We start from the raw sequence: 69208 nt of genomic DNA on the forward strand, positions 1-69208 counted from the left end.
CTCTGTGTGTTTCTGTGTTTGACCCTCTAGACTATTTTCCCCTTCTCTGCTCCTCCCACTTGCACTGTCCTCCTTTCCCCTCTCCACCTGCCATCCAGTCTTGTAGCAGTGAGTTCCAGCAGTGAGGAAGGGTGCTGCAGAGTGAGCTCTGGCCACAAGGGGGCACTCAGGTAGCAGGCACCCTGTTACAGAGACCCTAGGGTAAATGCCACTCATTTTCAGTGGCAGGGGGTCCCATGGGTTAACCCTGATCGTGTCCAGTGGTGGGAGGTACCTTGAGTTAATGGCACCCGTATCTAGTGGCAGGGGGTCCCCTGGCTTAGCCATCTTGAGGAATAGATCTTGTGATTGCTCTTCTGCTTCAGTGAGGGAAAACATCTATTTGCCCTGGGACTTTCCCTTTCCTGAGTTGCACACTGGCAAAATGATTGTGTTTGCCACACCTTGGGCATCCGTGCCCACACGCAGGACGGTTCCATATGGCTACGACTGCATTTCTAACAACTCTTCCTTGCTTCTGGCTTCTCTTGTTTTCACGGCTCTTGATGGTAGGCTTTTATGAGCAGCAGGATGCCCTCCAGCCCGTGACCGCAGGTCTGGGCGCTTACGAAAGGCGGATTTACACTGTAACGTACGCACGTGGTTTTCTGGCTCACCTGGCCTTCTCGATCGTCTTGCCGTGGTTTCAGCTGCCTGCTGTACGGCCTCCAGCTCATTCGAGGGGTTCAATTCGTCTCTGTCACTGTCCTAGCTCACACTGAGTTTCACACCATGCCACACACAGTCCTAATGCGGGAGTCCCCCATGTCTCCACATTCACAAGATCACGCTGCTAGTTGTAGACCAATGTCGGACTGATTTATACTTTTCCCCGTCTGGCTGACTTCCAGTGCAAAATTCCTGCCTCTCGGCCATGAACACTTCTCCGCCCTGCACAGCCCCACCCCTTCTTCCTTAAGGCTTGTATATTTTTCTCTGCCACATTATCAAATTGAAAAGGAGGACTTGTGGCATCTTAGAGACCAATCAATTTATTTGAGCATAAGCTTTTGTGAGCTCCAGCTCACTTCATCGGATGCTGTAGCTCATGAAAGCTTCTGCTCAAATAAATGGGTTAGTCTCTAAGGTGCCACGAGTCCTCCTGTTCTTTTTGCCCATACAGACTAACACGGCTGCTCCTCTGAAAATTATCAAATTGAAACCTGTTCAGTTTCCTCTCCCACCTGCCGCCTGGGGAAACCGAGCTGTTTGCAGCTGTTTGTCTCTTTGTCTGCACGCTGCCCCGCTCAAATCATGGCTTCCACTTTCTCCGGTTCTCTGGTGAGGTTCAACAAGGATAAGTGCAGAGTCCTGCACTGAGGACAGAAGAATCCCAGGCACCGCTACAGGCCGGGGACCGACTAACTAAGCAGCAGTTCTGCAGAAAAGAACCTGGGGATTACAGTGGACGAGAAGCTGGATATGAGTCCCCAGCTCTGGGAAGCCCCAATTCCTGGACCCCCTCTGCAGCCCTGGGACTGGAGGATTCTTGCTCCCTGCCGAGGCCTCAGGGTTAGTGGTTAGAGCAGGGGAGGGAGACTCAGGACAGCTGGGTTCTATCCCTGGCTCTGGCAGGGGAGTGGGGGCTAGTTTTAAAGTAATGCCTGTTTCTTAGGTGGTCTCTCTGCTAAGACAGTGTCCAGATTTATTCATTCATTTCCATTTATGGTTTGCAGCTTCTCCATCTCAGCGAGCAGGTGGAGGTGGACCGTGTAGAAGACACAGAGTTAAGGGGAGAGACCTCAACACCCAGGGCAGCACAGACTCACGGACGCTTTGCTGGGCAAATACACACCATCTGAGTCTCTCTCTGCACTGGGTCCTGCGCTGCCCAGGTGAGTCGAGACGATGGGCAGCTCCCCTCATTGGGTCTGAAGGGGAATTTCTTTGTTAATCCTACCTAGATGCCACAGACATTTGCTGTTACCAAGGCAAACCAGTGGGACTACCTGCTACTGGGTATTAATGGGGTTAACATGAGGACTCAATAGGCAGAGGTAGTAGGTGGGGTCTGTGACATGGGTGATTTTTCTCTCTTGTTTCAGGTTAATCAGATGAGGTGTTCCCCATTTACGAAGCTCTAAGCCACGGGACCCCCTCCCCTCCCCGCGTCCCTCCCACAGCCCAGGAGTCCTGCCTCCCAGTCTGCGGCTCTAACGCACTAGACCTGACTCATCTGCCAGAGCCAGGAATAGAACCCAGGAGTCCTGGCTCCCAGTCTCCCCAGCTGTAACCATTAGGCCAGTCTGCAGAGCACAGAGGACACTGTGCTAATGAGGCCTGGGGAGGGGGGCTGCAGTCCCTGACAGAGACAATAGCCCAGAGGTCCCTGGTGCAGAGCTGCAGCACGGCTGAGGGGCAGAGAAGCAGGCTGGTGCATTGAGGCTTCCTGTGTTGCAATGAGGGTGAGAAGGACCCTGCATGCTCTCGAGTCAGGGAGTAGCAGCAGTTCCTGTGACAGGCAGAAGAGTACAAGAGGCGGGGAAGGATGTTTTTTTTTCCCACCTTGTAGCGGTGAGTTCCACTGGCCCCAGCTCTTGCATGCTAGGAGTCAACACCCCCTATCCCTACCTCCCTGACCATGCTAGTCCCAGGCCCTGAAGCCAGATCAGAGCCAGTGCCTGCTAGTGGGAACAGGTCTCATGTGCTGGGCAGGAGTCTGCTTGGGAAATGGGTGACAAATTGGTTGGGGAGTTCACGAGATGCAGCCCTCTGAATGTGAGCTGCTGCTAAGATCCAAATCGCACTGACACCCCCGGGTGTAGAGCAGCTGCCCTGAAAACCAGCACTCTGCAGTGGGGTTTGTGTGGCAAATGTGGGAGCGTTGGGTCAAGGAGCTCCCAGGATTCAGCCCCTCTCCCCAAAATATGAGCGGATTTCTCGTTTTCAAGATTGTCAGGACGTTCTTGGTGCAGAGCCAGGGAAAAACCGAAGATTCAGGTCTTCCTGAAAGGCAGAGCACGTACAGCCCCTGAACTCGGCTGTTGAACGAATGGGGGCTGGGACTGGTACCGAAATATTTCAGACGTTGTTCCGCTACTAAAGTGTTTGTACTTTGGCTCACGGGCAGTTCACACCTCTGCAGGCTGAAGCCAGAACAGGAACTCTCCAGTGAGTAACACACGCCCTGAGCTGTGTGCTGACGGGGGGCGGACCACAGGCACCGTTCTTAGTCTTTGCACCTAGAGACGAGGCGTGTGACGTTGTCCTCCCCCATCTTAGCACATCCAACCTGCCGTTTGTGAGCTGTCCCAGCTGGCTGGGCATTACTGGGGCTTTTTAGCTAGAACAGGAGGATGCAGCCTTTCACGGGAATCAGTTCACAATTCGATGCAGGGGTAAAACGTAGAGAATGCAGGAATCCTTGCTTTTATTCTTCACCTACCCTAACCACTGGACCCCACTTCCCTGCCAGGGATAGACCCCAGGAGTCCTGATTCCCAGCATCCCCTGCTCTAACCACTAGATGCCACTCCCTACCCAAAGCTGCAGATAGAACCCAGGAGTCAAAGCTTCCAACACCCCTACCCACTCTAACCACTAGATCCCACTCCCCTCCTAGAGCCAGGGATAGACCCCAGGAATCCTGGCTCCCAGCCCCCGCTGCTCTAACCCACCAGACCTTACCCCCCAACCAGAGGCAGTAGAAGTACTCAGTAGTTCTGAAGTGAAGTCAACAGATATACACTGCTTTACACAAGCTGAGACTCTCGCCTGTTTACTCCATTGCCTTATTGACTTTCAGCTTAGTCTCCCGAATTTTTTTGCAATTTTTTGTGCTTCTAGTTTTTGGGATGTTTCCCAGCTGAGCACCCTTAAAGAGACCTGATTTTCCACAGGGAAGGTGCTTGACACTTTCTGAACATCAGACCACTCAAGTCGGAAACACCCAAAACCTTGAAGCTCCAAGAATGACCAGCCACTTTGGCAAACTTAGATCCCCAGCCCTTTGCCCTTTGCACAAGAGTCTTGTGCCATAAAACTCTAACTAACACTCCTTCCAGAGCTGGGACCTTCCCTAGATGCCCAGTGTGACAGGTTGCCCCATTAGGATATCACCAGATGTGCTGAGATACCACTGAGCCTGCCTGTTATGCCAACCTAGGCACCCTTTTTACCGGTCTTGCTGAGCCAAGCGATTAAGCTTCCTCCAGCACACACACAGGCAGGGCCACACCAAACTGCAGAACAAAACAGACACTGAGATCAGCTCTGGGAAGTCTCAGCTTAAGGGACTTGCCCCAGCACTCAGGTATCCACCTCCCTTGGAGTGCAGACCCAAAGGTATATTATGAAATCCACCTCCTCCCTCAATGTGGAGGAGGGTATGCACAGCCTCTTCCCCCCCCCCCCCGCCCCGCCCAGTCAGTTATGAAATGTACAAATTGAGTTATATTATGAACAAGAAATAAGTTTATTAACTACAAAAGGTGAATTTTAAGTGAATATAAAAGACCAAACAAAGCAGATTCCTGAGCAAATAAAACAAAGTAAGCTCAATATACTTAAGAAACAGGTTACAAATTTCAGAGTAACAGCTGTGTTAGTCTGTATTCGCAAAAAGAAAAGGAGGACTTGTGGCACCTTAGAGACTAACCAATTTATTTGAGCATAAGCTTTCGTGAGCTACAGCTAAATAAATTGGTTAGTCTCTAAGGTGCCACAAGTACTCCTTTTCTTTTTGAGCTTACAAATTGTAACCTGTAATTTCTTATCCTAAATGTTCTTTTCGGCTGGTTTCAAAGTTTCTGTGGTTCAGAGTTTCAGTTACATTTCTTTTCAGATTGGACCCCTCTCTGTCTGGACTCTCCCTGCCCCGCCTTCCCTTCAGGTGGCTTTACCGGTCTTTCTTCTTGGGCAGAAAGGCCGTGGAGAGGAGGAATTACGTTTGCCTTCCTTTCGACCCTTAAATAGGATTTACATGATGCGGGAATCCTTTGTTTCCCAAACTTGACCCCCTCTTGCCTTCTGGTGGAAAGTTACAAAAAGTCCCAGGTAATGTTTAGCATCAGGTGTCAAGACCACCTGACGTAGTAGTGTCACAGTTAGGTCTCTGGAAGCCTCCCAGGAGGGAGAGAGATTAGCATCTTCATAGCTTAGTTGTTCCTTCCTGATGGCTTATCACATTTGATGGCCTGTCGTCTGGCAGGTGTCTTCCGAATACACACCCAGATCCAAAGAATCTGGAACCTGTTCAATTCTATATGGTTTGAAAACACTCCGGAATCCAACGGGATCCTAGCTCCAGTCAGGAATCTGGAACTCATGGACCCTATTGAGTGTAAACACATTGAGAGATTTAAAACAAAGATTCCAGAGCCAGCCAATGATGCAGATCCCATGAGAATCAGTTAGGTTCGAACACATTGAGAGACCTAAAAAAAATGAGATTCTGGAACCAGCTAGTGATCTGGAATACCCTTGAACACACACTGAGTTTCATAACATTGAAAGACCAAGAACAAATGAGGTTCTAGAGGTGGATAATAATCTAGATTCTTTAAAGACCTATTGATGTTGAAAAGATTGAGAGACCTAGAACACATGGGATTCTGCAGGTGACAAGGAACCTGGAATCCTAAGGACACTGCTCGGTTTATAAATATTGAAATACCGGGAACCCATCACGTTTTAGTTCAATCAGGGATGTAGGAACAGGTGGGATGACAAGTTTCCAGTGTTCTCTTACTCCAGGCACTTTCAGTCCATCTCCAGTTCTGGTCCCTCAACTTCTGTCCCTTGTTTCCCACTGGGCTCAGGTGCTTCGCTGCTGAGATCATCAATGAAAGCTGCCTTGACCAGAGTCATGAGGGACATCCTGAGCACCTGCCAGAACATCTCCCCCACAAAGATGTAGAGGACGGGGATACAGCAAGTGTTGAAACACGTCAGGAGGGTGTAAATAAGCAGGAAGGTGCTCGTGAATGACACCAGCAACGCATTCTCGTAGAGCAGCAGGCCGTGGCAGAGGTGGTAGGGCAGCCAGCAGACGAAGAATGACACCACGGCAGTTACCATGACTTTGAAAGGCTTCCTGTTCCGTGCCAGCCCCCTCTTCTTCATCTACAGCCCCGTCCAGCCATGGTATCCCACGTTTGTGCAGAGGGGCAGCAGGAAGCCTATCAGGAACTGCACCCTGAACAGAACAAGATGGAGACGTGTCCTCCAGGCCTGTGTCTCGGCTCTGTCCCCCTCTCCAGAGAAGGTGTAACTATTCATGCAGACAACCCTGATCCCTCCATCTCCAGGAGCTCCCAGAAACCCAGTTAGGGAGCACTGAGGGTGAAGGTGACCAGCTACATACCCGCGAACAGCTTCCTGACCTGGGCTACGGTGGGGTGATGCTGGGACCCAACAGGGCGGCAGGGGAGAGTACAGTGGTCCAGGCTGGTGAGGGTGAGGAGGAAGATGCAGAGAACATGCGCAGGGAGAGGCAGCCGTTGAGTTCATACATGGCCATGCCGAAGACCCAGTGGAAACCCAGGCAGAGGTAGACGCGAACAGAGTTATAAAGCAGGACATGAGCAGGTAGGGGAGCACCAGATGGAAGGAGAAGAGGGAGGTCACCATCATCCTCAACCTGGGCCCCAGAACCCACAGGCACAGCCCACAGCCAGCAATCCCAACAGGGGATGCCACAAGCAGCTGCCACTTGACTTCCCTTCCCGACAAGCTGGGGGTTGCTCCCATTGGCTGCTGGGCTGGCTGGGAAGGTGGAGGAGCCATGAATTGTGGGATGGCCAGGAAGGGGGAGTTGCCGTGAGGGGCTGGGCTGCCTGGGAAGGCAGAGGGGCCATGAGGGGCTGGGCCAGCTGGGAAGGTGTAGGAGCTGTGAGGGGTCGGGCTGTCTGGGAAGGCGGAAGGGCGGTGAAGGGCCTGGCAGTGGAGGGGCTGGGCCAGTCGGGAACTGGAGGGGCCGGGTTGGGTGGGAAGTGGAGTGACCATGATGGGTCAGGCCAGTCAGGAAGGTGGAGGGGCCGTGAGGAATCAGGCTGGTTGGGAAGGCGGAGGGGCTGTGAGGGTTCGGGCTGCCCAGGAAGGCGGAGGTGCCATGAGAGACCTGGCTGGTTGGGAAGGCAGAGGGGCTGTGAGACCCTAAGGAGGTGTGGGAAGAACACAAAGGGAATTGGAGAAGAGGGAGAGAGCGACAGAAGTGTGGAGCCCTAACGCTGACAATCCCTGCATTTCATTCTCTTCCCTGCACAAACCGGCAAGTCCCCCAGCCTGATACAGGGAGAACCAGGAGTCCTGGCTCACAAAACCCATGCCCCCTGATCTATCTCACTGGACCCCATCCCTTCCCAGAGCCATGGATAGAACCCCGAAGTCCTGGCTCCCACCCCACTCTAACTCACTAGATCCCATTCTCCACACACAACTGGGGATAGAACCCAGGAGTCCTGGCTCCCAGTTAGCCACTCTAACCACTAGATCCCACTCCCCTCAGAATTCAACCTTGGTCCTGTGTACCATGCCATTGGGGGCTGTTTTCCCACTAGCGCTGGGTTCCTGTCGGGGATCTCAGGGTCCCAGCTCCGAGGATGGGGGCCTGTGTAACAAACACTCTGGGGAGGGCTGGGTGTGACTGAGATTTTATCTAGAACAGGAAGGGGCCGCATTTCACATGAGTTGTCTCACCCAGGGACGTACCCACAACATGTAGATAACATAGGTCCCATCACAGCTATTGACCTGCTCTAACCACTAGACCCCACCCCCCATCCCAGAGCTGAGGACAAATCCAGGAGTCCTGGCTCCCAGTCCCCCCGTCCCCACTCCAAACCACTAGACCCCCCACTCCTCGGCTGGGAGTTGCATCATTTGTGACTCAGCGTTTGTTTTGAGCTAACAGCGCTGGGTTATCTCTGGATCGTGGTGCAGCCCGTATCAGGAAAGGACTTGTGCAAAATACAGGCCCTTCCCCTTCACAGGGGCACGCCTCAATAGATGAGCTTCTGGCCAAGCATCTAGTTCATTACAGCAGGGGGGCTGGGAGCCAGGACTCCTGCGTTCTAGGCCAGGCTCTGGGAGGAAGTGGGGGCCAGTTTTAAAGCAATGGTTGTTGCTTAGGTGATTTCACTGCTAAGACAGCGACGGATGATCATTTCCATTCATGGTTTGCAGCTTGTGGATCTCAGGGAGTAGGTGGGGGTGGAGCATGTAGAAGACACAGAGTTAAGGGGAGTGGACTCAACACACAGGGGAGGGCTCCGGCGTGCTGGGGACAGACTCACGGACGCTTTGCTGGGCAAACACACGCCATCCAAGTTTCTCTCTGCGCTGGGTCCTGCGTTCCCCAGGTGAGTCGAGACGATAGGCAGAGGCCCCTGGTTGGGTCTGAAGGGAAATTTCCTTTCTAAAACCACCTAGAAGCCACAGAAATTTGCCACGGTCAAGGAAAACCAGGAGGACTCCCTGCCACTGGCTATGAGCAGGGTTAGGCTGTGAAACTCCCTGCCACTGGGTGTCAGTGGGGATAGCCCAATAAACTCCCTGCCACTGGGTAGCACTGGGGTTAACCTGGAGCATTCAACGGACAGAAGTAGGAGGTGAGATCTCTGACATGGGTGAATTTTTCTCTCCTTTTCACATTTAATCTTATGAGGTGTTTCCCACTTATGAAGCTCTAAGACAACGGACCCCACATCCCTCCCACAGCTCAGGAGTTCTGACCCCCATCCCCGCACCCCATTCTAAGAACCGAGGAGAGAAACCAGGAGTCCCAGCTCCCACCCCCCTTCTTTAACCATTAGGCCATTTTGCAGAGGAGAAAGAACTCCAATCTAACAAGGCCATGGCGGGCACTGTCCCAGGTAGAGGTAAGAACCCCGAGGTTCTAGACCCAGTTGGGAATCTAGAACCAATAGACTTTGAGTTTGAACACATTGAGAGGCTTACAAGAAATGAGATTCCAGAGCCAGCTAGTGATGCAGAATCCAAGAGAGTCATTTAGGATAGAATACATTGTGCAGGGCTGGCAGCAAGGCGGGGGGCAGAGAAGTAGGTCAGTGGATTGAGGCTTCCTGTGTTATAATGAGAATGAGAAGGACCCTGCCCACTCTCACAAGTCAGGGTGTAGCATGAATTCCTGTGACAGGCAGATGAGCACAGAAGTTTGGGAGTGGGGTGGCTTTTTCCAGCTTGTAGCAGTGACTTCCACCATCACCAGGTCCTGCATGCTAGGAGTCAACAGCACCGATCCCTGCCTCCCTGATCCAGCTAGTCCCTGCCCTGGAGACAGGTTGGAGCTGGTGATTGCTAGGGAGGAAAGGCCCTGTGTCCCATTCCCCACTCCTCTGTGCCAGTCCGTCATCAAGATCACAGCAATGTGGTATTTTCAGCTTCGCTGTGTATTTGACCTACCAGATTGTCCCCTTTCCCCACTCCTCCCCAGTCTGCTATTCTTCTTTTCCTCCTCGGCGGCCCATAGCTCTGCCTTGTAGCAGGGAGTTCCACCGGCTATAGCCCAGTTGCTGAGAATACCCAGCCTGGATATTCTGGAGGACTAGAGTGTACCGAACTATGTCCTGTCCAATAGTGTGTTCCTAACCCCCTCTGTTATTTCTTCACTCCTCCTCTTCCACTGTCCCATTTCCTGTCTTTTGTCATCCCTTCCAACCCCTCTTCTGTCTCTCCCCAGGGTACCATGGACACGACTCTCCCACCAACCACTGGGGAAAATTCCAGCCAGACCCCAGCAGCTGCGAGCTCCGCTCACCTGGCCTCTGCATTGTTGCTCTTCGCCACCTTCCTGGTGGGTGTGGTGGGGAACGGGCTGTACCTGTGGGTGCTAGGACTGAAGATGAGGAGGACAGTGAACACGCTCTGGTTCCTCTCCCTGGTCTCCTCTCACCTCCTTCTCACCCTGCTGATCCCCTTCTTCATCGTCTCCCTCCTCATGGGTTTACACTGGGTCTTCGGCACAGCCATGTGCAAGATCCTCAATACCTGCATCTCTCTGGGCATGTTCTCCTCTGTCTTCATTCTCACCCTCATCAGCCTGGACCGCTACACCCTCACTCACCATCCCATCTGGTGCCGGAATTACCGCACCGTGCCCCGGGCTGGGAAGCTGGTTGTGGGCGTGTGGCTGGCCTCCTTCTGTATCAGTACTCCCTACCTGGCTTTCCGGGAGACCCGGATGTTGGACAGGGGCAGAATCATCTGCATTAACAATTACGCCCTCTCCAGAGCCGAGCCACAGGGGCTGGGGAGACGGGTCCACGTGGCTGTCTTCACAGTCCGGTTCCTGCTGGGCTTCCTGCTGCCATTCTGTATCATCACGGGATGCTATGTCCATGTTGGGCTGAAGATGAAGGAGAAGAAGCTGACGTGGGCTGGGAAGCCCTTCAAAGTCATGGTGGCCGCGATGGTTTCCTTCTTTCTTGGCTGGCTGCCCTACCACCTCTACCACGGCTTGAAGCTCTCCAAGAAGGAGGTGCCAGAGTCAGTGATGGGCACCCTCTTGGTCATTTACACCTTCACGTCCTGCTTCAATGCCTGCTTCACCCCCATCCTCTATCTCTTTGTGGGAGAGAAGTTCTGGCAGGTCTTCAGGACGTCTTTTCTCACTCTGGTCAAAGCAGCTTTTGTCGACGATCTCAGCAGCAGTGCCTCCGAGTCTAGTGGAAGATATGAGAACGCAAAACAGGTGTCAAGGTTCCTTCCCCCTCTGAACTCTAGGGTACAGATATGGAGACCTGCATGAAAACCTCCTAAGCTTACTTTTACCAGCTGAGGTTAAAACTTCCCCAAGGTACAAACTATTTTACCTTTTGCCCTTGGACTTTCGCTGCCACCACCAAACGTTTAACCGGTATTATTATTATTAGGAAAGAGTCTGTTTGGAAACGTCTTCCCCCCAAAAAAGTCCTCCCAAACATTACCCCCCGCCCCTTTCTGGGGAAGGTTTGATAAAAATCCTCACCAATTTGCATAGGTGAACACAGACCCAAACCCTTGAATCTTAAGAACAATGAAAAAAACATTCAGTTTCTTAAAAGAAGAATTTTAATAGAAGAAAAAGTAAAAAAAGAATAACTGGTAAAAAAGAATCACCTCTGTAAAATCAGGATGGTAAATACCTTAAAGGGTTATTAGATTCAAAACAGAGAGTATCCCTCTGGGCAAAAACTTAAGTTACAAAAAGACACAAAAGCAGGAATATCCATTCCATTCAGCACAGCTTATTTTCTCAACCATTTAAAGAAAACAGAATCTAACACATATCTAGCTAGATTACTTACTAAGTTCTAAGACTCCATTCTTGTTCTGTCCCCGGCAAAAGCATCACACAGACAGAGAGAGGCTTTGTTTCTCCCTCCCCCCAGCTTTTGAAAGTATCTTGTCTCCTCATTGGTCATTGTGGTCAGATGCCAGCAAGGTTATCCTAGCTTCTTAACCCTTTACAGGTGAGAGGATTTTTCCTCTGGCCAGGAGGGATTTTAAAGATGTTTACCCTTCCCTTTATATTTATGACAACAGGTTATGGCCTGAAGATGCCCAGCCTTAGGGAGAGTTGAAAACTTGGCATCCCATTTTTTCTAGATCCCTGATCGTTCTAAATCCTAATGGGTTCCAGGTATCTCACTGTTCAAACACCCTGCAGTGTCCCTGGATTCTAGATTCCCTGATCTCTCCAGCACTCCATACATTCTAGGTCCCTCAATTTTTTCAAACTCAGTGGGTCATCAGTGGCACTTTTGTAGTGGTAATCAGGGTGGCTCATTTCAAACAGATAACAAGAAGGTGTGAGGAACAGTAGGGGCAAATTAGCATGGGGAAATTAGTTTTTTTGGGTTTTTTTAGTTCTTGAGTGACTCATCCATTCCCAGTCCTTATTCAGGCCTAGTGTGATGGTGTCCAGTTTGCAAATTAATTCCAGTTCTGCAGTTTCTCATTGAAAGTCTTTTTTTGAAGTTTTTTTGTTGAAGGATTGCCACTTTTAAATCTCTTATTGAGTGTCCTGGTTTTTGAATGTTAGAATTCTTGACATGTGATTTATGTCCATTTATTCTTTTGCATAGAGACTGTCTGGTTTGGCCAATGTACATGGCAGAGGGGCATTGCTGGCACATGATGGCATATAGCACATTGGTAGATGTGCAGATGTTCACCATCACATTAGGCCTTAATAAAGACTGGGAGTGGATGAGTCACTACAAGAAATATATCTTCCCATTTTTTTTATACTCCCTGCACCTGATGAAGTGGGTTTTAGCCCACGAAAGCTTATGCCCAAATATATTTGTTAGTTTTTCAGGTGCCGTTGTTTTTGCTAATACAGACTAACACGGCTACCACTCTGAAACCTATATTATAGAAGAGTCTGTATATTACAATAGCGGCATCTAGCTCTTCTCCAGTACTTCTATTCAGTAGATCTCAAAGAACTTTAGCAAGGAGATCAGTAGCACTCTTCCAGTTTTTACAAATGGGGAAACTGAGACACAGAGTGGGGAAGTTTCTTGGCCAAGGTCACGCAGTAGAACCTTTGGTCCATCCAGTGGCACAACCGGGAAGAAACCCATGCCTGCTGTGTCCCATCCCAGGTCTCTATCCATGCATCTCCTTAGATTTTGAGCTCTGGGGGACAAGGACTGTCTTTTTGCTCTGTGTTTGTAAAGCGACTAGCACAGTGGGGTCCTGGGCCAGAACTGGGGCTCCCAGCTGTACCGAAATAAAAAATAATAATAAATAATCATTCCCAGGCGTTCCTTGAACTACATAAATTCTGTGAGTTTTGTGGGGCAACTCAAACATAATTTAGAAACACCACGTGACACACTCACTGGGATATTTCATGTGGGGAATCTCTGGCTTAGCTTAACAACAGCTGGTAAGGAGAGCAAGCCAGCAGAATGAAGAGCGGCTCCAAAGAAATCCCCTGCCCGTGAACATTCAGGGTGGTGAAGAGGTAACGTCCAAGCTGTATGGAATGTGGGTGATCACTTCTAATATTATGGATACCAATATTACAAATTTGCATGAATCAGACCACATATGCCATGGAAGGTATCAGTGGAAAAGGAATGATTTGCTAAATATGGTAAGCTTGTTTATATGTATGTGTCATCTTTGAATGATGAGTTATAAATATGTGTGGTACATTGATAGCTCCAACTTGTGCTGTGTGTCTCGGTGTAACCCCCAGACAGATTGGCATTAGCACTGCCTAGTCTGTTCGATCAGCTGTACAGTAAACACATTGAGAGAAGCTGGGGGTACGCCTCTGAGTCAGCAGGACTTGTAGGAACATGCCTGTGGGCAGGGGACTCCAAGAGCTTCTCCATACCCCCAGGCTGGGAACTTGTGTTTGGGACAGAGGATGTACCCAGGATATAAGAAGGCAGCTGCATCTTCTCCATTTTGTCTTCAATCCTGCTTCTGACCTCTGGAGTAACTTCTCTGCAAACTGCAGCTCTGAACAAAGGACTGAATGACCCATCCAAGCTTTGGTTGTGTTCCAGAGGGACTTTACAAGCAAGGAAACTCACCAATGCCTTATAGAGGTATAAAAGAAAGAATCAAAATCACTGTCTGCCAGTGTAAGGGCCTTTTCTCCCCGTGACAGTCTGAGGCCCTGTTCTTAGGCTAAGGCCTTTGGCTAAGCAGCAGGGGCAGCCCCAAGCTGGGAAGCGACTGGTCACCTCCTCACATTCCAAACTAGTCAACCTGGGGCTGTTCAGAAGGTGATCCGATCTATCACCTCCAGAGAAAGGGAAGAGCCTAGAAGATGTAAAAGGAAATTTAGGTTGATAGTTTTCTGTCTAGTAAGAACTCACTTATCAACAGACGCAGCTGGGAAACCCTAATGTCTTTAGAGATGTAGTTGTGAAATCCTCACTTCTGTATTCTTTTGTCATTATAGTTCTCACTTTGCTGTTGTTTATTTACATGGTCTCTATCTGGTTCTGTGATTGTTTCTGTCTGCTGTATAATTAATTTTGCTGGGTGTAAACTAATTAAGGTGGTGGGATATAAATGGTTAGCTAATTATGTTACAATATGTTAGGATTGGTTAGGTAAATTTCAGTAGAATGATTGGTGAAGGTATAGCTAAGACTATTACTATATAAATTAGGGGCAAACAGGAAGTAAGTTGGGATTTGAAAATAAGGAGAAAGGAACTTGGATTTAAGCTTGCTGGAAGTTCACCCCAATAAACATTGAATTGTTTGCACCGTCGGACTTCGGGTATTGTTGCTCTCTGTTCATGAGAGAAGGACCAGGGAAGTGAGAGAGTGAAGGAATAAGCTCTCTAACAATGATTATTACTTACTATATTTTATTTCAGGTAGTTCTGGAAGCCCCAGTCCTGGCCCCGGGCCCTGCTGTGCAAGGTTCTGTATAAACACAGAGCAAAAAGGGAGTCCCTTCCCAAGAGAGCTCACTGTCTAGGGAGGCAGGGTAGATAGCAACCAGGGCTGGGTCTCAGGAGGCCTTGGTACTATTCCTGGCTCTGCCACTAGCCATCTGGGTGACTTTGGCCCAGTCACTTCCACACTCCGTGCTTCAGTTTCCCCACTTATAATAACCAGGAGACTGTTACTGACCTCCTTGGTAAAATACTTCGAGATCTACTGAGGACAGGCACTAGAGAAGAGCTAGATAATGCTATTATAATACATAGATTCTCCTATAATACACTACGCCAAATGGATTGTAAACAATTAGGAAATCTAGAACCCCCATGAGATTTTTAGATCCAGCAAAGAATCTGGAACCTCTTGGCTTCTATATGGTTTGAAAACACTCTAAAATCCACTTGGGTCCTAGAATCAGTCATGAATCCGGAACTCACAGACCCTATTGAGTGTGAACACAATGACAGACATAAAACAAAGATTCCAGAGCCAGCCACTGATGCAGATCCCATGAGAATCAGTTAGGTTCGAACACATTGAGAGACCTAAAACAAATGAGATTCTGGAACCAGCTAGTGATCTGGAACCCCTGAACACACACTGAGTTTCATAACATAGAAAGACCAAGAACAAATGAGGTTCAAGAGGTGGATAATAATCTAGATTCTTTAAAGACCTATTGATGTTGAAAAGATTGAGAGACCTAGAACACATGGGATTCTGCAGATGACAAGGAACCTGGAATCCTAAGGACACTGCTCGGTTTAAAAATATTGAAATACCGGGAACCCATCACGTTTTAGTTCAATCAGGGATGTAGGAACAGGTGGGATGACAAGTTTCCAGTGTTCTCTTACTCCAGGCACTTTCAGTCCATCTCCAGTTCTGGTCCCTCAACTTCTGTCCCTTGTTTCCCACTGGGCTCAGGTGCTTCGCTGCTGAGATCATCAATGAAAGCTGCCTTGACCAGAGTCATGAGGGACATCCTGAGCACCTGCCAGAACATCTCCCCCACAAAGATGTAGAGGACGAGGATACAGCAAGTGTTGAAACACGTCAGGAGGGTGTAAATAAGCAGGAAGGTGCTCGTGAATGACACCAGCAACGCATTCTCGTAGAGCAGCGGGCCGTGGCAGAGGTGGTAGGGCAGCCAGCAGACGAAGAATGACACCACGGCAGTTACCATGACTTTGAAAGGCTTCCTGCTCCGTGCCAGCCCCCTCTTCTTCATCTACAGCCCCGTCCAGCCATGGTATCCCACGTTTGTGCAGAGGGGCAGCAGGAAGCCTATCAGGAACTGCACCCTGAACAGAACAAGATGGAGATGTGTCCTCCAGGCCTGGTCTCGGCTCTGTCCCCCTCTCCAGAGAAGGTGTAACTATTCATGCAGACAACCCTGATCCCTCCATCTCCAAGAGCTCCCAGAAACCCAGTTAGGGAGCACTGAGGGTGAAGGAGATCAGTTGCGAACAGCTTCCTGACCTGGGCCACGGTGGGGTGATGCCGGGACCCAACAGGGCGGCAGGGGAGAGTGCAGTGGTCCAGGCTGGTGAGGGTGAGGAGGAAGATGCAGAGAACATGCGCAAGGAGAGGCAGCCGTTGAGTTCATACATGGCCATGCTGAAGACCCAGTGGAAACCCAGACAGAGGTAGACGCAAACAGAGTTATAAAGCAGGACATGAGCAGGTAGGTGAGCACCAGATGGAAGGAGAAGAGGGAGGTCACCATCATCCTCAACCTCAGCTCTGGAACTCACAGGCAGAGCCCACAGCCAGCAATCCCAGCAGGGGATGCCACAAGCAGCTGCCACTTGATTTCCCTTCCCGACCAGCTAGGGGTTGCTCCCTTTGGCTGCTGGGCTAGCTGGGAAGGTGGAGGAGTAGTGAGGGGCTGGGCTGCCTGGAAAGGCGGAGGGGCTGTTAGGGACCGGGCTGGGTGGGAATGTGGAGGGGCCATGATGGGGCGGGCCGGATGGAAAGGCGGAGGTGCTGTGCAGGGCTGGGAAGGCAGAGGGGCTGTGAGACCCTAAGGAGGTGTGGGAAGAACACAAAGGGGATTGGAGAAGAGGGAGAGAGAGACAGAAGTGTTCCCTGATCTTTCACACTGGATCCTATCCCCTCCCGGAGCCATGGATAGAACCCCAGAGTCCTGGCTCCCACCCCACTCTCCCCGCTCCAGCTCACTAGATGCCACTCTTCACCCAGAACTGGGGATAGAACCCAGGAGTCCTGGCTCCCAGTCTCCCGCTCTCACTATTAGATCCCACTCCCCTCAGAATTCAATATTGGTCTTGTGTATCATGCTGTTGGGGGATACTTTCCCAGTAGCGTTGGGTTCCCGTCGGGGGGTCTCAGGGTCCCAGCTCCGAGGATGTGGCCTGTGTAACGAACACCCCGGGGGGGGGGGGGGGGGCTGGTTGTGACTGAGATTTTATCTAGAACAGGAAGGGGCAGCATTTCACAGGAGTTGTCTCACCCAGGGAGGTACCCACAACATGCAGATAACACAGGACCCCTCATAAATATTGACCTGCTCTAACCACTAGACCCCACCCCGTCAAAGAACCGAGCACAGAACCAGGAGTCCTATCTCCCAGTGCCCCCTGCCCCCACTCCAAACCACTAGACCCCCCCACTCCTCGGCTGGGAGTTGCATCATTTATGACTCACAGTTTGTTTTGAGCTAAAGCGGCTGGGTTATCTCTGGATCGTGGTGCAGCCCGTATCAGGAAAGGACTTGTGCAAAATACAGGCCCTTCCTCTTCACAGGGGCACACCTCAGTAGATGAGCTTCTGGCCAAGCATCTAGTTCATTACAGCAGGGGGGCTGGGAGCCAGGACTCCTGCGTTCTAGGCCAGGCTCTGGGAGGAAGTGGGGGCCAGTTTTAAAGCAATGGTTGTTGCTTAGGTGATTTCACTGCTAAGACAGCGACGGATGATCATTTCCATTCATGGTTTGCAGCTTGTGGATCTCAGGGAGTAGGTGGGGGTGGAGCATGTAGAAGACACAGAGTTAAGGGGAGTGGACTCAACACACAGGGGAGGGCTCCGGCGTGCTGGGGACAGACTCACGGACGCTTTGCTGGGCAAACACACGCCATCCAAGTTTCTCTCTGCGCTGGGTCCTGCGTTCCCCAGGTGAGTCGAGACGATAGGCAGAGGCCCCTGGTTGGGTCTGAAGGGAAATTTCCTTTCTAAAACCACCTAGAAGCCACAGAAATTTGCCACGGTCAAGGAAAACCAGGAGGACTCCCTGCCACTGGGTATGAGCAGGGTTAGGCTGTGAAACTCCCTGCCACTGGGTGTCAGTGGGGATAGCCCAATAAACTCCCTGCCACTGGGTAGCACTGGGGTTAACCTGGAGCATTCAACAGACAGAAGTAGGAGGTGAGATCTCTGACATGGGTGAATTTTTCTCTCCCTTTCACATTTAATCTTATGAGGTGTTTCCCACTTATGAAGCTCTAAGACAACGGACCCCACATCCCTCCCACAGCTCAGGAGTTCTGACCCCCATCCCCGCACCCCATTCTAAGAACCGAGGAGAGAAACCAGGAGTCCCAGCTCCCACCCCCCTTCTTTAACCATTAGGCCATTTTGCAGAGGAGAAAGAACTCCAATCTAACAAGGCCATGGCGGGCGCTGTCCCAGTTGGGAATCTAGAACCCATAGACTTTGAGTTTGAACACATTGAGAGGCTTACAAGAAATGAGATTCCAGAGCCAGCTAGTGATGCAGAATCCAAGAGAGTCATTTAGGATAGAATACATTGTGCAGGGCTGGCAGCAAGGCGAGGGGCAGAGAAGTAGGTCAGTGGATTGAGGCTTCCTGTGTTATAATGAGAATGAGAAGGACGCTGCCCACTCTCACAAGTCAGGGTGTAGCATGAATTCCTGTGACAGGCAGATGAGCACAGAAGGTTGGGAGTGGGGTGGCTTTTTCCAGCTTGTAGCAGTGACTTCCACCATCCCCAGGTCCTGCATGCTAGGAGTCAACAGCACCAATCCCTCCCTCCCTGAGCCAGCTAGTCCCTGCCCTGGAGACAGGTTGGAGCTGGCGATTGCTAGGGAGGAAAGGCCCTGTGTCCCATTCCCCACTCCTCTGTGCCAGCCCGTCATCAAGATCACAGCAATGTGGTATTTTCAGCTTCGCTGTGTATTTGACCTACCAGATTGTCCCCTTTCCCCACTCCTCCCCAGTCTGCTATTCTTCTTTTCCTCCTCAGCGGCCCATAGCTCTGCCTTGTAGCAGGGAGTTCCACCGGCTATAGCCCAGTTGCTGAGAATACCCAGCCTGGATATTCTGGAGGACCAGAGTGTACCGAACTATGTCCTGTCCAATAGTGTGTTCCTAACCCCCTCTGTTATTTCTTCACTCCTCCTCTTCCACTGTCCCATTTCCTGTCTTTTGTCATCCCTTCCAACCCCTCTTCTGTCTCTCCCCAGGGTACCATGGACACGACTCTCGCACCAACCACTGGGGAAAATTCCAGCCAGACCCCAGCAGCTGCGAGCTCCGCTCACCTGGCCTCTGCATTGTTGCTCTTCGCCACCTTCCTGGTGGGTGTGGTGGGGAACGGGCTGTACCTGTGGGTGCTAGGACTGAAGATGAGGAGGACAGTGACCACGCTCTTGTTCCTCTCCCTGGTCTCCTGCTACCTCCTCTTCACCCTGCTGATCCCCTTCTTCATTGTCTCCCTACTCATGGGTTTCCACTGGGTCTTCGGCACAGCCATGTGCAAGATCCTCAATACCTGCATCTCCGTGGTTATGTTCTCCTCTGTCTTCATTCTCACCCTCATCAGCCTGGACCGCTACACCCTCACTCACCATCCCATCTGGTGCCGGAATCACCGCACCGTGCCCCGGGCTGGGAAGCTGGTTGTGGGCGTGTGGCTGGCCTCCTTCTGTATCAGTACTCCCTACCTGGCTTTCCGGGAGACCCGGGTGTTGGACGGGGGCAGAATCATCTGCATTAACAATTACGCCCTCTCCAGCGTCTGGAATGGAGCCGAGCCACAGGAGCTGGGGAGACGGGTCCACGTAGCTGTCTTCACAGTCCGGTTCCTGCTGGGCTTCCTGCTGCCCTTCTGCACCATCACGGGATGCTATGTCCATGTTGGGCTGAAGATGAAGGAGAAGAAGCTGACGTGGGCTGGGAAGCCCTTCAAAGTCATGGTGGCCGCGATGGTTTCCTTCTTTCTTGGCTGGCTGCCCTACCACCTCTACCACGGCTTGAAGCTCTCCAAGAAGGAGGTGCCAGAGTCAGTGATGGGCACCCTCTTGGTCATTTACACCTTCACGTCCTGCTTCAATGCCTGCTTCACCCCCATCCTCTATCTCTTTGTGGGAGAGAAGTTCTGGCAGGTCTTCAGGACGTCTTTTCTCACTCTGGTCAAAGCGGCTTTTGTCGATGATCTCGGCAGCAGTGCCTCCGAGTCTAGTGGAAGATATGAGAACGCACAACAGGTGTCAAGGTTCCTTCCCCACTCTGAACTCTAGGGTACAGATATGGAGACCTGCATGAAAACTTCCTAAGCTTACTTTTACCAGCTGAGGTTAAAACTTCCCCAAGGTACAAACTATTTTACCTTTTGCCCTTGGACTTTCGCTGCCACCACCAAACGTTTAACCGGTATTATTATTATTAGGAAAGAGTCCGTTTGGAAACGTCTTTTCCCCCCGCAAAATCCTCCCAAACGTTACCCCCCGCCCTTCTGGGGAAGGTTTGATAAAAATCCTCACCAATTTGCATAGGTGAACACAAACCCAAACCCTTGAATCTTAAGAACAATGAAAAAAACATTCAGTTTCTTAAAAGAAGAATTTTAATAGAAGAAAAAGTAAAAAAGAATCATCAGTAAAAAAGAATCACCTCTGTAGAATCAGGATGGTAAATACCTTACAGGGTAATTAGAATCAAAACAGAGAGAATCCCTCTGGGCAAAACCTTAAGTTACAAAAAGACACAAAAATAGGAATATCCATTCCATTCAGCACAGCTATTTTCTCAGCCAATTAAAGAAAACAGAATCTAACGCATCTCTAGCTAGATTACTTACTAAGTTCTAAGACTCCATTCTTGTTCTATCCCCAGCAAAAGCATCACACAGACAGAGAGAGGCTTTGTTTCTCCCTCCCCCCAGCTTTTGAAAGTATCTTCTCTCCTCATTAGTCATTGTGTTCAGGTGCCAGCGAGGTTATCCTAGCTTCTTAACCCTTTACAGGTGAGAGGATTTTTCCTCTGGCCAGGAGGGATTGTAAAGGTGTTTACCCTTCCCTTTATATTTATGACAACAGGTTATTGCCTGAAGATGCCCAGCCTTAGGGAGAGTTGAAAACTTGGCATCCCATTTGTTTCGAGATCCCTGATCATTCTAAATCCTAATGGGTTCCAGGTATCTCACTATTCAAACACCCTGCAGTGTCCCTGGATTTTAGATTCCCTGATCTCTCCAGCACTCCATACATTCTAGGTCCCTCAATTTTTTCAAACTCAGTGGGTCATCAATGGCACTTTTGTAGTGGTAATCAGGGTAGCTCATTTCAAACAGTTAACAAGAAGGTGTGAGGAACAGTAGGGGCAAATTAGCATGAGGAAATTAGTTTTTTGGGTTTTTTTAGTTCTTGTAGTGACTCATCCACTCCCAGTCTTTATTCAGGCCTAGTGTGATGGTGTCCAGTTTGCAAATTCATTCCAGTTCTGCAGTTTCTCATTGAAGTCTTTTTTTGAAGTTTTTTTGTTGAAGGATTGCCACTTTTAAATATCTTATTGAGTGTCCAGGGAGGTTTGCTGGTTTTTGAATGTTAGAATTCTTGACATGTGATTTGTGTCCATTTATTCTTTTGCATAGAGACTGTCTGGTTTGGCCAATGTACATGGCAGAGGGGCATTGCTGGCACATGATGGCATATAGCACATTGGTAGATGTGCAGATGTTCACCATCACATTAGGCCTTAATAAAGACTGGGAGTGGATGAGTCACTACAAGAAATATATCTTCCCATTTTTTTTACACTCCCTGCACCTGATGAAGTGGGTTTTAGCCCACGAAAGCTTATGCCCAAATATATCAGTAGAACCTTCGGTCCATCCACTGGCACACTGGGAAGAAACCCATGCCTGCTGTGTCCCACCCCAGGTATCTATCCATGAATCTCCTTAGATTGTGAGCTCTGGGGGACAGGAACTGTCTTTTTGCTCTGTGTTTGTAAAGCGACTAGCACAGTGGGGTCCTGGGCCAGAACTGGGGCTCCCAGCTGTACCGAAATAAATAATAATAATAAATAATCATTCCCAGGCGTTCCTTGAACTACATAAATTCTGTGAGTTATGTGGGGCAACTCAAACATAATTTAGAAACACCACGTGACACGCTCACTGGGATATTTCGTGTGGGGAATCTCTGGCTTAGATAACAGCAGCTGGTAAGGAAAGCAAGCCAGCAGAATGAAGAGCAGCTCCAAAGAAACCCCCTGCCCATGAACATTCAGGGTGGTGAAGAGGTAACGTCCAAGCTAGTAACTGTGGTGTTGTATGGAATGTGGGTGATAACTTCTAATATTATGGATACCAATATTACAAATTTGCATGAATCAGACCACATATGCCATGGAAGGTATCAGTGGAAAAGGAATGATTTGCTAAATATGGTAAGCTTGTTTATATGTATGTGTCATCTTTGAATGATGAGTTATAAATATGTGTGGTACATTGATAGCTCCAACTTGTGCTGTGTGTCTCGGTGTAACCCCCAGACAGATTGGCATTAGCACTGCCTAGTCTGTTCGATCAGCTGTACAGTAAACACATTGAGAGAAGCCGGGGCTACGCCTCTGAATCAGCAGGACTTGTAGGAACATGCCTGTGGGCAGGGGACTCCAAGAGCTTCTCCATACCCCCAGGCTGGGAACTTGTGTTTGGGACAGAGGATGTACCCAGGATATAAGAAGGCAGCTGCATCTTTTCCATTTTGTCTTCAATCCTGCTTCCGACCTCTGGAGTAACTTCTCTGCAAACTGCAGCTCTAAACAAAGGACTGAATGACCCATCCAAGCTTTGGTTGTGTTCCAGAGGGACTTTACAAGCAAGGAAACTCACCAATGCCTTATAGAGGTATAAAAGAAAGAATCAAAATCACTGTCTGCCAGTGTAAGGGCCTTTTCTCCCCGTGACAGTCTGAGGCCCTGTTCTTAGGCTAAGGCCTTTGGCTAAGCAGCAGGGGCAGCCCCAAGCTGGGAAGCGACCGGTCACCTCCTCACATCCCAAACTAGTCAACCTGGGGCTGTTCAGAAGGTGATCCGATCTATCACCTCCAGAGAAAGGGAAGAGCCTAGAAGATGTAAAAGGAAATTTAGGTTGATAGTTTTCTGTCTAGTAAGAACTCACTTATCAACAGACGCAGCTGGGAAACCCTAATGTCTTTAGAGATGTAGTTGTGAAATCCTCACTTCTGTATTCTTTTGTCATTATAGTTCTCACTTTGCTGTTGTTTATTTACATGGTCTCTGTCTGGTTCTGTGATTGTTTCTGTCTGCTGTATAATTAATTTTGCTGGGTGTAAACTAATTAAGGTGGTGGGATATAAATGGTTAGCTAATTATGTTACAATATGTTAGGATTGGTTAGGTAAATTTCAGTAGAATGATTGGTGAAGGTATAGCTAAGACTATTACTATATAAATTAGGGGCAAACAGGAAGTAAGTTGGGATTTGAAAATAAGGAGAAAGGAACTTGGATTTAAGCTTGCTGGAAGTTCACCCCAATAAACATTGAATTGTTTGCACCTTCGGACTTCGGGTATTGTTGCTCTCTGTTCATGAGAGAAGGACCAGGGAAGTGAGAGAGTGAAGGAATAAGCTCTCTAACAATGATTATTACTTACTATATTTTATTTCAGGTAGTTCTGGAAGCCCCAGTCCTGGCCCCGGGCCCTGCTGTGCAAGGTTCTGTATAAACACAGAGCAAAAAGGGAGTCCCTTCCCAAGAGAGCTCACTGTCTAGGGAGGCAGGGTAGATAGCAACCAGGGCTGGGTCTCAGGAGGCCTTGGTACTATTCCTGGCTCTGCCACTGGCTATCTGGGTGACTTTGGCCCAGTCACTTCCACCATCACCAGCTCCCGCGTGCTAGAAGTCAACAGCACCGATCCCTGCCTCCCTGAGCCAGCCAGTCCCTGCCCTGGAGACGTACTGGAGCTGGCGTCTGCTAGGGGGAAATGCCCTGTGTCCCATTCCCCACCCTTCTGAGCCAGCTCATCATCCAGATCACAGAGACATGGCATTCTCAGCATAGCTGAGTATTTGACCTATCAGACTGTCCTCATTCCGCACTCCTCGCACGTCTGCTATCCCTCCTGTCCAATAGTGTGTTCCTAACCCCCTCTGTTATTTCATCATTCCTGCTCTTCCATTTTCTCCTTTCCCCTATTCTGTCATCCCTTCCAACCCCTCTTCTCTCTCCCCAGGGCACCATGGACCGAGGCAACACGACTCTCCCACCAACCGCTGGGGCAAATTCCAGCCAGACCCCAGCAACTATGACCTCCGCTCACCTGGCCTCTGCTGTGTTGCTCTTCCCCACCTTCCTGGTGGGTGTGGTGGGGAACGGGCTGTACCTGTGGGTGCTGGGACTGAAGATGAGGAGGACGGTGACCATGCTCTGGTTCCTCTCCCTGGTCTCCTCTCATCTCCTTTCAGAGTAACAGCCGTGTTAGTCTGTCTTTGCAAAAAGAAAAGGAGTACTTGTGGCACCTTAGTCTCTAAGGTGCCACAAGTACTCCTTTTCTCATCTCCATCTCACCCTGCTGATCCCCTTCTTCATTGTCTCCTTCCTCATGGGTTTCCACTGGGTCTTCAGCATAGCCATGTGCAAGATCCTCAATACTTGCATCTCTGTGGTCATGTTCTCCTCTATCATCCTTCTCACACTCATCAGCCTGGACTGCTACACCCTCACTCACCACCCCATCTGGTGCCGGAATCACTGCACCGTGCCCCGGGCTGGGAAGCTGGTTGTGGGCATGTGGCTGGCCTCCTTCTGTGTCAGCGCTCCCTACCTGGCTTTCCGGGAGACCCGGGTGTTGGACGGGGGCAGAACCACCTGCACCAATAATTATGCCCTCTCTGGAAACTGGAATGGAGCCGAGATGCAGGACCTGGGCAGATGGGTCCACCAAGCTGTCTTCATAGTCTGGTTCTTGCTGGGCTTCCTGCTGCCCTTCTGCACCATCACAGAATGCTATATCTGTGTGGGGCTGAAGATGAAGGAGAAGAAGCTGGCATGGACTGGGAAGCCCTTCAAAGTCATGGTGACCGCGGTGGTTTCCTTCTTCCTTGGCTGGCTGCCCTACCACCTCCACCGTGGCTTGAAGCTCTACAAGAAGAAGGTGACAGAGTCAGCATCAGGCGCCCTCTTTGTCACTCATATCTTCATGTCCTGCTTCAATGCTGGTTTCAACCCCGTCCTCTATCTCTTTGTGGGGGAGAAGTTCTGGCCGGTCTTCAGGACATCTCTTCTCACTCTCGTCAAAGCAGCTTTTGTCGACGATCTCGGCAGCAGTGTCTCTGAGTCTAGTGGAAGACAGGGGTCAGAGGTCGAGAACACAAAACAGGTTATGGCCTGAAGATGCTCAGACTGAGGGAGAGTTGAAAAGTTTGCATCCCCTTTGTTCCTTGATTCCTACTGGTTCTAAATCCCAATGGGTTCCAGGTTCTGGATTCTAGATTCCCTGCCCTCTCTCCAGAATTCCATGAGTTCTAGGTCACTCGATTTTTTCAAACTCAATGGGTCATCAATGGCACCAGATCAGTAGCCAGCTCCAGAATCTTCTTTCTTTGACATCATTCAATGTGTTCTCACCTAATTGACTCTCTTGGATTCAACGTCACTAGCTGGCTCTGGAATCTCATTTCTTGTAAGCCGCTCAGTGTGTTCAAACTCAAAGTCTATGGGTTCTAGATTCCCAACTAGATCTAGGACATCACTGGATTCTACAGTGTTTTCAAACCACATAGAATCCAACAGGTTCCAAATTGTTTCCTTAATGTTTCATCATGGGTCTAGATTTCCAAATGGTTTAAAATATAAATGATTTTATATTTTATATTATATTTTATATAAAATTTTTATATTATAGAAGAGTCTGTGTATTACAGTCGCAATATCTTGCTCTTCTCTAATGCTTGTCATCAGTAGAGCTCAAAGAACTTTTCCAAGGAGGTCAGTAGCAGTCTTTCAGTTTTTACAAATGGGAAAATTGAGACACATAGTGGGGAAGTGACTTGGCCAAAGTCACCCAGTAGAAACTTCGGTCTTTCTAGTGGCACAACCGGGAACAAACTCATGTCTGCTGTGTCCTACCCCAGGTCTCTACCCATGCATCTCCTTAGATTGTGGGCTCTGTGGGACAGGGACTGTCTTTTCACTCTGTTTGTACAGTGCTTAGCACAGTGGGATTCTGGCTCAGGATTTGGCCTCCCAGAACTACCGAAATAAAGAATAATAATAAATAATTATCCCCGGGCATTGCTTGAATTACATAGATTCTGTACATTTTGTGGGGTGGCTCTGACATATTTTATAAACACCACGTGCCAACTGTGACAGATAACACCTCTCGCTGATTCAAAATTCAGTCGGCTCTCATGGATTCTAGGAATCCTGGCCAGTTCTTAACATCTTGTGTCTCAGGTCTGTCCATGTTTTGAATTTGAACTGATCTGATGTGGGCTAGATTTAGAGCATCATGTTTTCCAAGCCACTGTATGTTTCAAAAGCCAATAAAATCCTATGTATTTTAGATATTTGGCTGGTTCTTGAACCCCTTGTGTTCTAGATCTGCCAAAGTATAAAAATTCAAACAGATCCTATCTGGTCTAGGACATTCTAGTTTTCAACCTCATATATGATGTCCTAGACCAGTGGTCTCCAAACTTTTTTGATCACGCGCCCCCAGGAAAAAAAATTGCAGCAGGCATGCTGCTGAAGAAAAAAGGTGGAAGAGCTGCTACGTAGAAGAGCTCCTCCCACCATGCACCCCCAGGGATTGTCTTGTGCACCCCATGGGGTGCACGCACCCCACTTTGGAGACCACTGCCCTAGACCACATAGGACCAGGTTGGGTTTTAAAAAAACTTTGGCAGACCTAGAACCCAAGAAATTCAAGACCCACTCAAATGTCTAGACCTCATGGTGTACAAATGGGTTTTTAAATGTGTGTGTGTGTGTGTAATACACACACACACAGACTAGTACCACATGAGTAATGCTAATATTATGTCACGGAGGTTATGGAAACCGTCTCCGCGGTAGGCAGGGGACCCTCCAGCAACTGCCCAGCCACCGCGGTCGGTGGTGACCCCTGAGCTGCCGAGCCACCACCGCTGGCAAAGGTCCCCCCTGAAGTGTCTCAGCTGCTGAGAGCAACCAGGGCCCCTCGCAGCTCCCAGCTGCCACCTCCGGTGGCAGAGGGACCCCGGAGCTGCTCAGTGGCTGTGGGCGGGGGGACCCCCACAGCTCCAGCCCCGCAGAGTGGCAGGGGGATCCCTCCCAGCTACTGGGCAATGGGGCTCCTGCAGCTTCCAGCCACTGCGAGGGGTGAGGGCAGGGTGTTGGACCCTCCTCCCTCCCCATTTTGTCAGGGATGTTTTTAGTAAAAGTCAGGGACAGCTCACAGCTTCCACGATACTTTGTTTATTTCCCATGGTCTGTCCGTGACTTTTACTAAAAATATCCATGACAACATCGTAGCCTTACGCATTGGTTCTAGGTATTTGGCTAGGTCTTGAACCTCTTGAGTTCCTGGTGTGACAATGGCTTGAAACCCAATCAGACCTGACCTGGTCTAGTACTTCAAGGGATCCAAGCACTTATATGTTTCAGGATGCCGTGAATTCCAGATATGTGGCTAGTTCTCGAAACTCCTGGGTTCCAACTCAGTCCAGGACTCCAATCCCCATTACCACTGATTATTCAGAGCAACCAGAGACCCAAAGAATTGGTTATTGGCACAGGACTTACATGCCATCTGTGGTCCCAATTCAGCCCCATTGTGGCTGAAGACACCAGGTCAAAGCTGATAATAGGGACAAGAACTCAAACATCTCCATGTTGAGATCGAAACAGCAGCGGCTGTGTCTCTAGGCCCCCACGTGTCAGCTCAACGTGGGTATTACTCACCCTCAATTTCCAGTGGAAGACGTAGCTCGCAGAGGTGTGAACTGCTATTAAACACAGGTGTGACCAGCTTGAGGAGCGGACTCACTTTTGCTATCCGGCTGCACCGGCCCTCGGTCCTGTTGCGTAGCTGAGCTCAGGGCCATCCAGGCTCGGCGTTTCCCAAAGTTCGGCCTCTTTGCTATCACCTGAAAATGTTCAATCAGCGCATACAGGGATGGGTGGGGGCCGTATCATGGGAATCCCTGGACCAAATGACCCAAATTTGCATCACAAACCCCATTCCCGCCTTCACTGCTGAGTGCCGGTTTTCAAGGCAGTTGCCCCCCCTGCCCGGGGGATTCAGTGCAATGTGTGCATATTAACAGCAGCTCATCATCAGGGGGCTGCATCTCGTGACACCTGCAATCGAACGACCGCCCTTTACCCCCACAGACTCCAGCAGAGCCCCTGCGGCTTGGTGCCACTTTCCAAGTCAATGCGAGTCTGCAACTGGTTTTCAGAGCGGTGTGAAAAAATTAAGAACGGCTCCTTTTCATGTGGCTTAAACTGAGGGCCCCGGATCATGACCCTCTGAACCTGCTCCACTCACTCCGCCCCGGGCCTTGCTCAGAGACGGCCAATTTCAAGCCAAGCTGAGCAGGCGGGTGGATTTCAGAGCCCTTGGGCTCGCCGGGTCTGACAGGAAGAGGTTTCTCTGCAGGCCCGGTGGCAGGAGTGCCCTTAGCAGATCTGCTGTGGGAGGACTCGGGCTCCCAGGCCTTGGGCAGTTCTGAGCTCAGCGTCTGCAGCACCTGGTTGCAAGCGGCCCCCTGAATCCAAAATCCCTTTGCTCTCTGCACGCTCACGTCCAACCCCGGGCCGCCAGCCCGGCCGCACTCATGCCAGCCACTGTGACCGTGTCTCTGGGGCACGTGCCTCTTTGAGAGCCCTGTTGAAGCTCTAGTCCCTTTGGACACGCGACTGCCTGGGGGTTCCGCTGGACCCCACATTTCTGCACATCCCTGACCCTCCGTGCCCGACCTGTCTAAGGAGCCTGGCTGGGCAGTAGCGGATTATCCAATGGGCTGATGGGGTCTGTGCCCAGGGGCTATGGCCAATTGGGAACCCCCAGAAAAATGGATGCCGCACCCCAGCAGAAATCCCAGAGCCCTGGCAGAAGGACTGGGTGGGCAAGGCGGGGGAAAACCCTGCATGCCGAGACCACTCCCCAGCAGAAGCACCGGGCAGGATGGGGGAAGCCCCAGCGCCCAGACCCCCACTGCAGCTTTGGGAGAGGAAGGCTCTTGCTCCCTATTGAGGCCTCAGGGTTAGTGGTCAGAGCAGGGGAGGGGTGACTCAGGATATCTGGGTTCAAGCCTCAGATGGGGGAGGGGAGTGGGGTCTAGGGGGTTAGAGAAGCTGGGGGGCTGGGAACCAGGGCTCTGGGTTCTATCTCTGGCTCTGGCAGGGAAGCGGGGGCTAGTTTTAAAGCAATGGCAGTTTCTTAGGTGGTTTCTTTGCTAAGACATTGTCCAAATGAGCATTTCCATTTATGGGTTGCAGCTTCTCTATCTCTGAGAGCAAACAGAGGCGGAGCGTGTAGAAGACACAGAGTTAAGGGGAGAGACCTCAACACTCAGGGCAGCACAGACTCATGGACGCTTTGCTGAGCAAACACAGACCATCTGAGTCTCTCTCTGCGCTGGGTCCTGCGCTGCCCAGGTGAGTCGAGATGATGGGCAGAAGCCCCTCGTTGAGTCTGAAAATGAATTTCTTTGCTAAATCTACTTAGAAGCCACAGACATTTGCTATTACCAACTCAAACCAGCTCTAGATCCTAGCAGGGAGTTCTGAGGGTCAGGACTCCTGGGTTCTTTCCCGAGCTCTGAGAGGGGAGTGGGATCTAGTAGTTAGAGCAGGGGGCTGGGAGTCAGGACACCTGGGCTCTGTCTGAGTTTGTTGGGGTGGAGGGGAGTGGCCTCTAGTAGGTTAGACCAAGGTGGCCTGGGGGCCAGGACTCCTGAGTTGTATCCACAGCTCTGGGAGTGGGGTGGAGTCTGGTGGTTTGAGCAGTGGGGTGGCTGGGCATTGAGAAAAGAGAAGTGAGGGTTCCTGTTTCACCTACATGTTCTTGCTAAGTCCCTTGGTGAAGGAATTCATGGAAAGGCTGCCACTTCCTCTTCTAGCTTAAAACCCTCAGTGACTCGGAGCTCTCCCTGGGGCGTCCGTTGCACAAACCCTGGCCACGGAGCTGGGACCCAGAGACCCCCGACGGGAGCCCAACACGACTGGGAAAAGAGAGCCCCCAGTTGCACGGTATGCGACAACAACGGTGAACTGTAGGGGGTGGGGTCTAGTTGGCGACCCCAGGGGATCTGCAAGTGCGGAGTCCTGGGTTCTTTACCTGGCTCTGGGAGGGGAGTGGGGTCTAGTGGTTAGAGCAGGGGGAGGAGCTGGTAGCCCGATCGTCTGGCTTCTATTCTGTTAGCGTGTCTTTGGCTGGGTGGTGAAGGAGATACTGTTCTTCCACTACTGAGGCATGAGGGTCCCTGTATCTCTGTCTGCCCCCATTTCTCCAACCACTTGGTCCCTCCCTCCTACGCCAAGGATCTCCCCGGCCCTGACACTGCTATCGACCCCCGGCCAGCACGGGAGCCATCTCTGGCCACCCCCAGGGAAGGTGGGAGGGGAAATCAGCTCACAGCTGCGAGTTTTCTTCTTTGCCATCATCCTGCCATAGGGGGCTGGACCTGCGGGGGCTGGGGCTGAAGATGAGGAGCACGGTGACCAGCCAGCGGTTCCTCTGCCTGGTTCTCAGCCCCCTGTTCTCCTCCTATTGTATACCGGTGTTTGCTGCAGCTCTGCTGGATGCAGCGTCCCCTGAGGGGAAACTCTCCACGTCCCTTTCCGCACCCCCTGAGTCAGCCAAGCATCCAGATCAGAGCCACATCATTTTCTCTGTGTGTTTCTGTGTTTGACCTTCTAGACTATTTTCCCCTTCTCTGCTCCTCCTACTTGCACTGTCCTCCTTTCCCCTCTCCACCTGCCATCCAGTCTTGTAGCAGTGAGTTCCAGCAGTGAGGAAGGGTGCTGCAGAGTGAGCTCTGGCCACAAGGGGGCACTCAGGTAGCAGGCACCCTGTTACAGAGACCCACAGGTAAATATCTCTTGTGTTCAGTGGCAGGGGGTCCCATGGGTTAACCCTGATCGTGTCCAGTGGTGGGAGGTACCTTGAGTTAATGGCACCGGTGTCTAGTGGAAGGGGGTCCCCTGGCTTAGCCATCTTGAGGAATAGATCTTGTGATTGCTCTTCTGCTTCAGTGAGGGAAAACATCTACTTCATAGAATCATAGAATATGAGGGTTGGAAGGGACCTCAGGAAGTATCTAGTCCAACCCCCTGCTCAAAGCAGGACCAACCCCAACTAAATCATCCCAGCCAGGGGTTTGTCAAGCCTGACCTTAAAAATTTCTAAGGAAGGAGATTCCACCACCTCCCTAGGTAACACATTCCAGTGTTTCACCACCCTCCTAGTGAAAAAGTTTTTCCTAATATCCAACCAAAACCTCCCCCACTGCAACTTGAGACCATTACTCCTCGTTCTGTCATCTGCTACCACTGAGAACAGTCTAGATCCATCCTCTTTGGAACCCCCTTTCAGATAGTTGAAAGCAGCTATCAAATTCCCCCTCATTTTTCTCTTCCGCAGGCTAAACAATCCCAGTTTCCTCAGCCTCTCCTCATAATTCATGTGTTCTAGACCCCTAATCATTTTTGCTGCCCTTCGCTGGACTCTTTCCAATTTTTCCACATCCTTCTTGTAGTGTGGGGCCCAAAACTGGACACACTACTCCAGATGAGGCCTCACCAGTGTCGAATAGAGGGGAATGATCACATCCCTCGATCTGCTGGCAATGCCCCTACTTATACATCCCAAAATGCCATTGGCCTTCTTGGCAACAAGGGCACATTGTTGACTCATATCCAGCTTCTTGTCCACTATAACCCCTAGGTCCTAACTGCTGCCTAGCCATTCGGTCCCTAGTCTGTAGCGGTGCATGGGATTCTTCCGTCCTAAGTGCAGGACTCTGCACTTGTCCTTGTTGAACCTCATCAGATTTCTTTTGGCCCAATCCTCTAATTTGTCTATGTCCCTCTGTATCCTATCCCTACCCTCCAGCATATCTACTTCTCCTCCCAGTTTAGTGTCATCTGCAAACTTGCTGAGGGTGCAATCCACACCATCCTCCAGATCATTTATGAAGATATTGAACAAAACCAGCCCCAGGACCGACCCTTGGGGCACTCCAGAGAGGTCTGCTCCAATGGTGCCTTCCTAACCCCCTCTTATTTCTCCCTTCTTCCTCTTCCCCTCCCCCTTTTCCCCTTCTCTGTCATCCCTTCCAACCCCTCTTCCGTCTCTCCCCAGGGCACCATGGACCGAGGCAACATGACTCTCCCACCAACTGCTGGGGCGAATTCCAACGAGACTCCGGCAACCACGAGGGCCACTCACCTGGCTGCAGCCGTGTTGCTCTTCACCACTTTACCAGTGGGTGTGGTGGGAAACGGGCTGTACCTCTGGGTGCTGGGGCTGAAGATGAGGAGGACGGTGACCACGCTCCTGTTCCTCCACCTGGTCTCCTGCTACCTCCTCTTCACCCTGCTGATCCCCTTCTTCGCCATCTACATCCTCCGGGATTTAGACTGGGTCTTTGGTACAGCCATGTGCAAGCTCCTGAATGTCTGCCTCTCTATGGACATGTTCTCCTCTGTCTTCCTTATCACTCTCATCAGTCTGGATCGCTACACACTCACCTGCCACCCCATCTGGTCCCGGCATCACCGCACTGTGGCCCAGGCATGGAAGCTGGCTGCAGGTGTGTGGCTGGTCTCCTTCGCTCTCAGCACTCTTGACCTGGCTTTCTGGGACACCCATGTGAATGCAGGCAGGATCATCTGCATCAATAATTACACCCTCCCCAGGGACAGGAATGGAGCCGAGACGCGGGACCCGGGGAGACGGATCCACCCGGCCGTCTTCACAGTCCATTTCCTGCTGGGCTTCCTGCTGCCCTTCTGCACCATCGTGGGCTGCTACGTCCGCCTGGGGCTGGAGCTGAAGGTGAAGGGGCTGGCACAGAGGGGGAAACCCTTCAAAGTCATGGTGGCTGCGGGAGTGTCCTTCTTCCTCTGCTGGCTGCCCTACCACCTCTACTATGGGTTGATGCTCTACAGTAATGTGCAGCAGTCAGTGACAGACAGCTTCCTGGTCATTTCCATCATCATGTTCTGCTTCAACGTCTGTTTCACCCCAGTCCTCTACCTTTTTGTAGGGGGGACGTTCCAGCAGGTGGCAAGGATGTCTCTGTTTGCTCTGGTCAAAGCAGCTTTTGATGAGGATCTCAGTAGTGCTGTGTCCGGAACAGAATCTAGTAGGAGACATGGGCCAGAAACTGACACCATGGAAATGGAGAAAAACTTGGAATCTTGTGGGTTCTAGAGACTTGGATATTTTGGACATGAGTTCCAGGTATCTCGATGTTTTAAAACTGAATGGAGTCCCTTGGGTTCTAGATTCCTAGCTAGCCCCATAATCGTGTGTGTTCTATGTTTCCTGGTGTGTTTAAAAGAACCCAGTAGGGTCCAGACGGTTTCAGTTCCCTGTTTGGTTCTAGAACCCAGGAGGTGCCATGTCTACACATGGTTTTAATCTCTATAGGATCCCATGGGTTCTAGATTACAGGCTGGCTCTACAACCCTGTGTAGTTTTTATATGTCCAAATAGTTTTGCATAGCATAATATCCCATGGGTTCCAGTTCTCTCAATGTGCCAAGGCCAGGTAGGGACTTGTGGGGTCTAGGTTTCTCACTAGTTCTAAAATCATGATTTATGAATGATTTAAAACTCTGTGATATCTTGTGGGTTCCAGAATTCTGGCTGTTTCTAGAAACTTCTGTGCTCTCAAAATGTTAAAACCTGATCAGATACCATTTGTTTTAGAATGTCGTCAGTTCTAAAGCCAGTCAATGTAGTAAAACTGATTTAATGGTGGGGTTCTAGGCTCCTGTCTGCTTGTATAACCTCATGGTTCTAGGTCTATCAATGGTTTTTAATATCCAGAACAGTGATCTTATTAAAAGAAATATCTAAAATATCTAAAATAGAGAAGATGCTCTGTTCTGCTGACAAAGTGCATGAACCAATGATCTCTCCTTCTAGAGCTGTGTTTTTGCAGAAGTCCAAGTTCTGTGTCTTCATTGCAGGAGATTCTTATCAAAACACGAAGGGCTGCAGACCTCTGCTTTCTAAAGTGCTTTTCAGGGGTTATTGTTCTCGGAAAACCTGGCCCCTGTAAGTGGTGTCAAGATGGGCACCCCCTCCCCAGCCATGGAGACACTGAAAATCACTAGTTTGGGAAATTGATTCCCCAAATCTAGTGGGGGCATGGAGTGAACAAGCCAGATCTTGTATTGATGTAAATCAATATAGCTCAGGTTTCAGAGTAACAGCCGTGTTAGTCTGTATTCGCAAAAAGAAAAGGAGTACTCATGGATTCTATTCCCAGCTCTGTGAGGGGAGAGGGGTTTACTGGTTGGGGGCAGAGATGGGGTGCAGGACTCCTGGGTTTCATCCCCAGCTTTGGGAGAGTTGTAAGGTCTACTGCAGGGGTGGCCAACCTGACCAAGAAGGAGCCTGAGAAGGAGCCAGAATTTACCAATGTACATTGCCAAAGAGCCACAGTAATATGCCAGCAGCCCCCCATCAGCTCCCCACCCCCGCTCCTAGCACCTCCCACCCACTGTCAGCCGCGGCAATCAGCGCCACCCCCACCCTCCCTGTGCCTCCCGATCAGCTGTTCTGTGGCGTGCAGGAGGCTCTGGGGGCGGGGAAGGGGAAGAAGTAATGGCACGGCGGGCTCAGGGGAAGGGGCGGGAAGGAGTGGAGTGGGGGCGGGGCCTGTAGCAGATCCAGGGGTTGAGCAGGGAGCACCCCCTGGCACACGGGAAAGTTGGCACCGGTAGCTCCAGCCCCGGGGTCAGTGCGTATACGAGGAGCCGCATCTTAACTTCTGAGGAGCTGGATATGGCTCTGGAACCACAGGTTGGCCACCCCTGGGCTAGTGGGTTAGAGCAGGGGGAGCTGGGAGCCAGGACTCCTGGGTTCTTGCCCAGCTTTGGCAGGGTTGTAGGGTCTAGTGGTTGTGGGGGGGGAGTCTGGGACCCAGGACTCCTGGGTTCTATCTTTGGCTCTGGGAGGGAAGTGGTGTATTCCGTGCTTTGACCTCTCCAGCTCATCGCTCCCAGCAACACGCCGAGGACCGGCGTCTGTTACAACAGCCCCGCCCCCCTTCCCTGTAACACTGGCTTTGTGCAACGCCCTGCAGCGGTGAGATGAGCCCAGAAGTCGCTTTTGCAAGCTGGTGTTCGAACACTTCCCCCCCCCGCATCCCCATCCTGCTGCAGGCAGAGCCATGGGCAAGGGGAGCTGCTGGCCACCTGCTTGCTGGGGTCCAGAAATGGGCTGGTCTTAGATCGGCCAGTGGGGTCCGCTGAGGCGGTGGTGTGGGGAGCTGGGATCTACACAGGGCATGGGGCAGGGGGAAGAGGAACTGGGATCCAGCTCGGGGACAAGGTGGGATCTGCGCAGGGCAAGGCCAGGTCAGGGATCTGCAAGAGGCCATCTGCCCTGTGCAGTGCAGGTTGGGAAACTGCTGTGGTGGGAACCAAGATGTAGTCTGGGTCCTTCCGCCAAGCTCTGGAAGGGGAAGTGCCCGTCGCTCAGAGGAGCGGCTCAGACGCGGGACCCAACCCCACGAGGGAGCTGAGCTGCTCCGGGCTATTGACTGCTCCGGCAGTGATAGGGGAAAAGGTCACTCCGCTCCCCTGGTGCCCACCCAATACATAGCCAGGTAAGCTTTGATTCCCTTTGAGCAAAGAGGGCTGGGAGTCAGGACTCCTGGGTTCTCTCCCTGGCTCTGGGAGGGGAGTGGGGTCTAGTGGTTAGAGCATGGGGTGATGGTGGCTGGGAGCCAGGACTCCTGGCTCTGGGAGGGGAGTGGGGTCTAGTGGTTAGAGCATGGGGTGGTGGTGGCTGGGAGCCAGGACTCCCGGCTCTGGGAGAGGAGTGGGGTCTAGTGGTTAGAGCTCTTATAACAGGCTCGTCCCCTGGCAGTTCCCGGGTTTTGTGCACTGGTGCACTTTGAACAACTGGGCGGTGCCCCCTTCCAGCGAGGGGTGGGGGCAGGGGTGGGCTCAGCACCCTTGGGGTCAGGATCTGGTAATCTAGGCCCGAAGCGGGGAAGTTGTGGTGGCAACTTTGAGACCGCAGAGCCGTGTGGTTTCCCAACACCTCTTCCGGGACCGGGATGCGGGTGGGGGAGTGTGGATGGGGGAGGGGGATAGAGTTTGGGGGGAGGAGCAGCATGATGGGGGAATGAGGGGGCCAGGAGGTTGGGGAGCTGGGGGATGAGGGGTCAGGGGCATGGAGCAGTGGGGTGGGGGGGGGCTTGGGGGTTAGCAGGAGGGACTGGGAGTCCAGGGGAAGGGGGGGATTTGGGGGAGGTGGGGGATGGGTGGAGGTGTGAGGCGGCTGGGGCCAGAGGAGACGTGGCAGTTTGGGGGAATGAGGGGGTCCTGTGGCCAATGTCTCACTGGTCCTCTTTCACAACCCGCCCCCCCGCCCCAGTACCCTCCCTCGCCTCCTAGCCATGAACGGCTCCTGTGCTCCCCACAACGCCACGGGGGCTGTGGAGGACACCATGCGGCACATCGCCATCGGCACCAACGCCCTGGTTTTGGGGCTGGGCCTGGCCGGCAATGGGCTGGTGATCTGGATCACCACGGCTGGCCGGGCCGGGCCGCCCACCTTCCCCTCGGCCTGCTACCTCCACCTGGCCGTGGCCGACCTGCTCTTCTCCGCCGGGCGCATCCCCGCCATCGTCCAGGAGGCCTTAAGGTCCCGCTGGCCCTTCGGCCGAGCTCTCTGCAAGCTCCACTCCTTCGCTCGCTACTTGGTTGTCTTCGCCGGCGTCTTCGTGCTCACCCTCATCAGCCTCCACCGCTGCCTGCTGGTGGCTCAGCCCGTCTGGGTCCGGAACCACTGCAGGCCCCGGCTTGGATGTTGGCTGATCGCTGGGGCCTGGTTCCTGGCCATCTGCTTCAGCGTCCCTTACCTGGTGCTCAGGGACGTGGAGACCAGACATGGGGAGTCCTTCTGCGTCTACCGGAGAGACCTGCGGCGTTTCGCCGAGATGCCCCTGAGGTTGAGCCGGTTCCTGGGCGGGTTTCTGGTCCCTTTCGCCATCATCGCCACATCCTACGTGGTCTTGATTTGGAAGCTGAGGAGAAGAAGCTGGGAGGGCTCCCGGCGGACCTCTGCCTTGGTGCTGGCCGTGGTGGCTCTCTTCTTTGTTTGCTGGTTGCCCCATCACATCCTGGTGCTGCTCAGCACGTACCAGGCGAACAAAGAGGTCTGGGGCGTGGCGCTTAAGCTGGCCAACGCCTTGGCCTACCTCCACAGCTGTCTCAACCCTGTGCTGTATGGGCTGGTGGGGTACGTCCGGAGCAGGGGGCGCCGGAGGGGCTCCTTCCTGGGCATCTTCCGCAGGGCCCTGGCTGAGGAAGAGGAGGGATCGGGTGCAATGGAGGCGTCGCAGAGCACCAGACGGACTAGCTGAGAGAGGAGGACTTGGGACCCCTGGGTTCTATCCCCAGCTCTGGGAAGGGACCAGAAGCTGGTGGATTAGGGCAGGGTGAGCGAGGAGTCAGGACTCCTGGATTCTATTTGCCAGGTCTCCCATTATTTCCTTGTGTGTATGAGCTAAGGCCAATCTCTGAAACTGTCTCTCACCTTCTGCTTCAATTTCTTAATCCATAAAATAGGGGTAGTAATCCTTCTGTTGTCTATTTAGACTGTAAGCACAATGGGGCATGGACCGTCACTCACTGTGGGTCTGTGCAGTCCCCGGCACAATGGAGGGCTCTGATCTCATTCAGGATCTGTCTGTGTTGGGGATCAGGAGACAGATTCATCAAAACTGTAAGTCTTCGTGTGAATGACTCAGTTTTTTGGAGTTTCTTGACTCAAAAAAGTTTTGGAAGAAAACTTTCAAAGTTGTCGCCAGCTCATGTTTTAAAATGTCCAAAGTGAAAATTCCACCTTTCTGGTCCCAAATGCTTTTTTCTTTTTTAAATTTAGGATAACTTGTGTTTTTTAAAAAAAAATGTTTTCAAATGGTCAAAATTTAAAATGAAACATTGAAATGATCAAATCAAAATATTTGGATCGACTCAAATTGAAATTTGGTTCAAAAGGACAAAGAGTTCCCAGAAAAAGACAGGGTCCCAGGGTGCCCTGTCCCCCTCAGTGTAATTCCTAGTGTGGGTAGATGTACCTGAGATAGCTTCGATGGAGGTAGCATGCTTAAAATAGACGATTTAGCCACAGCTGCAGGGGCTGGCTGCCCTGAGGATGTACCTAGTGTCTGGGACAGGATCACACCGCTGGGGCTACGCTGCTAGCGGGTGGCGGGGGAGTGTCTCCCCGAATTGAGAATCTCACTTCCAGCTTCAGTGTCGATGGAGCCCGACTGGTAGAAGGCAGGTGATGGCTGAAGCGCTGCCAAGGGAGATGGTTCACAATTTCCCAGTGGAACAGCTTCCCATCAGAAAACACGGATTTGAGAACATGGAGACGTTTCGGGGGGTGTCAATTTTTGTCGGAATTTTTGAAGCAAAATTATCAAAATGTTAAGGCCGAAGCATTTTATTTTGTCTTGATTGTGTTGATTTTTATATCATTAATATCAAAGGAGGGTTGGCAGGATTCACATTTTATTGGTTTATAACATCGTCTGTTTTTAAGCACACTGTTTTAAGGTTTGTTTTTAAGCACACTCTTTAGACCGTTTTTGATCAACTTCACCTCTCACAATCGCAGGGAATTATGGGGAGGGAGGTGAGACAATAACTATTTAAGAGCAGTAGCAAATGGGATTCACAGCTTTATAACCGTTCAAACACAAATCATCAACATCACATGACAGAATATACAAAGTAAATCGCCTTCAACCAAACTCAAAGAAGGTCACAAGTGGGGTTTTTCTTACTTTGACCATCTGTAAATTTCAATGATTATCCATGAAAATATGTTTTGGTGTGTGTGCAGTGAAATTGACGCTTACCGATAATGGCCGGTAAAAATTGAATCCTTCCCAGCCTAAATAAATTACATCTTCATAGACTCATAGATTTCAAGGCCAGAAGGGCCCGTTGTGATCATTTAGTCTCACCTCCTTTGTAACATAGGCCAGAGAACTGTCCTGAATTGATTTGTAGTTGATCTAGAGTGGATCTTTCAGGGGAAAAAAAGTCCCATCTTGATTTAAAAATGGCCGATGATGGAGAATCCACCATGACCCTTGGTAAACTGTTCCAATGTTGAATTGCCCTCACTGTGAAAAATGTACACCGTTATATATTGGACTGGGATTCAGGAGACTGTGGTTTTATTCCAACCTCTGCCCCTAGCTGACTGGGTGACCTTGGGGAAAGTAGTCACCAGTCTGTACATCCGTTTCCCAGACTAAGGAGGGACCTGGTAACAGTTCTCAGTGGTGGGAAGGGTTGTTATAAAGAGGCCATGGATCAATTGTTCTCCATGTCTACTGAAGGTAGGACACGAAGCAATGGGCTTAATCTGCAGCAAGGTTGGTGGAGGTTGGATATTAGGAAAAACTCTCTCAGGGCAGTTCAGTTCTGGAATCAGCTCCCAAGGGAGGTTGTGGAATCCCCGTCACTGGAGGGTTTTAAGACCAGGTTGGACAAACACCTGTCAGGTTTTGCTATTTCTGAAACAACACTGGGTTTGGGGGAATTTTGAAATTTGAAATTTCAGCTTTGGATGAAAGAAAATTGGGAACTGTCAGAATTTCCCATGAGATGCAAATTCCAACCGGCTCCTGCCACCAACCCGAAAGGATGAAAAATCATGAGCTCAGCCCCCCCCAATCACAAGATTGGCTTAAAAATAATGAGATTTGAATAATAATGATGGGTTTGAGGTTCTTTTATTGGATTTCTGGTTCTTTTGGATTCATGTTTTCCAGCTCCTCATCTCAAACTATGAGGGCTAAAACCTGATTGTTTGTTTGTGGTAGTGAGGGCTGAGATTTTCCCCAGTCACATGCCTCCAGCAGCTGGGGATTTCAGATGAAATATGAGGGTCTGGTTTGTTCACATAGCTGGATCTTGTAAAGAGTTAACAGTCACTGAGTTTACACAGTCTTTCAGGTAAAGCATTATAAGCAGCCGCTTGTGACAGACTTGGTTTTGTCTGCAAGTGAAATCTCAGACTCAACTTTTTGCCAATATTTTGTTGGGCTAAAGGGCAGCTTGTAAACATATGAAGGTGTTATGGCTGGTGGCACAGGGCATGCAAAGCTACATTACCCAGGTAGACCAAATCAGGACAGTTTCATTGTCTTGAATCTGGCCCACTGACACCAATGGAGATTCGGCCGATTGACCCCAGATGGGGATCTGGCCCCATTAAGTCCAATGGAGCAATGTTGATATCAGCCAGTCTCTTGCCCCAGGGTTAGATCAATGCTTGTGCCCCCTAGAGAGGAAAGGCCCCATGCCCCATTCACCACCCCCTTGAGCCATCCAGTCCCCACCCTGGGACTGGATCGGAGCCAGCGCCCGCTAGAGGGGACAGTCCCGCTGTCCCATTACCCCCCCGTGAGCCAGCCAGTCCCTGCCCTGGGGCTGGATACGAGCTAATGCTCCCTAGAGGGGAAAGGCCCCATGTCCCATTCCCTGTACCCCTGAGCCAGCCTGGGGCACTGAGGACAGACGGCGAGAAATTAACAGGTTGTTGCTATCTGCAGGTGCCAGAGGCCAGCTGGGTTTCAGTCGTTCGGCACCGTCTGTGCCGACCGGGTGTTGGGTTACAGGCGCTGAACAGGTAAAGGTCGTTGTCTTAGCATCTCGTGGCTGGCTTTAAATCCACACGACCAGAAAATCCTCTAGACATTGCCTCGCCGAATGACCTTCAGCCGCCCCCTTTGTTCAACCTCATTTCTACCTTCTAGGTGCTAAACCAGCCCTGGGCTCCCCCCTCCGCTAGCTCTGTCAGTGCCTTTCACTCCTGACCCGCAGCCCCCTGCTAGTCCAGCCCTGCGTCCATAGGCCCCTTACCCTGTAAATGTCAGTGTGATAATGTATCGTCTGGGACCAGCCCCCGTGTAGGACAAGCACCTGAATTGCACATATGCTGCTATCTACTGGCCAGATGGTTTTACTGCCATTGTCAGCCCTGGGCCTTTGGATAACAGTCTACAGCAAAAAGAAAAGCACGAAAGCTTCTGCTCAAATAAATGTGTTAGTCTCTAAGGTGCCCCAAGTCCTCCTGTTCTTTTTGCGGATACAGACTAACGCGGCTGCTCCTCGGAAACCAGTCTATAGCAGAGGTTCTCAACCCGCGGTTCGTGTACCACTAGAGGGGTCTGAATCCATCTAGATATCTGCCTAGATTTACAACAGGCTACATAAAAAGCACTAGCAGTCAGTGGAAACTATAATTTCATACAGGCCATGACTTGATTAAGCTGCTCTATATACCAGTGGTTTTCAAACTGTGGGTCGCGACCCATTTCTGGGTCACGGAATGGAAGGCGCTGGGTCGCGGCGACTCTGGTCAGCACGTTAAAGGTCCCGTGGGCGGTGCTGCCCGGCTAAGGCAGGCTAGTCCCTACCTGTTCTGACACCACGCTGAGCCCAGGAAGCGGCCAGCAGCAGGTCCGGCTCCTAGGTGGGGGAACCACGGGGCTCCACGCGCTGCCCCTACCCTGAGCACGGGCTCCGCACTCCCATTGGCCGGGAAAGGACCAATGGGAGCTGGAGGGGGGTGGTGCTTGCAAGCGAGAGATGCGCAGAGCAGCTTGCGGAGCTCCGCCGAGGAGCTGGACCTGCTGCTGGATGCGTCGGGGGGCGCAGCGTGGTCCACAGTGCCAGGAGGGGCAGGAAGCCTGCCTTAGCACCCGTGCTGCGCCGCTGACCAGGAGCCGCCCGAGGTAAGCTCGTTCCCCAACCCCAGTTCCCTGTTCCAGCCCTGAGCCCCCCCCCAAACCCAGAGCCCCATCCTGCACCCCAAGCCCCTCATCCCTGGCCCCACCCCAGAGCCTGCACCCCAGACCAGAACCCTGACCCTCTCTCGCACCCCAACCCCCTGCCCCAGACCAGAGCCCCCCCCACACTCTGAACCCCTCATTCCCAGCCCCGTCCTGCAGCCCTCACCCCCGCACCCCAACCCCTGCCCCAGACCAGAGCCCCCCCACACTCTGAACCCCTCATTCCCAGCCCCACCCTGCAGCCCTCACCCCCGCACCCCAACCCCCTGCCCCAGACCAGAGCCCCCCCCACACTCTGAACCCCTCATTCCCAGCCCCGTCCTGCAGCCCTCACCCCCGCACCCCAACCCCTGCCCCAGACCAGAGCCCCCCCCACACTCTGAACCCCTCATTCCCAGCCCCACCCTGCAGCCCTCACCCCTGCACCCCAACCCCCTGCCCCAGACCAGAGCCCCCCCCACACTCTGAACCCCTCATTCCCAGCCCCACCCTGCAGCCCTCACCCCCGCACCCCAACCCCCTGCCCCAGACCAGAGCCCCCCCACACTCTGAACCCCTCATTCCCAGCCTCACCCTGCAGCCCTCACCCCCGCACCCCAACCCCCTGCCCCAGACCAGAGCCCCCTCCCACACTCTGAACCCCTCATTCCCAGCCCCACCCTGCAGCCCTCACCCCCGCACCCCAACCCCCTGCCCCAGACCAGAGCCCCCTCCCACACTCTGAACCCCTCATTCCCAGCCCCACCCTGCAGCCCTCACCCCCGCACCCCAACCCCCTGCCCCAGACCAGAGCCCCCCACACACTCTGAACCCCTCATTCCCAGCCCCACCCTGCAGCCCTCACCCCCGCACCCCAACCCCCTGCCCCAGACCAGAGCCCCCCACACACTCTGAACCCCTCATTCCCAGCCCCACCCTGCAGCCCTCACCCCTGCACCCCAACCCTCTGTCCCAGCCCTGAGCCCCTCCCAAACTCCTCATTCCCAGCCCCGTCCTGCAGCCCGCACCCACCCACACCCCAACTATCTGCCCCAGCCCTAAACCCCTCCCACACCCCAAACCCCTCATTCCCAGCTCCACTGGGTCACGGGCATCAACAATTTTCTTCAACTAGGTCCGCAGAAAACAAATTTGAAAAGCACTGCTACCTAGTATACACTGAAATGAAAGTACAACATTTATATTCCAACCGATTTATTTGATAATTACATGGCAAAACGAGGAAGTAGATTATCTGTCAGTAGGAGTGTGCTGTGACACTTGTATTTTTATGTCTGCTTTTGTAAACAAATCATTTTTAAGTGAGGAGAAACTTGGGGGTACACAAGACAAAGGAGAACCCTGAAAGGGGTACAGTAGTCTGGAAAGGTTGAAAGCCACTGGTCTATAGGGTCTTTTCCCACTGAGATGTGGCCACCTCTGGGGTGGAGCGTGGGGGCTGTTGAAAAAGGTGACAGGGAGGAATGGGAGAGGGGCTGCTGTGGGGGGTAGGGTGGGGTCAGGATTTCTGGAACAATTTGTACAGTGAGGGGGCTGAGAGCCGCTGAACCAAACTGTAAACCCTGTATATGATGGGAACCACTTCAAGCCAGGGGGTGCAGCACCTATGGGGGGGACAGGGAAAGACCTGGGGAGGCTGTTTTGGGGACTGGGGTGGGCAGCAGGGACGGATCTTGGGGGCTGCTGTGTGTGGTGGGGGCAGGGAGGAATCTGGGGTTCGGGGCAGAGACAGATCTAAGGAGGCCATTGTGGATTTCACCCTATCATTGAAGCTGGAAGGTTTAATCTCACTTTCTTACCTATGTCCTGGGGGAATCAGATACGGCATCTCAGAATTGATTCCCCCAACACACACACACCATGTGCAGCTCCGCCTCCCCTCCCTCCCCCATGAACTCTGTCTGGGGGCAGGAAGTTGTCCTCTTGGGCGGGGGGGAGGCACTGAGGGGGTGGCTCAGTGTGGGAGGGAGATGCTCAGAAAGTGGAGTCTGCCAAGCCTCCAAATCTCCAAAAATCTATATATTTTGTTAAAATGACAGATTCATACATTCCAAGGCTGGAAGGGACCAGTGTGAACATCTCATCTAGGGCGACCAGACAGCAAACGTGAAAAATCGGGACGGGGCGGGGGGCAATAGGAGCCTATATAAGAAAAAGACCCAAAAATCAGGACTGTCCCTATAAAATTGGGACATCTGGTCACCCTAATCTCATCTGACCTCCCAGTTCACACAGGCCAGAGAACTGCCCCCAAACAATTCCTAGAGCAGAGTTTTAAAAAAAACCATCCCTACTTGATTTAAAATTGCCTGTGATGGAGGATCCACCACGAACCTTTGGAAATTGCTCCAATGGTCAGTTACTCTGACCATTAAAAATGTACCGCTCATTTCCAGTCTGAATTTGCCTAGGTTCAACTTCTGTTCACTGTTAGACCTTCCTCTGCTAGATTGAAGAGCCCATTATTAAATATTTGTTCCCCACGTAGGTACTTACAGACTATGATCAGGTCACCCCTTCACTGTCTCTTTGTTAAGCTAAATAGATTGAGATGCTTGTGTCTCTCACTCCAAGGCAGGTTTTCGAATCCTGTAATAATTCTTGTGGCTCTTCTCTGCAAAAGGCCAAATAATTCACTTGCGAAAAAAGACAATTTTGGGGTCAAGAGGAACCTACGGGTCCCAGTGAAATGAATTCATTCTTCATGGAAATATCGAAAATTCCATTCATTTCCCTATTAGGCCAGTTCCGGCCCCGAGTTGTCGGTGGTTTGGGCGTTGCGTGCACATTGCTGGTACCTCAGAAACTCTTCCTCCATGGTGAGGTAGAAGATGGGGTTGAGGCAGCTGTTGAAATACTCCAGGACACCAGCAAAAGTGCTTTCTATGACCAGGAAATACAAAGGGTATTTAGTTGAGATCTGCAGGAAGGAGAAGACGTGATATGGCAGCCAGCAGAAGAAAAAGGTCGGGATCAAGCCAAGAAGGATTTTGAGTGGCTTGGTGGATTGGATCAGCTTGTTCCTTCTTGGCTTGGCAGCTAGAATGATGTAGAACATTGGGATCAAGATCAAGGCTAATGGGATCAGAAACCCGACCAGGAACTGGATCACAACGGCAGCCTTCACCCTCTCTTCCTCCAGTCGGAAATTCATGCTGGTGCTGGCAGGTGAAAGGAGGGATTCCCAGAGATCACCGTACCGCAAGCTGAACCCAAGAGACAGGGCCCATATGCCCAAAACCATCATGACAGCTAGCGGGGGTGTGCGGTGGTTCCAGGCCCATGCAGGGCGTGCTACGAGGATGCAGCGATCGGCACTGAGAGTCGTGAGGAGGAAGGCACTGGAGAACATGTATAGGGAGGTGACGGTGCTGCTCAGGCTGTTGGCCCAGTCTAAGTCCAGGATGAAGATGGAGGTGAATTTGAGAAGTAGGAAGACGATAAAGATGAAATCGGCCATGGCCCGATTCCAGAACCACACGGCACTGGCCGTCCTCTCCACACGGCAGCCAGCGATGAAAAGGACGTAGCCGTTCAACAGCACCCCGGCGAGGAAGGCCACACCACACAGCACCAGGAAGAGAACTGGGAGGAACACCATTCTCAGAGGAGTTGCGGTCACAATATCCCCTCCTCGTCCTCAGGGCTCAGCAAGGGCAGCACAGACGTTGTACTGAGTAAAGGAAGGAAGAGCAATGAAACGGGCTCCAGGAGAGGACACGGACAGAGAGAGAGCTGTGGAGTTTATAATCTCCTCAGAGTTTACAAATTCCCCAGATTCTGAGCCAGACTCAGTTAGGATCAAATCCTTGTAGGCCAATGGTACCAATGATTCGAAGACCTTAGAAGCATAGAGCCAGAGGGCTAGATGGGGACCGCAAAAGTCATTTTGTCTAACCCCCTGCCAACATGCAGGATTTGTGTCTAGTCTCTGCCTGAACTTTTTTTGTTTTCACATAATATCGTTTTTTTGACTCAACCAAATATTAAAAATAACCCCCATGTATGCTTATTACTGAAAAGTTGGATTTGTAGGCAAGGGAAGGTTCGCAATGAGGGGGGTGGTCCAAGATGCAAAGACAGATATAGGAGAGACACCCCTCCGCAGCCTCACCAAAATTCCCAAATAATTTTCTTGCTGTTAGTTTCCCATAGGAGCTGGTTATTCCGATCTTGGTTAAACAAAAAAGTTAATGAATGATCTTTTCCCCTCCACTTTTTTTGAAATAATGGAATTTTTGAAAATGAGTCTTCTCCAGCCCCCCTTCATACTGAAGTGGAGTTTTTGTGTGGTTTGGGCCATTTGCGGGGGCCGGAGTGAGTTAGTGGAGCAGGCAAAATCCCCACCAAAAGAACCCCCCTGTGAAAACCTCCGGTGATGGAGAGCAACTCCCCAGGAAGAGAAAAGTAGGATTGAAACAACAACAAAAATGAAAAAGGCGACAAAACACCAGAGGAAGAAGAGACTAGTTACAAAATTAAAAAAAATTTTTTTTTAAAGGAAGGATACTGCAAGAGTCAATTTTAGTGGATAGACAGGGAATTCGGACTCCTGGGTTCCATCCCAGACTCTGCCACTGAACTGCTTGGGGAGCCTGGACAAGCACGTCATGGCTCTGTGCCTCAGTTTCCCCTCCAAACATTTGTCTGTTTAGAGAGTGATCTTGCTGTGGCCAGGCCTGTTTCTCCCTGTGGGTCTGTGCAGAACCAGGCACGATGGGGTGCCCGAGCTTGGTCAGGGTCTGTGCAGCACCCAGTGTGACTGGGGCCCCTGACCTCTGACAAGAGGACCCACAAATAATTTCAACCGGTTCGAACCAGAGTGGATGATGGGAGAGGATGGGGGAGCTGGAAGGGGGCAGATCCAGGACGAAGCAGTGTGGGGAGCGGGACAGAATTAGATCCAGTGGGGCAGCTGGAGGGTTTACCTCATTTCCTTACCTGTGACTTGGGGGGATGCAGCGTCTCAGAGTTGACCCCCTTCCGAGGTCCCCGATGTGATGCCTGCAGCTCTCCCAGACTGGCTCAGCTCGGAGCAGGAAGCCGCTCATGTGGGGGCGTATCTGGCGGTGGGGAGGGGTGGGGGGACATAATGGGTGGAGATCACATGACGTGCCTGTGTCCGAATATGTCTGCAAAGCCAGGAAGGCCTCCGGCACCCATAGCTACATGCAGATGTTATGCTAACCACAAGCTCCCCCCAGCTGGGCCCTAGCCAGGTGTCTGCATTCAGCTGTCCACATCCGTGGGCAGGGCCCCCAGCGGGGACCAGGGGGTGAGACAGCCACGTCCAGCTGACTCCCCTAGGTGAGGTCCCTGGAGCAGAGACGCCAGCTGGGACTTTGCCCTCCAGCCCCTCCTGGCTAGAGAAAGTGAACAGAGCCCCGCTGGGAGTCAAATGCTTGAGATTCTCAGCCCTGTCTTTGCTGCAGGGAACCCGCCCCTCAGCCTGGGCCACGTTCCAGACCAGCAACGCTAAGGAAACCCTCGCTCTGTGCTAGAGAACACACAAACCACAGCCCGGCCTCCAACCTGCCTTCCTCTCTCGTCATTTGCCTGGAGGCCTCAGGCGTGGGGACACTTTTCAGCTCAACGTGACCTCCCAGAGCCAACGGGGCTCCAGCCACCCTGGGATGCATCAACAGGGGAGTCTCGATTAACAGCAGGGAGGTGATTTTCCCCCTGGATCTGGCCCTGGTGCAACCACAGCTGGGATCCTGCATCTGGAGCTGGTGCCCACCCTTCAAGAAGGATGTTGAGCAGCTGGAGAGGGGTCAGAGAAGAGCCATGAGAAGGATTAATGGACTGGCCCCCCGGCTTGGCAGAGAGAGACTCTAGGAGCTCAGTCAGTTCAGTTGCTCAAAGGACACGTCTGCACGGGGAAGGCTGCACAGTGAAGACACTGTCTGTGCTGACGGGAGAGCTTCTCCCATCGGCGTCCTTAATCCACCCTCCCACCTTCCCGAGAGGGGGTCGCTGTGTTGACGGGAGAAGCACTGTCTACACCGGACGTTAGGTCGGTATAACAGCATCACCCAGGGGGGTGGGGTTTCCAGACACGCGAGCGATGTAGTTATACCAACATCAGTTACTAGTGTAGACCAAGCGAAAGGGAAGGTGACGGGGTGACTTGATTGCCAGTTTCTGACCCGCACCTGAATTGCACGTATGCTGCCATCTACTGGCCAGGTGCTTTTACTGCCATCGTCAGCCCTGAGCCTTTGGATACCAGACTACAGCAGTGGATCTCAACCAGGGGTATGTTTGCCGCTGGGGGCATGCAGAGGTCTTCCAGGGGGTACATCAACTCATCTAAATATTTGCCTAGTTTTACAACAGGCTACATAAGAAGCACTAGCCAAGTCAGTAGAAACTAAAATTTCATACGACTTGTTTTTTACTGCTCTATCTACTGTCCACTGAAATGTAAGTAGAATATTTATATTCCAATTGATTTATTTTATAATTATACGGTAAAATGAGAAAATAAACTATTTATCAATACTAGCGTCCTGTGACACTTGTATTTTCATGTCGGGTTTTGTAAAGAAGTATTTTTTAAGTGAGGAGAAGCTTGGGGGCACACAAGACAAATATCAGAGTAACAAGACAAATAAGAATCCTGGAAGGGGTACAGTCATCTGGAAAGGTTGAGAGACACTGGTCTATAGCGTCTTTTCCCACTGAGATGGGGCCACCTCTGGGGTGGGGCATGGGGGCTGTTTATACAAGTGACAGGGAGGAATTTGGGATGGGGGGCTTCTGTGGGGAGTGGGGGGGTTCCTGGAACAGTGTGTATCGTCGGGGTGCTGAGAGTCACTGAATCAAACTTTAAACCCTATGTATGATGGGAACCACTTCAATTCAGGGTGTGTGGCACAGATGGGGGGGTAGTGATGGATCTGGGGGGGCTGCTGTGGGGGTGGGGTGGGGGCAGGGAGTTACCTGGGGTAGAGCTTGGGGGGGCAGAGACAGATCTGGAGGGACCATTGTGGATTTCACCATAGCATTGAAGGTTTAATCTCACATTCTTACCTATGTCCTGGGTGAATCAGACACAGCGTGTAATAGAATATCAGGGTTAGAAGGGACCTCAGGATGTCATCTAGTCCAACCCGCTGCTCAAAGCAGGACCAACACCAACTAAATCATCCCAGTCAGGGCTCTGTCAGAATTGATTCCCCCAACACACACACACCACCTGCAGCTTCCTCTCCCCCTGCCCACAGACTCTGGAGGGAAGGAAGGAAGGGGTTGGAAGGGGGTAGGAAGCTGTCCTCTGGGGGGGAAGCACAGAGTGGGGTGGCTCAGTGTGGGGTGGGAGATGCTCACAAAGCAGAGTCTGCAAAGCCTCCGAGGTGGCCAGCTTTGCGCAAGCCTCAAACAGCTCGGCTCAGCTCTGGGGCCGCTTGTGACAAAAAGTCTGAGATCCCGTCTGCAGAGACGGTCGCCCACATCTGGGGCAGCCCCAGCCCCAGAGCAGGAGCTGAGCTGCGACTGCATCGTTGCAAAAATTCAGCCCGTTCACACCTGGAAACACACCAGACTCAGCTTGGGCCCCTGAAGTGCCGCTGGGTTGGGAGTGATTCGTGGGTGGATCCTGCCGCCCTTCACCCCCAGTCACCCCACGAATGTCCTTGAGAGACCCTGCCAGGTGGCGAGTGGATCGTGAATCTCTCACTTCGTTGGCTGTGAGCCACACGACATAGAGTCTGCTCTACAACTGGCTGGGGGATTGGCTGGACGCTGGAGAAGGGCCAGCGACAGAGCAAAGGGTGAAAGCTGCATGAATTTTGGCCAGGAATATCAGGATTCATTGGTTTAAAAAGCCCCTGTGATGGGGTTCCCAGAGTGCAAGCTGGACTGTGGGACCTCTGAGCCCTCTGTCCCACCAACCTGGGGTATCCCTCTCACACTGTGACACTGTGTCAAGCTGCAAACTTCTGGCAGGCCCTGTACTTACACAGCCATCCCCAGGCAGGGATACACCCAGCTGAGTTCCATGAATGACCTCCCAGCCACTCATGAAGCACCAATAAGAAGGCTCCAGTCAATTCCCCTGAGCTCACTGGCCTTGCAGCACAGAAAAGTACCATCCTGCATTGGTCAGAAGCCTGGGAAGTGTAAGTTCATTACCTAGTCAGTGCCTTCCCGGTGTGGAGAGCACAAACACCAGCCTTTGTAAACTGAGCTGAGATTTCCCAAGCGCTTCAACCAAACACACAGCTTTAGGTAGAATATAAAACAGGTTTATTAACTACAGACTGATTTTAAGTGATTATAAGCAGGGAGTATGGAGATTGCAGTTGATTGCACAAGAAATAAAAGGAAATTCACAGTCTGAGTTCTACAAACTAAATAGGATTTGAATCGGTGTCTCACCCTGGCTGATGGTACAAGCTGTTGACAGTTCTTCAGTACACAGGCTGGGATTGTCTTCCAGCCCGATACCAAACTTTCCCAGTTCCAAGTCTTTGTCCTCCATACATGCTTCCAGGTGTTGAGTTATGGGGGGAGTGAGGCCAAGTGGTGATGTTACTTCCCCTCTTTTATAGTTTCTTCCAGCTTGCTGGAAATATATTTTGCTATGACTTGGGTCAAATAGTCCCTATTATCTAAGTGTTCTCTCTGAGAAATCTCTATTTTATACAGTTTCTGAGACAGTGGATTCTTGGATGGGTGCTGATGAGCCATTAACGCTGTCTGGGTCCTCCATGGTGATATCTGAAAGGCTGGTTGTGGGTGTTCCCAACATCACAACTCATTTCAGGAACAGACACATAGCAAAACTTCACAACTCCCCATACAATGACAGCACATACAATTCAACAGGACATTAATAATCAACAGATCAAGACATTTTTAATAATACCTCACAAGGCAGACTTTGTTCATATTTATATGACAGTGGTGAATATGGGGGTTCCAGGGTGCTGTTTTGAGGTACAGAGTGCCACAGCCACCCACATTTTATTTACAATCCCCAATATTTTTAACACTTCCTCACTCCATTGGCTTCCAAAACAGAGCTGGATATTTCTGGTTTTCCAAAACATTTGGTGGAGTTTTGCAGGGTCACCGACTCTTACAATTTGGTTGCAGAATTCACCATGCTTCTTGTTTTCCTCCAAACCCCAGATCCTGGAATCAGAGTAGGTGGAAATTTCAGCTTTATTTTCTATTTTTTTTAGGTAAGTTTCCAGCTTTTGTTGTTGCAGAGAAAAGCTTGAACTGGTGCAAAAAATTTCATAAGGCAAAGTAAAAGAAGTGTCGACAGACAAAAAGGCATGCATTAAAAAGTGGAAGTTAAATCCTATTGAGGAAAATAGAAAGAAGCATAAACTCCGGCAAGTGAAAATATAATTAGAAAGGCCAAAAAAGAATTTGAAGAACAGCTAGCCAAAGACTCAAAAAGGAAGGCAAAATGTTTAAGTAGATCAGAAGCAGGAAGCCTGCTAAACAACCAGTGGGGCCACTGGATGATCGAGGTGCTAAAGGAGCACTCAAGGACGATAAGGCCATTGCAGAGAAACTAAATGAATTCTTTGCATCGGTCTTCACTGCTGAGGATGTGACAGAGATTCCCAAACCTGAGACATTCTTTTTAAGTGAAATTGTATGATACAAAACTACTCAATATAGTAAAGTCCAAAGCAGACTGCGAGGAGCTACAAACGGGTATCACAGCAAAGTACCTACGGGCCTAAACATTTTTAAAAATAGGATTTAGACACTTTTGACAATGTTACCCTTTTTTTCAATGACCCGTTGATCTTCAACATACACAGGAGAGAAAGCTCGACTGAGAACAAAGATGACATGATGAGAAGAATAATGACACAAAGACGGAGAAAAGGACAGGCCATAAAGAACCAACCACTCCAAAATGATCTAAAAATGAACAAAACCAAAAATCTGTATATTTCATTAAAATTATAGATTCAGAGTTTCCAAGGCTGGAAGAGACCATTGTGATCATCTCTTAAGACCTCCCCGATCACACGGGCCAGAGAACTGCCCCAAAATAATTCCTAGAGAAGAGTTTTAGAAAAACATCCCAGCTTGATTAAAAATGGCCAGTGATGGATGATCCACAAGGACCCTTGGGAAATTGCTCCAATGGTCAGTTACTTTGATTGTTACAAATTTACACCTCCTTTCCAGTCTGAATTTGTCTAGGTTCAACTTCTATTCACTGGATCATGTTATACCTTCCTCTGCTAGACTGAAGAGCCCGTGATTAAATATTTGTTCCCCAGGTAGGTACTTACAGACTGTGATCAAGTCACCCCTTCAGCTTCTCTTTGTTAAAGTAAATAGATTGGGCTTCTTTTGACTCTCACTCCAAGGCAGGTTTTCTAATCTAGAAATCATTCTCATGGCTCTTCTTTGAGTAACAGCAAAAAATTCAATTGCTAAAAAAGACAATTTTAGGATCAAGAGGAAGTTATGGGTCCAGCGAACAAAATTCTTTCTTCATGAAAATATCAACAATTCCATCTGTTCCTCTATTCATCTGGCTCCGAGTTGTCAGTGGTTTGGTGGTTGCGTGTACATTGCCAGTACCTCAGAAACTTTTTATCCATGGTGAGGTAGAAGATGGGGTTGAGGCAGATGCTGAAATATGTGAGGACACAAGCAAAAGTGCTTCCTGTGTTCCAAACAGTCCAAGGGTACATAGCTGAGATCTCCAGGAAGGAGAAAACAATATATGGCAGCCAGCAGAAGAAAAAGGTCGGGATCAAGCCAAGAAGGATCAAGAAGGACTGGATCAGCCTGTTCCTTCTCAACTTGGCAACTAGAAAGATGTAGAAGGTTGGGATCAAGATCAAGGCTAATGGGATCAGAAACCCGACCAGGAATTGGATCACAACGACGGCCTTCACCCTCCCTTCATCCAGTCAGACATTCATGCTGGTGCTGCCAGGCAAGTGCAGAGACTCCCAGAGATCACCGTACCGCAAGCTGAAACCAACAGACAGGGCCTACATGCCCATAACCTTCTTGAAAGCCAGGAGGGGCATGCAGTGGTTCCCGGCCCACTCAGGGCATGCCATGAGGATGCAGCGATCGACACTGAGGGTGGTGAAGAGGAAAGCGCTGGCAAATATGTGGAAGGAGGTGACAGTGCTGCTCAGCACCTTGGCCGAGTCTAAGTCCAGGATGAAGATGGAGGTGACTCTGAGGGGCAGGAAGATGATGAAGATGAAGCCTGCCATGGCCCGGCTCCAGAACCACATGGAGCTGGCCGTCCTCTCCACACGGCAGTTGGTGACAAAGAGGACGTAGCCGTTCAATGGCAGTTCAGCGAGAAAGGCCATGCCACACAGCACCACAAAGAGAATTGGGAACACCATTCCTGGAAGAGTTGCAGTCACAATATCCCCTCCTTTGCATCAGGGCTAGGCGGGGCTGTGCGGAGGTTGTACTGAGCAAAGGAAGGAAGAGAAATGAAAGGGCTCCAGGAGGGGACAAGGACAGAGTTTGGTTTCTACAAAACTAAACGTTTAAAAAACACACCCCTTTGCTTCTTGATGAAAAGTTGGATTTCTAGGCAAGGGGAGGTGGACAATGGGGGTATCCAGGATGCAGAGGCAGAGATATCAGAGACCACACCAAAGCTTCACTAAAATTCCCAAATAATCTTCTTTCTGTTAGCTTCCCGAAGGAGCTGATTATTCCTGTCTTGGTTAAAAAAAAAAAGATTGTTTCCCCCCTTTTTTTAAAATAATGGAATTTTTGGAAGTGAATCTTCTCCCACCTGCCTTCATTTTGAAGTGGGTTTTTGTCTGGTTTGGGCCATTTTGGGAGGTGAGTTAGTGGAGCAGGCAAAACCCCATAGAAAGATTCCCTCCTATGGAAACCTCTGGTGATGGAGAGCAACTTCCCAGGACAAGAAAAGTAAGATTGAAATGACAACAACAAAAAAGCCGTCAAAACACCAGAGGAAGAAGAGACGAGTAACAAACCCAAAGACCTTTTTTTAAAGGAAGGATATTGCAAGAGTTTGTTTTAGTGGGCAGATATGGAGTCAGGACTCCTGGGCTGCATCATAGACTCTGCCACTGAACTGTTTGAGGAGCTTGGATAACTCACGTCATGGCCCCATGACTCTGTTTCCCCTCCAAACATTTCTCAGTTTAAATGTGAGGTTGCTGTGACCAGGCCTGTTTCTCCCTGTGGATCTGTGCAGTGCCTGGCATGATGGGACCCCCGAGCTTGGTCAGGGTGTGAGCAACATCCAGCATGATGGAGGCACCTGGCCTCTGACAAGAGGACCCACAAATAATTTCAACTGGTTCTATCTGGAGTGGATGAGGGGAGGGGATGGGGGGAGACCCAGGGGGCAGTGATGGGGGGAGAAAAATGAGATCCAGTGGGGCAGCTGGGGGGTTTACCTCATTTCCTTACCCGTGTCTTGCGGGGATGCAGCGTTTCAGAGCCGACCCCCCTTCCCAGGTCCCCGATGCGACAGCTGCAGCTTGCCCAGAGCAGAAAGCCGTTCATGTGGGGGTATATCTGGCGGGGGGATGGGGGGAACAATGTGGGGAGATCACAGGATGTGGCCGGGTCCGAGCATGTCTGCAAGGCCTCAAAGGTCTTCGTCAACCACAGCTACATGCAGACATCACACGAACCACAAGCTCCCCCGACCCTGCTGGGCCCTAGCAAGGTGTCTATATTTGGCTGTCCACATCCGGCGGCAGGCGGGCAGGGCCCGCATCGGAGAGCAGGGGTGAGACAGCCACGTCCAGCTGACTCCCCCGGGCGAGCTTCCAGGAGCAGAGACACGAGCTGGGTCTCTGCCCTCCAGCCTCTCCTGGCTGGGGAAAGCGAACAGAGCCCCCCGGGAGATGGACGCATGAGATTCTCAGCCCGGCCTTTGCTGCTGGAAACCCACCCCTCGGCCCGGTCATGTTATAGGCCAGGCAACGCTAAGGAAACCCTCGCTCTGTGCTAGAGAGCACACAAACCACAGCCCGGCCTGCAACCTGCCTTCGTCTTTCGTCATTTGCCTGGAGGCCTTAGGTGTGGGGTCACTTTTCAGCTCAACGTGACCTCCCAGGGCCAACAGGGCTCAGGCCGTCCTAGGATGCATCAACAGGGGAATCTCGATTATGAGCAGGGAGGTGATTTTGCCTCTGGATCTGGCCCTGGTGCAACCACAGCTGGGATCCTTTGCCTGGTTCTGGTGCCCACTCTTCAACAAAGGTGTTGAGTAACTGGAGAGGGGTCAGAGGTGACCCACGAGAAGGATTAAAGGACTGGACCCCAGCCTTGGAGGAGAGATATTCCAGGAGCCTAGGTGCCAACTCTTCCCGGCGCCGGTGGGTGCTCGCCCCCGTTCCCGCCCCTGACTCCACCCCTGCCCCACCCCCATTCCAACCCCTTCCCAATGTCCCCACCCCAACTCCGCCCCCTCCCTGCCCCATTGGACTCCTCCCCAAATCCCTGCCCCAGCCCCACCTCTTCCCAGAGTGCCCTGCCTTCCCCCTCCTCCCCCCTCCCTCCCAGAGCTTGCCACCACGAAATAGCTGTTTCGCGGCGACAAGCACTAGGAGCTAGGGGGAGAGGCGGGGACGCAGGGGGAGGATGGGGTGGGGAGCTGCTGGTGGGTGCAAAGCACCCTTCAATTTTTCCCCGTGGGTTTTCCCGTCCCGGAGCCTCCACAGAGTCGGGGCCTATGTCCACGAGCTCAGTCCGTCCAGTTGACCAGAGGGCACGTCTACACGGGGAAAGGCTGCAGCGATGCAGCTGCAGCGATGTAGCGGCTCGGTGAAGACGCTGTCTGTGCTGACGGGAGAGCTTCTCCCCTCGGCGTCGTTAATCCACCCCCGCGAGAGGCGGGAGCGGTGCTGACGGGAGAAGCGCTGTCTACACCGGGCGTTCGGTCGGTGTAACAGCGTCACCCGGGGGCGGGGGTTGGAGGGTTCCACACCCCCGAGTGTCGTAGTTATACCAACATCCGTTACTAGCGTAGACCCAGCGAAAGGGAAGGGGACGGGGTGACTCGATTGCCGGTTTCTGACCCGCACCTGACTTGCACGTGTGCTGCCATCTACAGGCCTGGTGCTTGTACTGCCATCGGCAGCCCTGAGCCTTTGGATACCAGTCCGTAGCAGTGGGTCCCAACCAGGGGTACGTGTACCACCGGGGGTACACAGAGATCTTCTGTGGGGTGCATCAGCTCATCTAGATATTTGCCCAGCTTTAAATAAGGTACAGAAAAACCGCTAGCGTAGTCAGCAGAAACTAAAATTTCATACAATGGCTTCTTTCTACTGCTCTACATACTGTCCACTAAAATGTAAGTACGATCTTTTTATCCCAATTTATTTATTTTATACTTATAAAATGAGAAAGTAAACTATTTATCAGTACTAGTGTGCCATGACACTGGTATATTTGTGTCTGATTTTGTAAACAAGTCATTTTTAAGTGAGGAGAAACTTGGGGGGACACAAGACAAATGAGAATCCTGAAAGGGGTACAGTAGTCTGGAAAGGTTGAAAGCCTTAATCTATAGGGTCTTTTCCCGCTGAGATGCGGCCACCACTGGGGTGGGGCATAGAGGCTGTTTATACAAGTGACAGGGAGGAATTCGGGGGGGGGTTGCTGTGGGGAGTGTGGGGGGGTCAGGGTTGCTAGAACAATTTGTATAGTGGGGGTGCTGAGAGCCACTGAATCAAACTGTAAAGCCGGTGTACGATGGGAACCACTTTAAGCAAGACGATGCGACACCTATGGGGAGGGGAAGGGAGAGATGTGCGGAGACTGCTTTGGGGACCAGGGTGTGGAAGCCAGAAAGGATCTGGGGAGGCTGCTATGGGGAGCGGGTTGGAATCTGGGGGGCTCCTGTGGGGGGTGAATTGGGTGCAGGAAGGAACCTGGGGCGGGGGATGGGGGGCAGAGACTGATCTGTGGGGGAGGGAGGGCATTGTGGATTTCACATTAGCATTGAAGCTGGAAGGTTTAATCTCACTTTCTTACACACCACCTGCAGCTACCACCCCCCCATCCCCATGGACTCTGTCTGAGGGCAGGAAGCTGTATTCTCAGAGTAGGGGGGAGAGCACGCGGGGTGGGCAGTTCAGTCGGGATGGGAGATGCTCACAAAGCGGAGTCTGCAAAACCTCCAAGGCAACCAGCTCCTCACAAGCCTCAAACAGCTCAGCTCAGCTCTCAGGCCTCTCGTGACAAAAAATCTGTGATCCCATCTGAAGAGACGGTTGCCCACATCCGGGGTACCCACAGCCTGACCAGGAGCTGAGCGGCAGCCACATCATTGCAAAAATTCAGGCCATTCACACTTGGAGAACCAGCAGACCAAGCTTGGGCCCCTGAAGTGCCACTGGGTCGGGAGTGATTAGTGAGTGGGTCCTGCCACCCTTCTCCCCCGGTCAGCCCTTGAAAGTCCTAGAGAGACCTTGACAGGTGGCGAGTGGATCATGAATCTCTCTCTTCGTTGGCTGTGAGCCACAAGACATAGTGTCTGCTGTACAATTGGCTGCTGGATTGGCTGGACGCTGGAGAACAGCCAGCAATGTAGTGAAGGGTGAAAGATGCATGAATTTTGGCAGGGAATATCAGGATTCGTTGAGACATTGGTTTTAAAAGCCACTGTGACGGGATTCCTGGCATGCAAGCTGGACTGTGGGACCACTGAACCCTCTGTCCCACCAACCTGGAATGTTCCTCTCACATTGTGATGCTGTGTCAAGCTACAAACCTCTGGCAGGTCCTGCACTTACATAGCCATCCTCATGCAGGGGCACACCCGGCTGAGTTACATGAATGCTTCTCCCAGCCACACATGAACCATCAATACAGAGGCTCCAGTCAATTACCCCAGGCTCCCTGGCCTTGCAGCCCAGAAAGGTACCATCCTGCATTGTTCAGAAGCCTGGCCAGTGTAAGTTCATTACCCAGTCCACCCCTCCCTCAATGTGGAGAGGACACGCACCAGCCTTTGTCAACTGCGCTGAGATGTCCCAAGCACTTCAACCAAACACACAGTTTTAGGTAGAATAATAAACAGGTTTATTAACTACAGACAGATGGATTTTAAGTGATTATAAGCAGTGAGCATAGAGATCAAAGCTGGTTACCTAAGAATAAAAGTAAATTCACAGTCTGAGTTCTATAAACTAGACAGGATTTGAATCAAGTCGTGTCTCACCCTGGCAGATGGTACAAGCATGTGACAGATCCTCAATACACAGGCTGGGCTTGTCTTCCAGCCCGATACCAAACTTCCCCAGGTCAAAGTCTATGTACTCCAGACGTGTTTCCAGGTGTTGAGTTCTGGGGGGAGTGAGGCAAAGTGGTGATGTCACTTCCCCTCTTTTGTAGTTTCTTCCAACTCCCTGGGAATATATTTTGCTATGACTTGGGTCAAACAGTCTCCATTGTCTCCGTTCTCTCTCTGAGAAATCTCCATTGTGTACAGTTCCTGAGATAGTGGATTCTTGGATGGGTGCTGATGAGCCATTAACGCTGTCTGGCTCCTCCATTGTTGTACCTGAAAGGCTGGTTGTGGGTGTTCCCAACATCACAACTTATTTCACTAACACACACATAGCAACTCCCCATACAGTGACAGCACATACAATTCAACCAGATATTAATAATCAACAGATCAAGACGTTTTTAATGATACCTCACAAGGCAGACTTTGTTCATATTTATATGACAGTCATGAATATGGTGGTCCCAGGGTGCCGTTTTGAGGTACACAGTGACAGACACACACTTTATTTTAAAGTCCCCAATATTTGAAACAGCTCCTCACTCCATTGGCTTCCAAAACAGAGCTGGATAGTTCTGGTTTTCTGAAATTTTGGCAGAGTTTTGTACTGTCACCAACCCTTACGATTTGGTTGCGGTGTTCACTGTGCTTCTCATTTTCCTCCAAGCCCCAGATCCTGGAATCATATGATTAGGTGGGAATTTGAGCTTTTGTTTCTGTTTTATTTTTTATTTTTTTAGCAAGTTTCTGGCCTTCATTGTTGCAGAGAAAAGCTTGAAATTGCCCCCCAAAAATTAGGAAGCAAAAAAGAAGAACCTAAATGTCTTTTTGTTAAAACTCATCTCATGATGCTTTATGAGGCGGCTCATGAGGTTTGAGGCTTGGCAATGAAGACACAGGACTAGGTTTTTAAGGTTGGTTAAGGGAGTTAGATGCCAAATTCTCATTGAAGTCAATAGGAGTTAAGCACCTAACTCACATACGTGCTTTTGAAAATCTCACCCATAGAAGCCTAAATGAATTCAATGACATCATGTAATTGCAGACAGCTAAAAAGTGACAGTTTTTAAAAGTGATAATATACAAATGCTAGAAGTCTAAATAATAAGATGGGTGAACTAGAGTGCCTTTTATTAAAGAGGAGATTGACATCATAGGAATCACAGAAACTTGGTGGAATGAGGATAATCAATGGGACACAGTAACACCAGGGTACAAATTACATCGGAAGGACAGACCAGATTGTGCTGGTGGGGGATTGGGAATATATGCGAAAAAAGCGTAGAGTCAAATGAAGTAAAAATCTTAAATTAACCAAACTGTAGCAAGCAATCTCTATGGATAGTAAGTCGATGCTCTAATAAGAACATCGCAGGGGTGATATACTACCGACCACCTGATCAGGATGGTGATACTGACTGTAAAATGTACAGGGAAATTAGAGAGGCTATAAAAATAAAAAACTCAATAATAATGGGGGATTTCAACTATCTCCATATTGACAGGGTACATGTCACTTCAGGACAGGATGCAGAGATAAAGTTTCTTGACACCTTAAATGACAGCTTCCTGGAAAAGCCAGTCCTCGAACCCACAAGAGGAGATGCAATTCTTGAGTTAGTGCTAAGCAGAGAACAGAATCTAGTCCAAAGAGAGAATATAACTGAACTGCTTGGTAATAGTGACCATAATATAATTAGATTTAACATCCCTGTGGCAGGCCAAAGATTGAAAAAGTAATAGCAAAAAATTATTTAAGTAATCAGAACCAGGAAGCCTGCTAAAAAAAACAGAGGGGCCCCTGGACGTTTGAGATGTTAAAGGAGCACTCAAGGACGATACGGCCATTGCGAAGAAACCAATTGAATTCTTTGCATCAGTCTTCACAGCTGAGCATGTGAGGGAGATTCCCAGAGCTGAGCCAATCATTTTAGGTAAAAGGAACTGTCCCAGGAACTGTCCCAGATTGGGGTGTCATTAGAGGAGGTTTGGGGACAAATTGATAAACTAAACAGTAATAAGTCACCAGGACCAGATGGGATTCACCCAAGAGTTCTGAAGGAACTCAAATGTGAAATTGTAGAACTGCTAATTGTGGTATATAAATCAGCTTCTGTACCAAATGACTGGAGGACAGCTAATGTGACACCAGTTTTTTAAAAAGGCTCAACAGGTGGTCCTGGGAGTTACAGGCCGGTAAGCCAGACTTCCGTACCCTGCAAACTGGTTGAAACTATAGTAAAGAACAAAATGGTCAGACTCATAGATGAACGTGATTGGTTTGGGAAGAATCTGACTCATAAACAATCTGGAAAAGGGGGTAACAGTGGGCAGGGACGAAATTTGCAGATTATATAAAACTACTCAATATAGTTAAGTCCAAGCTGACTGCGAAGAGTTACAAAGGGACCTCACAAATCTGGGTGACTAGGCAACAAAATGGCAGATGAAATTCAATGTTAATAAATGCAAAGTAAGGCACATTGGAAACCATCATCCCAACTATACATATACAACGATGGGGTCTAAATTAGCTGTTACCACTCAAAACAGAGATCTTGGAGTGATTGTGGACAGTTCTCTGAAAACATCCACTCGATGTGCAGCGGCCGTCAAAAAAGCGAACAGAATGTTGGAAATCATTAAGAAAGGGACAGATAAGAAGATTGAAAATATCATATTACCTCTATATAAATCCATCTAAAAAAGATATATTGGAATTGGAAAAGGTAAAGAAAAGGCAACAGAAATGATGAGGGGTATGGAACGGATTCCGTATGAGGATAGATTAATAAGACTGGGACTTTTTAACTTGGAAAAGAGACGACTAAGAGGGGATATGATTGAGGTCTATGAAATCCTGACGGGTGTGCAGAGAGTAAATAAGGAAGGCAAAAGGGCATCTCTTACCCTGCACCTGAAGAAGTAAGTGGGCAGTGCAATTACATTCATGAAAATGGAATGCCCTGGTTGGAAGCACTGTAAAGGACATTTGGGCAAGATAAGACTGCTTTAGATAGGTGGATTGCTTGTTAAGTTAAGTTTAATCTCTAGAAAGTGTGTTATGGTTTTGGTGTATATGTAACTTTTCTGTTTCCATTATCCTTACTAACTCTTAAATCTTAACCTTTGATAATAAATTTATGACTGTTTTCACTATAAATATATGTCAGGGCTGTGATGGTATGTAGGAGCTCATTCTTGCGGATGATACTAAACTGGGAGGAGTGGTAGATACGCTGGAGGGCAGGGATAGGATACAGAGGTACTTGGACAAATTGGAGGATTGGGCCAAAAGAAATCTGATGAGGTTCAATAAGGATAAGTGCAGGGTCCTGCACTTAGGACGGAAGAACCCAATGCACAGCTACAGACTAGGGACCGAATGGCTAGGCAGCAGTTCTGCGGAAAAGGACCTAGGGGTGACAGTGGACGAGAAGCTGGATATGAGTCAGCAGTGTGCCCTTGTTGCCAAGAAGGCCAATGGCATTTTGGGATGTATAAGTAGGGGCATAGCGAGCAGATCGAGGGACGTGATCGTCCCCCTCTATTCGACATTGGTGAGGCCTCATCTGGAGTACTGTGTCCAGTTTTGGGCCCCACACTACAAGAAGGATGTGGATAAATTGAAAAGAGTCCAGCGAAGGGCAACAAAAATGATTAGGGGTCTGGAACACATGACTCATGAGGAGAGGCTGAGGGAACTGGGATTGTTTAGTCTGCAGAAGAGAAGAATGAGGGGGGATTTGATAGCTGCTTTCAACTACCTGAGAGGTGGTTTCAGAGAGGATGGTTCTAGACTATTCTCAGTGGTAGAAGAGGACAGGACAAGGAGTAATGGTCTCAAGTTGCAGTGGGGGAGGTTTAGGTTGGATATTAGGAAAAACTTTTTCACTAGGAGGGTGGTGAAACACTGGAATGCGTTACCTAGGGAGGTGGTGGAATCTCCTTCCCTAGAAGTTTTTAAGGTCAGGCTTGACAAAGCCCTGGCTGGGATGATTTAATTGGGGATTGGTCCTGCTTTTGAGCAGGGGGTTGGACTAGATGACCTCCTGAGGTCCCTTCCAACCCTGATATTCTATGATTCTAAGTGTTATTTACTCCTTCTCATAACACAAGGACTAGGGGTCACCAAATGAAATTAATAGTCACCAGGTTTAAAACAAACAAAAGGAAGTATGTCTTCACACAACACACAGTCAACTTGTGGAACTTTTTGCCAGAGTATATTGTGAAGGCCAAGACTATAACAGGGTTAAAAAAAGAACTAAATAATTTCATGGAGGATAGGTCCATCAATGGCTACTAGTCAGGATGGGCAGTGATGGTGTCCCTAGGCTCTGTTTACCAGAAGCTAGGAATGGGCGACAGGGGATGGATCACTTGATGATTCCCTGTTCTGTTCATTCCCTCTGGGGCACCTGGCATTGGCCACTGTCAAAAAACAGGATACTGGGCTGGATGGACCTTTGCTCTTACACAATATGGCCATTCTTATTTTATGTCTCATTGACTCTCAGCAAGGTTCCAAGGGCCTAAACACTTTAAAAAATAGAACTTAGACCCTTTTGAAAATGTTACCCTTTCTTTCATAGATCCATTGATCTTCAACAAACACAGGGAAGAAGAAGAGCTGGAGCCCCACTGGCAGCAAAAATGACATGATGAGAAAAACAAGGACATGAAGACATAGAAAAGGACGTATCGGTGGGAAGGATAGCTCAGCGGTTTGAGCATTGGCCTGCTAAACCCAGGGTCAGTTACTCTGACCGTTACAAATTTACACCTCCTTTCCAGTCTGAATTTGTCTAGGTTCAACTTCTGTTCACTGGATCATGTTAGACCTTCCTCTGCTAGATTAAGGAGCCCGTTATTAAATATTTGTTCCCCATGTAGGTACTTACAGACTGTGATCAAGTCACCCCTTCACCTTCTCTTTGTTAAGCTAAATAGACTGCGCTCCTTGAGTCTCTCATTGTAAGGCAGGTTTTCTAATCCAGAAATCATTCTTGTGGCTCTTCTATGAATAAGGCCAAAAAATTCACTTGCTAAAAAAGACAATTTTGGGATCAAGAGGAAGTTACATGTCCCAGTGAACAGAATTCTTTTTCCATAGAAATATCAACAATTCCATCCGTTCCCCTATTCAGCCGGCTCCGGCCCTGAGTTGTCGGTGGTTTGGGGGTTGCGTGCACGATACCGGTACCTCAGAAACTCTTCCTCCATGGTGAGGTAGAAGATGGGGTTGAGGCAGCTGTTGAAATATGACAGGATACAAGCAAAATTGCTTTCTGTGACAAGAAAAGGCAGGGGGTACTTAGGTGAGATCAGCAGGAAGGAGAAGACGTGATACGGCAGCCAGCAGACGAAAAAGGTCGGGATCAAGCCAAGAAGGATCTTGAGCGGCTTGGTGGACTGGATCAGCCTGTTCCTTCTCAGCTTGGCAGCTAGAACGATGTAGAAGGTTGGGATTAAGATCAAGGCTAATGGGATCAGAAACCCGACTAGGAACTGGATCACAAAGGCAGCCTTCACCCTCCCTTCATCCAGTGGGACATTCATGCGTATACTGGCCGGTGAGAGCAGGGATTCCCAGAGATCACCATACCGCAAGCTGAACCCAACAGACATGGCCCACAGGCTTATAACAATCATGAAAGCCAGGAGGGGTGTGCGGTGGTTCCGGGTCCACTCAGGGCATGCCACGAGGATGCAGCGATCGACACTGAGGGCCGTGAGGAGGAAGGCACTGGAGAACATGTGGAGCGAGATAATGGTGTTGTTCAGTATCTTGGCCTGGTCTAAGTTCAGGATGAAGATGAATCTGATTGGCAGGAAGACGATAAAGAGGAAATCGGCCATGGCCCGGTTCAGGAACCACACGGCGCTGGCTGTCCTCCCTGTACGGCAGCTGGTGACAAAGACGACGTACCCATTCAATGGCAGCCCGGTGAAGAAGGCCATGGCACTCAGCACCAGAGAGAGGATTGGGAACACCATTCTCAGGAGAGTTACCGTCACAATATCCCCTCCTTCTCCTCAGGGCTTGGCGGGGGCAGCGCAGACGTTGTACTGAGCAAAGGAAGGAAGAGCAATGAAATGGGCTCCAGGAGAGGACAAGGACAGAGCAAGACACCTGCAGAGCTTATATACTCCCCCAGTCCTGAGCTGAACTCAGACAGGATCAAATATTTTTAGGCCAATGGTACCAATGATTCAAACACCTTAGAAGCATAGAGCCAGAGTGCTAGAAGGGGACCCCAAGGGTCATCTAGTCTATTCCCCTGCCAAGATGCAGGACTTATGTCTATTCTCTGCCCAAACATTTTTGTTTTAACATAATATCGTTTTTTTTTGACTAAACGAAATATTAAAAAAAAATCCAGCTTCTTGCTGAAAAGTTGGATTTCTAGGAAAGGGGTAGTGGACAATTAGGGTGGTGGCGGACCAGAATTCAGAGACGGAGAAAGGAGAGACCCCTTCCCCCCCGTCTTGGTTTAAAAAATAAAATTAATGAATGATCGTTTCCCCCCTTTCTTTTGAAATAATGGAATTTTTTAAAGTGATTCTTCCCCCTCTCCCCCTTCATTTTGAAGCAGAGTTTTTGTGTGGTTTGGGCCTTTTTAGGAGGGTAAGTTAGTGAAGCCGGGTGGGCAAAATCCCAACCGAAAGAACCCCTCCCTGTAAAAACCTCAAGTGATGGAGAGCGGCTTTCAAGGAGGAGAAAAGTAACATTGAAACAACAACAATGACAAAAAAAGCAACCCGGTAAAACACAAGAGGAAGAAGAGACCAGTAACAAGCCAAAAGGAAGGATATTGCAAGAGTCTATTTTAGTCTTTAGATGGGGAGTCAGGATGATTGGGTCCCATTCCAGACTCTGCTTGGGGAGGTTGGAGAAGTCATGTCATGGCCCCATGACTCAGTTTACCCTCCAAACAGTCATCTGTTCAGAGTGTGAGTTTATTGTGCCCAGGCTTGTTTCACCCTTTGGGTCTGTGCAGTGCCTGGCACGATGGGGCCCCCGATCTCAGTCAGTGTCTATGCACTGCCTGCTGTGATGGGGCCCCCGACCTTGGTTGGGGTCTGTTCAGCACCCAGCACGATGGGGGACCGTGACCTCTGACAACAGGACCCACAAATAATTTCAACTGGCGCTATGCGGAGCAGATGAGGAGAGGGGATGGGGGCCGCAGGAAGAGGGGAGATCCAGGAGCTAGTGGGGGTGGCGGTAGAATGAGATCCAATGGGACAGCTGAGGGGTTTACCTCATTTCCTTACCCGTGTTTTGGGGGCACGCAGTGTCCCAGAGTCAACCCCTGTCCTAGGTCTCCAACGTGATGCCTGCAGCTCGCCCAGACTGGCTTAGCCCGGAGCAGGGAGCTGTTCATGTGCGGATATATCTGAAAGGGGGGGACAATGGGTGGAGCTCACAGGACATGGCTGGGTCCGATCACATCTGTAAAGCCTGGAAGGCCTCTGACACCCACTGCTACATGCAGACATCCCGAGAACCACAAGCTCCCCCCTGCTGGACCCTAGCCAGGTGTTTGCATTCGGCTGTCCACATCCGGGGGCGGATGGTGGGGCCCCAGCAGAGAGCAGGGGCTGAGGCAGCCACTTCCAGCTGACTCCCCCCCCGCGAGCTTCCAGGAGCAGAGACGCCAGCTGGGACACGGCCCTCCAGCCCCTCCTGGCTGGGGAAAGTGAACAGAGACCCACTGGTGGTGGGACGCGGGAGATTCTCAGCCCGGGCTTTGCTGCAGGGACCCCACCCCTCGGCCTGGGACACGTTCCAGGCCAGGCAACGCGAAGGAAACCCTCGCTCTGTGCTAGAGAGCACACAAACCACAGCCTGGCCTGCAACCTGCCTTCCTCTCTCGTCTTTTGCCTGGAGGCCTCAGGCGTGGGGGCACTTTTCAGCTCAACGTGACCTCCCAGGGCCAACAGGGCTGCAGCCATGCCGGGATACTTGAACAGGGGAATGTCACTTAGGAGCAGGGAGGTGATTTTCCCTCTGGATCTGGCCCTGGTGCGACCGCTGCTGGGATCCTGTGTCCGGTTCTGGCGCCACCCCCCTTCCCGCCCCCCCAAGAAGGATGTTGAGCAACTAGAGAGGGGTCAGAGAAGAGCCACGAGAAGGATTAACAGACTGGCCCCCGGGCTTGGCAGAGAGAGACTCCAGGAGCTCAGTCAGTTCAGTTGATCAAAGGGCACGTCTACACCAGGAAGGCTGCACCGATGCAGCTGCGGCGCTGAAGCAGCCCAGTGAAGACGCTGTCTGTGCTGACGGGAGAGCTTCTCCCATCGGCGCCGTTAATCCACCCCCCCGAGAGGCGGGAGCGGTGCTGATGGGAGAAGCATCGTCTACACCAGGCCTTAGGTCAGCATAACAGCATCACCGGGGGTGGAGGGTTTTCCGCACCCCTGAGCGACGTAGTTATACCAACATCCGTTACTAGTGTAGACCACGCGAAAGGGAAGGGGACGGGGTGACTTGATTGCCAGTTTAGGACAAGCACCTGAATTGGACATCTGCTGCCATCTAGTGGTCAGATGGTTTTACTGGCATCGTCAGCCCTGAGCCTTTGGATAACAGTCTATAGCAAAAAAGAGAAAGAGGAGGACTTGTGGCACCTTAGAGACTAACAAATTTATTTGGGTGTAAGCTTTCGTGGGCTAAAACCCACTTCATCAGATGCATGCAGTGGAAAATACAGTGAGAAGATAGATAGCTATATACAGAGAATGTGAAACAATGGGTGTTGCCATACCAACTGTAACGAGACTAATCAATTAAGATGAGCTATTATCAGCGGGAGAAAAAAAAACTTTTGTCGTGATAATCAGGATGGCCCCTTTCAAACAGTTGACAAGAAGGAGAAATGGGCCATCCTGATGATGGCCGCCTCTGGGGTGGGGCATGGGGGCTGTTTAGACAAGTAACAGGGGGGCTGCTGTGGGGAGTGGGATGGTGTCAGGGTTGCTGGAAAAATTTGAACAGTGGGGGTGGTGAGACCCACTGAATCAAACTGTAAATCATATATATGATGGGAACCACTTCAAGCCGGGGGGTTGCAGCCAGAGGGGCAGGGAGAGGTTGCGGGGCGGGGAGAGAGGGAGGGGATTGTGGATTTCACCCTTGCATTGAAGCTGGAAGGTTTAATCTCACTTTCTTACATATGTCCTGGGTGAATCAGACACAGCATCTGTCATAAATATAAAGGGAAGGGTAAACCCCTTTGAAATCCCTCCTGGCCAGGGGACAGCTCCTCTCACCTGTAAAGGGTTAAGAAGCTAAAGGTAACCTCGCTGGCACCTGACCAAAATGACCAATGAGGAGACAAGATACTTTCAAAAGCTGGGAGGAGGGAGAGAAACAAAGGGTCTGTGTGTCTGTCTATATTCTGTTTTGGCCGGGGATAGACCAGGAATGGAGTCTTAGAACTTTTAGTAAGTAATCTAGCTAGGTACGTGTTAGATTATGATTTCTTTAAATGGCTGAGAAAAGAACTGTGCTGAATAGAATAACTATTTCTGTCTGTGTATCTTTTTTGTAACTTAAGGTTTTGCCTAGAGGTGTTCTCTGTGTTTTGAATCTAATTACCCTGTAAGGTATCTACCATCCTGATTTTACAGGGGGGATTTCTTTATTTCTATTTACTTCTATTTTTATTAAAAGTCTTCTTGTAAGAAAACTGAATGCTTTTTCATTGTTCTCAGATCCAAGGGTTTGGGTCTGTGGTCACCTATGCAAATTGGTGAGGCTTTTTATCCAACATTTCCCAGGAAAGGGGGGGTGCAAGTGTTGGGATGATTGTTCATTGTTCTTAAGATCCAAGGGTCTGGGTCTGTAGTCACCTAGGCAAATTGGTGAGGCTTTTTACCAAACCTTGTCCAGGAAGTGGGGTGCAAGGTTTTGGGAAGTATTTTGGGGGGAAAGACGCATCCAAACAGCTCTTCCCCAGGAACCAGTATTAGTTTGGTGGTGGTAGCGGCCAATCCAAGGACAAAGAGTGGAATATTTTGTACCTTGGGGAAGTTTTGACCTAAGCTGGTAAAGATAAGCTTAGGAGGTTTTTCATGCAGGTCCCCACATCTGTACCCTAGAGTTCAGAGTGCGGGAGGAACCTTGACAGCATCTCAGAATTGATTCCCTTAACACATACACAACACCTGCAGCTTTCCTCCCCCCCCACACACGGAGTCTGTCTGGGGGCAGGAAGCTGTCCTCAAGGGGGAGGGAGCATGCGGAGTGGGAGATGCTCACAAAGCTGAGTCTGAAAAGCCTCCAAGGCAGCCAGCTCTGTGCAAGCCTCAAACAGCTCGGCTCAGCCCTGGGGCCGCTCGTGGGGAAGGGTCTGAGATTCCGTCTGCAGAGATGGTCGCCCACATCCGGGGCAGCCACAGCCCCAGAGCAGGAGCTGAGCTGCTGCTGCATCATTGCAAAAATTCAGCCCGTTCACACCTGGAAACACACCAGACCCAGCTTGGGCCCCCCAAGTGCTGCTGGGTCGGGAGTGATTCATGGGTGGATCCTGCCACCCTTCACCCCCAGTCACCCCTCAAATGTCCTGGAGAGACCTTGCCATGTGGCGGGTGGATCGTCAATCTCTCACTTTGTTGTCTGTGAGCCACACGACATAGAGTCTGCTCGTGACTGGCTGGGGGATTGGTTGGACGCTGGAGAAGGGCCAGCGACAGAGCAAAGGGTGAAAGTTGCATGAATTTTGTCCGGAAATATCAGGATTCATTGAGACATGGGTTTAAAAAGCCAATGTGACAGGGTTCCCGGCATGCAATCTGGGCTGTGGGACCGCTGAGCCCTCTGTCCCACCAACCTGGGGTATCCCTCTCACACTGTGACACTGTGTCACGCTGCAAACCTCTGGCAGGTCCTGCACTTCCACAGCCATCCCCAGGCAGGGACTCACCCAGCTGAGTTCCATGAATGACCTCCCAGCCACTCATGAACCATCAACAGGGAGGCTCCAGTCAATTCCCCCCAGCTCCCTGGCCTTGCAGCCCAGAAATGTACATTCTTGCGTTGGTCAGAATCTTTGCAAGTGTAAGTTCATTACCCAGTCTGTGCCTCTCCTGATGTGGACAGCACAAACACCAGCCTTTGTAAACTGAGCTGAGATTTCCTAAGGACTTCCATCAAAACACACAGTTTTAGGTAGAATAATAAACAGGTTTATTAACTACAGACAGATGGATTTTAAGTGATTATAACCGGTGAGTGTAGAGATCAGAGTTGG

The 69208-nt window shown here is 50.6% G+C and overlaps 7 protein-coding genes and 3 pseudogenes across 7 annotated transcripts; 5 read left to right on the forward strand and 5 right to left on the reverse strand.

Annotated features, from left to right (window-relative positions):
* Window positions 1-5739: 5739 nt before the first annotated feature.
* On the reverse strand, window positions 5740-6765 carry LOC144279987 (putative G-protein coupled receptor 33; annotated as a pseudogene).
* A 1511-nt stretch (window positions 6766-8276) lies between these two features.
* Window positions 8277-10747, forward strand: LOC144279988 (putative G-protein coupled receptor 33). Its single transcript, XM_077841687.1, has 2 exons — window positions 8277-8339; window positions 9680-10747. The coding sequence occupies exon 2, from the start codon at window positions 9686-9688 to the stop codon at window positions 10745-10747; it is 1062 nt and encodes a 353-aa protein (XP_077697813.1). The 5' UTR covers window positions 8277-8339; window positions 9680-9685.
* A 4526-nt stretch (window positions 10748-15273) lies between these two features.
* Window positions 15274-17890, reverse strand: LOC144279989 (putative G-protein coupled receptor 33; annotated as a pseudogene).
* On the forward strand, window positions 17460-19939 carry LOC144279864 (putative G-protein coupled receptor 33). The gene is made up of 2 exons (XM_077841560.1): window positions 17460-17543; window positions 18851-19939. The coding sequence occupies exon 2, from the start codon at window positions 18857-18859 to the stop codon at window positions 19904-19906; it is 1050 nt and encodes a 349-aa protein (XP_077697686.1). The 5' UTR covers window positions 17460-17543; window positions 18851-18856; the 3' UTR covers window positions 19907-19939.
* Window positions 19940-23877: 3938 nt separating this feature from the next.
* LOC144279879 (putative G-protein coupled receptor 33) lies at window positions 23878-25029 on the forward strand. The gene is made up of 2 exons (XM_077841575.1): window positions 23878-24100; window positions 24203-25029. The coding sequence occupies exons 1-2, from the start codon at window positions 23878-23880 to the stop codon at window positions 25027-25029; spliced, it is 1050 nt and encodes a 349-aa protein (XP_077697701.1).
* A 4190-nt stretch (window positions 25030-29219) lies between these two features.
* On the forward strand, window positions 29220-33686 carry LOC144279706 (putative G-protein coupled receptor 33). Its single transcript, XM_077841304.1, has 2 exons — window positions 29220-29285; window positions 31993-33686. The coding sequence occupies exon 2, from the start codon at window positions 31999-32001 to the stop codon at window positions 33064-33066; it is 1068 nt and encodes a 355-aa protein (XP_077697430.1). The 5' UTR covers window positions 29220-29285; window positions 31993-31998; the 3' UTR covers window positions 33067-33686.
* Window positions 33687-36274: 2588 nt separating this feature from the next.
* LOC144279990 (chemerin-like receptor 1) lies at window positions 36275-37243 on the forward strand. Its single transcript, XM_077841688.1, has one exon. The coding sequence runs from the start codon at window positions 36275-36277 to the stop codon at window positions 37241-37243; it is 969 nt and encodes a 322-aa protein (XP_077697814.1).
* A 7192-nt stretch (window positions 37244-44435) lies between these two features.
* On the reverse strand, window positions 44436-45299 carry LOC144279370 (chemerin-like receptor 1). Its single transcript, XM_077840823.1, has one exon. The coding sequence runs from the start codon at window positions 45297-45299 to the stop codon at window positions 44436-44438; it is 864 nt and encodes a 287-aa protein (XP_077696949.1).
* Window positions 45300-52206: 6907 nt separating this feature from the next.
* On the reverse strand, window positions 52207-53055 carry LOC144279357 (chemerin-like receptor 1; annotated as a pseudogene).
* A 10034-nt stretch (window positions 53056-63089) lies between these two features.
* LOC144279372 (chemerin-like receptor 1) lies at window positions 63090-63947 on the reverse strand. Its single transcript, XM_077840826.1, has one exon. The coding sequence runs from the start codon at window positions 63945-63947 to the stop codon at window positions 63090-63092; it is 858 nt and encodes a 285-aa protein (XP_077696952.1).
* Window positions 63948-69208: the final 5261 nt, after the last annotated feature.

This window comes from Eretmochelys imbricata, chromosome 24 (genome assembly GCF_965152235.1).
Source record: "Eretmochelys imbricata isolate rEreImb1 chromosome 24, rEreImb1.hap1, whole genome shotgun sequence".
In the NCBI taxonomy this organism is placed as follows: domain Eukaryota; kingdom Metazoa; phylum Chordata; order Testudines; family Cheloniidae; genus Eretmochelys; species Eretmochelys imbricata.

What these genes read in the sequence shown, in the direction of transcription:
- LOC144279988 (XM_077841687.1), top strand. Translation starts at nt 9,686, where the DNA reads ATGGACACGACTCTCCCACCAACCACTGGGGAAAATTCCAGCCAGACC.
- LOC144279864 (XM_077841560.1), top strand. Translation starts at nt 18,857, where the DNA reads ATGGACACGACTCTCGCACCAACCACTGGGGAAAATTCCAGCCAGACC.
- LOC144279879 (XM_077841575.1), top strand. Translation starts at nt 23,878, where the DNA reads ATGGACCGAGGCAACACGACTCTCCCACCAACCGCTGGGGCAAATTCC. An exon ending in GGTCTCCTCTCATCTCCTTT is followed by an intron (nt 24,101 to 24,202) that starts CAGAGTAACAGC and finishes CTCATCTCCATC; the next exon opens with TCACCCTGCTGATCCCCTTC.
- LOC144279706 (XM_077841304.1), top strand. Translation starts at nt 31,999, where the DNA reads ATGGACCGAGGCAACATGACTCTCCCACCAACTGCTGGGGCGAATTCC.
- LOC144279990 (XM_077841688.1), top strand. Translation starts at nt 36,275, where the DNA reads ATGAACGGCTCCTGTGCTCCCCACAACGCCACGGGGGCTGTGGAGGAC.
- LOC144279370 (XM_077840823.1), bottom strand. Translation starts at nt 45,299, where the DNA reads ATGGTGTTCCTCCCAGTTCTCTTCCTGGTGCTGTGTGGTGTGGCCTTC.
- LOC144279372 (XM_077840826.1), bottom strand. Translation starts at nt 63,947, where the DNA reads ATGGTGTTCCCAATCCTCTCTCTGGTGCTGAGTGCCATGGCCTTCTTC.